Here is a 72,089-nt window from a genome sequence, read left to right on the forward strand (position 1 = left end):
ACCCTCGATATGTGGTAGTGGATACGCATCTTTGATCGTCCGGGAATTGACTTTACGTGCGTCGAGGCAAAGGCGATTTTTCTGCCCTTTTTTCACCAGAGTTACCGGTGAACTCCAGCTACTATTGCTCTCTTCGATCACGCCTAGACCTAACATGCGATCTTGTTCGGCATACACCAGCTTCTGTTTAGCTGGGGATATCGGGTAATGTCGCTGCTTGATTGGTAGGTCCTCGTTGGTCACTTCAATTATATGTTGCTCTAAGTTCGTCTTTCCTAATCCTTTTTCTAGACAAGAGGGATATGTGTCTATTACTTGCTGCAGCTTAGAATGTTGTTCAGGAGTAAGCTGATGTGGGGTATAGGCGGTCTCGGGCTTGAGCGTATTGTTCATGTCTAGGTCTCCGGTCATAAGGTCGAAATCCGGTGTTGTTTCAACGGCGGCAACCTCGCCGAAATTAATTCCAAAATAATATCGTTGTGTCAGACCTGGCACTATCAAAAACTCTAGGTCCTTGGTTTCTCCTTCCCATCCCACAGGTAACGTTATGGCTCCGGTTACTTGGGTCTCACCACCGCTGGCTGTGCGTACACATTTCTCACTTAGCTTCCTTATCGGCCTCGTCTGGTTTTTCAAGAAAGCGTGCGCTCCTCTGCATTACAATTTGCACTGGCGCCTGTGACCATTAATGCGAGTATCTCTTCTCCATCGACCTTCGTTTTGACAAAGGAGAGGTTGTTATTTTGCACGCTCACCACCGGGTCCATCACCTTTATCTTGAGCCGGCGATAGTCTGCTCGAGCATCATATAGTTTTAGTATTTTCCGTGTTGTTCGTGTCTCGCTATCTACATCTTCTGAGTAAGTGAAGATACGTTCGCGGGCAAGTTCGAACTCCCTTTCTCGTTGTTCTAGGCTCTAGTGGGGGGAGATTTGTTTGGGCTTCCGTGTTTTTACCGGAAAGGGTTGGTCCTGGTCCGCCCGGCTATCCGGGTCTTGCCTGACGGACTCCGCGCAAATGCCGCTGGGTTAGCATCTGCATCCGTCCCGACTTTCTCGCAGAACCTGCAAGTGGCATGGTGGAATTTAATCGGGCAGGATTCTTCCTTCGAGGGATGCTTCCTGTAGAAATCTGCTCCTTTTTCACACTTATAACACACTTATAACGTGTAATGGGCCTCGGCATCCTTGTCCATCCTCATAACGCCCTCGTGTGTCTTTCCGCTGCCGGTTAAATTCTTCCACCGTGACCGCGTCCGGCAAGTCCTCCAGTGTCTGGAATTCCTCTATTTCGTTGACCGCCGCTCGGCTGCGCATGTTTCTTCCTGTGTTTTTCAACCAGCGATCAACTCGGAGACCCTTTCCTTAGAGCTCCGCTAATGAGGTTATTGGGGATGTTAACAGCAATCCTCCCGTCTGGGAGTTCATATTGTACTTCAAGAGCTCAACGAATTCATCTTCAGCGATTTTGTGCTTGAGCTTGAAATGCAAGTTATGCATGTCCGAGACATAATCGCTAAAGGTTTCGTGTGGCCCTTGCTTGCGTTCCATTAATTCCTTGACTTTTATAACGTCACTTCCGGTAGTGGAAAATGCCCGTCTAATTTCCTGGGTCAATGAGTAGTAGTCAAAATCGTAATCTTCTGCCTTGTCCTCCATTAACTGCCAATACCGTTTCGTGGCTGCACCTGCCAACATAAGGTGAAATTCACGGAAGACTTGTTGGCGGCTGAGGTCATACAATTCTTGTAATCGGTCCACGCGGAACAGGAAACTTTCAACTGTCATGCCGCGTCCGCTTCCATAGAACTTTATGTTCCATCTGTCTAATCTGACATCTTTTGATCTCGGTCCCTGAAACGATGAGTTCCGATCGATCTCTGGATGCAGTTGGTGACTCGACTCCCTCTCGTTTGTTCTGGATTGCCTGTGTGACGGAATATCAACCCGCCTGGGTGTTCTTTGTCGGTGCATCTGGCTATTGAGCATGTCCTGCGTTACGGGTTCCAGAGGTGGAGTCTCTTGATATCTCAAGAACCTGTCTGTTGGATTCGGAACGGTTCGGGGCGGCGAAGGCAGTCCCTTCTGTTCGGGTCTCCTGGATGTCGGAGACCGCAATTCTGCTATTTGTGTCTTCAGAGCTTCTATTTGGGCGCTCATACCACGCTGCATTTCGTTGCTCTGACTCAAGAGCTCCATCAATCTTTGTTCCCGCCGCTCGGCAGCCTCTAAGTTGTCCTCCTCATGTCTCTGAAATTGGGATAGCATACTTGATCTGCCTTTCGGCGGTCCTAGGGGTAGACTCTCCCCACCAGCGTCTCCTTCCATTTCAGTATATTGGTCCAGATTGTTTTCCTCGGACAGGGTATTTACCTGTCCTGGCTGATCCTGTGTGAGCTTCCACGGCTCTCTTTCAGATGAATCTCCTAGCCTTGGCGCGCTTGCACTGCGGGGTTGGTGATTTTCACCGCGCGTTGTTGCACGGGTCACTCTTCAGGTGCTGGGTTGGAATAGGACCTTCTTCTTGGCCCCCTTCATTTATATGATTGGGCCTTCTTTAAAGGCCTCCGCTTTCTTTTATAAATTGTCTCTTTGTGCTGATTAATACACGCACTAAAATTTGTCTTCACCTTTTACTTTTTTGCGTTTGGTATAACAGGATCACGTGATTCCTTTCAAACACCCGGTCAGTGACGTAAGCGCTGAATAAGTCGACAATAAAATATTTATATACTGGGGGCAGCTTCTCTCTGCTTCTCAAGTTTCTCTTCGGTCAAGACCCGCCCGATATTTAAGCCCCAAACATAAAATAAAATAAATATCCCTAACTAGGGGTGTTAACCGCTTCACAACGGGGTTCCGCTAAGCTAACATGCCCTTACTTTCTCTTTTTCTAGTCAGCTCAAATGTTCCAAACGGAAACTGGCTGTGTTTTAGATAAGGAATTTGTCCAAAAACCCCCTCCCGCCAGTCGTCGGAAAACAGGTTGTTTGACCGATCATTCTCGGGCTCCACAACCGTTTCCTATTTCTCTGGACTCGAACCAAGCAAACGACCTGACTAACTAGCCTAATACGTTGGGGCGTCGGCCAGAGAAACTAAAAATCGCCCACCGCCCAAATATGTCAAGGGAAACAGCAAACGACCAGACAAATGCCCAATACGTCGTGGGGCGTCGGCTTTGCGTTTCCTGTCAGTTCCGCCACCTCCCATTCTGTCCTGGATCGACAAAAGAACAGTAGACCCGCACCGCAATTGCTAAATACGTTAACGCTTGCGCTCCTGCTCCTTAAAAAATTAAAGCAGTCAAATTACTTATGGCAAATAACGATGAAAGTTATGCCATCCCTAGGTATATCCAATCCGATACCGCAGGTACCGATATTGTGGACCCTGGTAAAATTCCTTAAGGAATATGAAAAATCCTAGCGTTGGGCGCCAATTCTGTTACGTGGGCATATTAGTGCCCGAGTCCTGACAGGTACTTGGGCCGAGGGGGAGGCGTCCGATGTTCAGGAACCATTTGCGTGGGATCTTGGTAAGCCTCTCTCCTCTCCAACAAAACGAGAATAAATATTTAAAGTGCCTGGAAAATAATATTAGTCATAAAGTTCGTCAGTCGTTAGTCCACACTGCCCCACAAGCTTAGCTGTCGCTTGATCGCAATACGATCGGGCTGTGTTTTGCCCATATCACCAGTTTACAAAAAAAAATTGATGAAATACGCCTTTCAGGAAACCTTTGTTTTCCGGTAAGATACATCTCCCTGATTAAGAAAAGGGCACTTAAAATTTTTTCTATGGTACCAATTTTTTTTAAAGTGTAAAAAACGTTTTTCGCACTTTTTTATTTTCTAACTCGAGTTACGATAAACCGAATTCGGTCATTAGGGACTCATTTTACAGGTAATAGAACGCCCTTTAACTTTCTTATACACATCATTAAGTTCCATTCATTAGTTCAAAAGCTACACTTCGTCAAAGTTGAAAAATTTGGAAAAAAATCAAAAACGCTGGCATAAATGGCTTCTTTAAAAATACACGCGTAAAACCCGAAATTAGTTTTATATTGTTTTCTTGATGGCTGAACCATAACGGAGAATATGCGCCATAGCTCACGACAATCCGTTGGTAAATCGATTTTTAACAGATTTCTAAACGTATATACCCAAGTTCATTATTCGGGAGCAGCGGCCGTTAAACGTTATTTTAAATTTTCAGTGTTGGGGAACGTAAGAATTTGGTGCAAGTTGTTATGCATAACGTCAGTTTCCTTGCTAAAACTATATGAAAATGATTTCCTCGTAACTGCAATCGCATACTTTTTAGCTTGCCCAGCGCTAATAGCAAAGAAACTGACGTTATGCATAACAACTTGCACCAAATTCTTACGTTCCCCAACACTGAAAATTTAAAATAACGTTTAACGGCCGCTGCTCCCGAATAATGAACTTGGGTATATACGTTTAGAAATATGTTAAAAATCGATTTACCAACGGATTGTCGTGATCTATGGCGCATATTCTCTGTTATGGTTCAGCCATCAAGAAAACAACATAAAACTAATTTCGGTTTTTACGCGTGTATTTTTAAAGAAGCCATTTATGCCAGCGTTTTTGATTTTTTTCCAAATTTTTCAACTTTGACGAAGTGTAGCTTTTGAACTAATGAATGGAACTTAAAGATGTGTATAAGAAAGTTAAAGGGCATTCTATTACCTGTAAAATGAGTCCCTAATGACCGAATTCGGTTTATCGCAACTCGAGTTAGAAAATAAAAAAGTGCGAAAAACGTTTTTTACACTTTAAAAGAAATTGGTACCATAGAAAAAATTTTAAGTGCCCTTTTCTTAATCAGGGAGATGTATCTTACCGGAAAACAAAGGTTTCCTGAAAGGCGTATTTCATCAATTTTCTTTTGTAAACTGGTGTATTCGATCCCCTTCACACATTCGTGTGCCAATGGATCGTCCCGGGCCGCGCAATACGATCCCCTATTGTCAAGGTTGTCCGTCGTCAGCATACCCTCCTTAATAAAGCTCTAGCACTTCATGATTTGGATATTCTTTCACATTATAAGTTTATTAGGTAATATTTATATCGGCGTGCGCCGTGGATGAGTAACATAATGTTGGCTAATTCATATGGAAATTAAATTAATTGACAATTACTCTTGTAAGCGGAGAGTATCGAATTTACCACCTGTGAAGGTGCACACATCAGCAAAATGCTGACTATTCACGACTACAAACATCGCTCAGAGGGCTCTTGCAATTGTCATACAATTACAAGGCTGATACTCGCCGCTGAAAAATTAACATTTAATTATTATATATTAGAATGTAAAATGTATAAAAAGAGGAATGTATATCTAAATGATTATGTATGATTAAATATTATATATGAATATTACTATACGAATTCATAAAAGATTAATTATTGGTCTTACTGGGAAGGTATTAACACTGCCCAAAAATAAATTCTTATCTAAAGGAAAGAGGACAATGACCGTTGGAACGGTAGAGATAATGATTGCCTTTTCGGTCTTGTTACAGTGGACAAGTGGTGAAAAATCTAGACGGAAGGTCTAATTCATACACAGTTATTGGTAGGGTTGCTTTTGATAACACGTATAGAATTTTTACGGAATATTGTCTCTTGTGGAACATTGTATATAGTCTTTGCTAAAGCGTCTGAAGTGATCATGGTGCACGGATATATATATATATATATATTTATAAGAAAGGAACCGTGTTCCGACAAACTTACCCTCCATTTAATCCTGGGCGATGAGATCTCGACGCTCCGGATCCTGGGCTTTGGGAGATGTTATAATTGGTTTATATATATATATACGTGCAAGATTTGATGGCGGTTCACAAAAACATAACAGAAAAATTACGTTACACAAAATAAAATAACACTATCGCTGTATAGATATATGTATGCATCGTATGAGAGTTCCACTGCGGCACACGTCAGTTCCAATGCTCGGGCTGGGGCTGGTCGGTGCAGCTCCAATTTCTTGAACAGCGTATGTATTTGGGGGTTCTGTTTACCCTTGCATTCAGAAATGGATGTACTCGCAGGTTGTTTGAAACGGTTTTTGGCGATTCACTTTTTGTTTATAATTTTGAATGCGAATTATTCGCCTTTTATTGTTTTTATTGTCTTTTGGCTGTTTCACTTCACTGCAACTGCTCTGCTTACGCTCCGATGTGGGTCACCACTTTCTCCAGGGCATGATGTTGGTCGCGGCATCTCTGAACAGAGCGCTTGTAGATCTTAACCACCTTAAGTATCACCAGAACCAGGAGTTGTCCAACGATGAGCTTCATGATCTTGTTGACATCTTGAATATCTTCCTTGTGGTCAACGATCTATACGGTGTTAATCACATTGGTGGTGCTGCCGGCCACTTTGGACGTTTTGCTCCCCATCTTCGGGTCCTTAGGCCATGCACTTGGTTCACTAGTTCTTTTCGTCCTTCGGAATTTTGCAGGTTGACTTCCTACAGAGTGTGGTCGATCGCAGGTCCCGTAATCAGGTCGTTCTCCTGGGTGAAGTTGATCACAACATTCTTCTGGACACCAGCCTTCTTCTTGTACTTCTAGACCACTGTCAGGGAGATCAGAACTTTTTCTGTCTGTTTTTTCTATTTGGCTGGGGTCTTTTATACCGGACTAGAGCTTTCGCTTGCCCCCCATATTGGATGAATTAACTAGGTGTTCTCTCCTAGGGGTACTGTTTCTCCATTTCCCCTATCTTAGGAGTCAACGGCCGGCTGGTGCACTTTGCCACCTTACTGGAGTACGGTTACGAGCAGGTCGATCGTGGTCGTTTTTCTGGCCACGCGACACCTGTGAGTTGTCGAATTGTATTACTGTTTTGCCCTTATCAATCTAAGTGTGGTTAGTCATTAGCGGCCCCTGCCCTCAACTTAAGACAGTTGTTTTGCTGGGATTAAGCTTTGTATGGGGAGGGCGTACGTAACAGTGCATACATTTTGTATAAAGCCTATATGTACCATAATAAGTGTTTATTAAAAAGGGCACAAACAGAAGCCAGGCCAACGATCTGGATAGGATTTAAATTAACAAAGCACAAACAATTATTATAAAAATATGTTTCAAAATAAAAACAAGGAAGAACGCTATAGTCGAGTACCTCGACTATCAGATACCCGTTACTCAAAGGGAAATGGAGATATGCAAGCAGCAAAGCGAGATTAAAATGCGCCACCTACCGGCGGTAGACAGATTTAAGCGTTATGGGCGTTAGAGTGGGCGTGGCGAATTTATTTTTGGATCAATGGATAGGTATTGACGACACCAATACATTTCAGTTAAAATTTTTTATCTAGCATGCAAATTGTGGGCGTCGCAGGTTTTCGCGGTTTGTGGGCGTTTAAGTGGGCGTGGCAAAATTTTTTTTTAATCAATCGATAGGTATTGATGAGAACAATACATTTCAGTTAAAATTTTCTATCTAGCATCAAAACTGTAGGAGTTACAGTTTTGGGCGGTTTGTGGGCGTTAGAGTGGGCGTGGCAGTCTATTGAAACAAACTTGCGCTGCGTAAGAAGCTCAGGAATCTGTACGCCAAATCTCAATAGCCTAGCTCTCATAGTTTCCGAGATCTCAGCGTTCATCCGGACAGACAGACGGACAGACGGACATGGCTAGATCGACTCGGCTAGCGATCCTGATCAAGAATATATATACTTTATGGGGTCGGAAACGCTTCCTTCTGCCTGTTACATACTTTCCGACGAATCTAGTATACCCTTTTACTCTACGAGTAGCGGGTATAATAAAATACAAAATTTGTATATGTATGCAGTGACGGTTTAAAAAAAAGAGAATTAATATTTTGAAAAGAAATAAAAATTATTAACAACTTAAAATGAATACCACAGATTGCATTAGAATAACTATAGCCAATCAACCAGATTTTGTGAATAGGGTATTAGCCATACTTAGAAACAGAGCAGAGCCTCTATCAATTTCAGATGTTGAAGACGAGTATATGAATAGGTACGATCTAGCTTTTTCCCCGGTTTCATTGCAGCGGCACGCAAAAGCAATAGTACTATCTACCGTAAGAAACTGTAAAGTATTCTCGGAAATAGTGATCCTGATGAAGAATAAATATATTTTATGGGGTCGGAAACGCTTCCTTCTGCCTGTTACATACTTTCTGTCGAATCTAGTATACCCTTTTACTCTACGAGTAACGGGTATAATAATAAATAAAATCTAAGTATGGGATGGGAGCAATTAACTCTCCACACACGAGAATTAAAGGACACATTTGACAAGTCTTACAAATGTATAAGCCAAAATAGGCCAATACATAAAGACACAATAAATAAACATGCATAGATTCTATTCTGGATTAATAAACATGTAGATTCTTTTAATACGGCAAGAACTTCAGTACATGAAAATAGGGCAGCAATAAATGAAACGAATTGGTCAAAATTATCTAAATTATTGGTCAAGTTAAGTACAAATCTAATAACTGTCAAAGATAGGTATTATTTAAATACATCGATACCGACAATTTTAAATACCCCTTTGACAATAGATCAAGACATAGACCTAACGGAAAATGGAGATTCCGATTCGAGCGAAGGAATTGAAGTAAAAGAAACAGACCTACATGATCTAACAATTCTTGCAGTTATATCAGTAAAAGAAGCAGAAGAATAAAAAGATATAGAATAAGATGTAAGCGTTCCAGACATAAAAGGAAGCATAATGGCAGATCCAGCAGTCCAAAGGGCATATATAAAAGATATCTCGAATGCCATCCCGGAATTTAACGGGCAAAAGATACATCTTCAAAGATTCATAACAGCCTTGAAGTTGGTTAACTTGACTAAAGGCACATTCGAAGATTTGGCTGTAGAAGTCACTAAATCCAAAATTATAGGATCTACACTATACAAAGTACAGAATGAAACAACAATAAATTCAATCATAAAGAAATTGCAGGACACTTTAGTCGGCGAAACATCCGACGTAGTCAAAGCCAAAATGGCGAAATCAAGTCAGAAAGGCAAAACAGCCGAGAAATGTACATCAGAAATAGACAGCTTACGAAGCTCCTTGAAGCTTCGTACATTGACGAAAATCTACCAGCCTAACACGCTGACAAATTCAGCACAAAAGAAGCCATTACCACAATGGTTAAAAATTGTGAGCATGGCCGCCCAAAAACAATTTTAGAGGCAGGCAACTTCACAACTATGAATGAAGCCGTCACTAAGTACATACAATGCAGTACTGAAATGACGGGCAATGCAAACTCAGTCAACAATTTCAGAAATATTTACCGCGGTAGAGGCAATAACAGAGGTAATTATCAGTATAACGGATATTACCAAAGTAATATAATAACAATAATACAAATGGAAATACAAACAGACAAAACAATAATAATGTCCGACAGGTACAAACCACGTCGGAAAACCAATAAAGACCCTTAAGATAAAAAAAAACAGTAGAGAATACGGTTCATACTATCAATCTTAACTTTAGTCTTTTCGTTTCACTTAAAAAAACACAAATAAATTATATACATTGTTAGTTGATACAGGTGCAGACATCTCTTTAATAAAAGAAACTTCGGACTCATTTAACAATGTTGATTATAAAAATATTACCCAAATATCAGGTGTTGGTGAAGGAACAACCAACCCAAAAGGATTAGTATCAATAGAACTTCTTTCAAGCAACTATGCTATACCGCATAATTTTCATATACTATAGTAACATCAAATTTTCCTATTCCATGTGATGGAATTAATGGCATAGATTTTATGAAAAAATACAATTGTCAAATAGATTTAAAACGCGAAAATGATTGGATTATACTGAGACCAGATAACCTCTATAGTCCGATTCATATTCCAACAAGCCATACACTCGAAAATATCTTGACTATTCTACCAGCTGATGAAAGCCGCTACCAAAAAAAATGAAATAACTTTTTTTCTATTTAATGAATCTCGTTAATTTTTTTTTATTTTGCAGATTGACTTTTAAATTTAATAAAAATTGATAACTGGGACAATGAAAAAAGAATTTGAATTGTCCGCCGCTATCACGCACTGGAGTCCGTAGTTTCGGTTCAAAGAGAGTATAGTCGCACGTTTGGCGGCCATCCTCCGAGCAGATGGACCATAATGAGACTTGTGAACAATTTTGCCGAGCATGGGACAGTCAAAAGAAGACCTTACCATCGAAACCCTTCAGTTCGAACGGAGGAAACAATCGCTGCTGTAGCTGCTGCCATACAAAACAATCCACGTGTTTCGACAAGAAGCTTATCTGCTCAAATGGGTGTAAGCAGACAGTCATCACAGTCAATTATGCACAAAGATTTTGACTTATTCCCATATAAAATTCAAATGGACAACAAACTGAACGCTGCAAACTTGCCGATTCGCTTGGAATTTTGCCAGAAGATGCTTCAAATGGTGAAAGAGGATGGAAACATGTTGAACTGTCTTTTCATGTCTGACGAGGCCCATTGCGATTTAAGCGGCAACATAAACAATCAAAATTGTCGAATATGGAGTGCTTCCAACCCACAGATACTCCATGAGACGGATTGATTTACTTCGTGTCACAGTGTGGTGTGCAGTTTCATCACGCTGCATTGTCGGGCCCTACTTTTTAGAAGAAAACGGTCACACCGTTACGGTTACTGGAGACCGTTACTTGAGCATGTTGAGAGAGTTTTTCTATCCAGAATTACGCCGAATGAGAATTTCTTTCAACTCTGTGTGGTTTCAGCAAGATGGTGCATCTCCTCACATAGCCCAACCTGTTATGACAGAATTGCGACGAAAATTTCCCAATAAGCTGATATCCAGAAACTCCACATTCCGTTGGCCACCCAGGTCGCCTGACCTTACTGCACCTGACTTTTTATTGTGGGGTTATTGCAAACAGGAAGTCTACAAAGCAAAACCAACAAATTTGAATGAGCTAAGGCAATCCATTCGAGAAACAATTGCAGCTACTTCCACAAGCTTCCGTTCGAAGCCCAAACTTTTCCGTTCAAAGCCCACAGTATTGCGTTCTAAGTTCAGAACATATTGCGTTCCGATTTTCAATCAAATTGCATCGGTCAGCATAACTTCATTTCACAACGAGATGCGACAGTTTCAGCATAAGCTTTTATTTTAAACAAAAATCTGGAAGCTTAAGAAAAAGAAAGCTTCTGGCCGAGGTTCATTGGATAATTTTTTAGAATTAAGACTCAGTCCTATTTTATCCGAGACCGCGATCGGTTAATAATTTTTAAAAAAGTGTCTTGTATTAATTCAGTTTAAGAATAAAGGTTTATCACACAAGTTTTAAAAATTAAAAATAAATTTTTTTAATTCATCTATTAACGACAAATTTAATTGGCGCCCAACGTGGGGCCGCGTTAAATAAAAATTTCCAAAAATTATTTAGTGAAAAATAAGTTAAATATAAACGGAGCTCGCGTGGAGAAATTAAAAAATCCACCAAACATCACAACAAAGTGACAGTGGTCGTTAACAATAATTAAATGGAAATTAATAAGTGAAATAATCCATTTCAAGGTGAACTTTAAAAAAAAGGGTGTAAATAAAAAAAATACAAGAACACAAAATAAAGCAAAACCAGAAACGCACTAAACAAAAACAGTTAAACAACCCAGCTCTTACAACAACAACAACAAAATCACAACTCGCTGAAACAGGAAAAATTAAAGAAGGAAGGAAAGGCATTTTATTGCCAATAATTTCTACTGAGTCCAGGAAGGAAGATCATCCCACAACCTCGCAGAAGGAAGACCCCATCGGGACAGTCTCGTGAAAAATTAATTTTCAATAAAAAAAATTTTAAAAATTATAATCTAAGATCAGGGAATTTAAAAAAAAAAATAATAATATAAGATTTAAACATTGATAGAAAGTAAGATAGATTCACGATTTAATAAAAAATATTAAACAATCTGGAAGATTTAATAAATAGCTTTGGTGAAATAAATCTAACCATGGCAACCGGAGTATCAGCACCAAATTTTTCTGCAGGTAGTATAGCCACAGCAGGCGGCTTAACAGTGGAATTAATAATTAGATTGATAAATGTTCAATTAAATGAAGTGAGCAGGAAAATAGAAGGTTTAAAAGGAAAGTTAGCATCAGATGCAAACACTGTGGAGGATTATAAAATACAAATAATCGACCCAACTATAAAATGCGATACAACACTTGAAGTGGTAAAATCTTTACCAAAATTCACGGGGGAACCAACACAATATGTAGGTTGGAGGGAAGCCGCAGAAACTTTAATGAGTCTATAAAATTCAAAGTGAACAATATTTTATCGCCTTAACAATTTTACGAAATAAAATTTTGGGAGCTGCCCATGATGCTCTTACCAATCATGGCACCGTTTTAAACTTTCGAGCAATCTTATCTAGATTGGACCTTATATATAGCGATAAACGACCAATACATATTCTCGAGTCAGAACTAAGTATCCTCAGGCAGGGACGAATGACAGTTACAGAATACTATAATGAAGTCAATAAAAAAATGACACTACTAATAAACAAAACCATAATGACATACGGAAAGGACAGCGTAATTGGCAAAGAAACAAACAAAACAATAAGGAGCAATGCTTTACGAATTTTTATGTCTGGGCTAAATGGATCTATCTCAGAAACTCTTTTCTCATTAAATCCACCAGACTTACCCAATGCTTTTGCAAAGGTCCAAGAACTAGAATCAAACAATTTCCGTGCTCAATTTGCAAACAGGTTTAATGGATTTAAAAATGAAAATAAATATCAGGGAAACAACTTACGATTTGATCAAAAAAGAACAATAATACTAATAAAACGGGAAATTATTGGAGTAATAACCAGAATTATAATTGGCCACAAAAGGGAAATTTTTGGCAAAACGATAATCATAATAATAATCAAAAGCAACAAGCCGTCGAGCCAATGGATGTTGATCCATCGATTCAACTCCAGAATAAACCTAGTTACAATCGACAGCCGAATAATAATTGGCAGGCAAATAATAATCGAGGTAGATACAAAAATAATTATTATCAAAACAATAATCCTTCAAATTACTATCGCACTAATCAAAATAAAGAGCAAACTTAAGCTCAGAAAAGGGAACCAGATGGAACAGAAAATCAGCCAGCTAATAAAGTAACCAGATTAAACAATATCAACGAAGATCATTTTTTAGACCAGACCCCTACAAAGGAATGCCTTATTTAAATAGGACAGACCGAAAAACCAAGAAGCAGTTAAAGATTTTAATAGATACAGGAGCCACTGCTTGTTATATAAAAAAGGGAATTTTCGAAAATAAAAATGAGTTATCAATATACAAAAAGGTAACTACAGTTCATGGGTATTCAATTATTAGGTATTACCATATTATAAATATATTTGAAATAAGACAATTATTTTATGAAATCGAAGGATTAGAATCTGATCTGCTAATTGGATTTAATTTATTAAGAAAAATTGGAGCTATAATAAATATAGAAAAGGGAGTCTTGGAATATAAAGGGAAAACAGAAAAGTTAAAACATTATGATAATGAGGAAAACAATGAAGTAAGTTTAATTGAAGAAAATAATATTCTTCCGTTAAAAGAATTTATTATAAAAAAATATTTTGATGAAAAAAATAGCGAAAACACAGATTCATTATTTGTGGAAAATAGTGAAAAAAGCTTGGGAATTCAAAATCCTGAGAGTGCCGACGAAGTAAATACCGTCAATAAAAATACAAATATCTTCGGAATTCAAAATCCTGAGAGTGCCGACGAAGTAAATACCGCCAATAAAAATACAAATATCTTGGGAATTCAAAATCCTGAGAGTGCCGACGAAGTAAATACCGTCAATATAAATACAAATATCTTGGGAATTCAAAATCCTGAGAGTGCCGACGAAGTAATTACCGTCAAAAATCAAATAAATAAAAATCGTTTGAAATATAAAAATTTCAAGCACGCCGTCGTTGAGTTATCCGACAAACAACAGATAAACAATATAGGTACTGATCAATTAGACGGACTAAAGGAAAAAATAGTTCTCTATATTGAAAAAGAGCATTCAAAGATAAATATGCAAATTCCTTTTAGAACAGACATAAAGGGGGAAATAAATCTTATTCACGACAGGCCAATATACGGGAAACAATGTCCGTACGCTTTTTCTGTCACCGACTTCGTGAACAGCGAAATCAGTAGAATGTTAGCAGAGGAAATTATAAGGCCTAGTCGAAGCCCTTATAATTCACCAGTTCTGGTAGTACCAAAGAAAGGAGAAAATCATGACGGAAGCCGTAAATTAAGACTCGTCATTGACTATAAAAAATTAAATGAAAATACCATACCTGACAGGTACCCAATGCAAGACCCATCAGTAATTCTATCTAATTTGGGAAAAGCAAGATATTTTTCAACAATAGATTTAGAATCAAGTTTTCATCAGATATTAATAAAAGAATCTGATGTAGAAAAAACATCCTTTTCAATAAATAATGGAAAATCTCTTTAGAAAAATCAAAGTTTTTTAAACGCGATACCAGTTTTCTAGAATACATCGTATCTTATAACGTCATCAAGACAGACCCAGAAAAAATTGACACCATAATTAAATATCCGCTTCCAAAAAATATTCGGGAACTAAGAAGTTTTTTAGGCCTTACGGGCTATTATAGAAAATTTGTTTTAAATTACGCCTCTATAGCCAAACCTCTAACAAAATATCTTGGAGGTCATAATGGCAAAATTTCAAAAATAATGTCAACAAAAATGTTAATTCAGCTGGATGACCCAGCTATTAAAGCTTTTAAGGAGCTGAAAGAAAATCTCATTGCTCAAGTAAAATTAGTTCAACCGGACTATAATAAAAAATTTACCCTGACCACCGACGCTTCGGACGTCGCAATTGGTGCAGTATTATCTCAAGAAGGTAAACCAGTTACTTTTATTTCAAAAACCTTGACTAAAACGGAACAAGTTTATGCAACTAATAAGAAGGAACTTTTAGCCATAGTATGGGCTCTTAAAAATCTAAGAAATTACTTATACGGAGTGATTGGAATCGAAATCCAAACCGATCATCAACCATTATCTTTCGCAATCTCTGATAAAAATCCTAATATTGAAATGATACGCTGGTACTCCTTCATAGAAAGTTTCACTCCTAAAGTCATTTATAAGCCAGGTACAACTAATGTAGTTGCAGACGCCTTATCAAGAATTCAGATCAACAACTTAACTAACAGTAACGAATCGGTCTCAGATCAAAACACTCAGCATTCAGCAGAGAGTAGTTTTGAGAATGTTATACAAGAAACCCGTAAACCCTTAAACCAGTTTAAGCAACAATTGCTATTAGCAACGGGGAAGTATACAATACATGAGTCGATTAATATATTCGAAAATACCAGACATATAATAGAATTTGACACTCCCGAAAATTTGATATCAATCTTAAGAGAATATATTCCTCCTAATTTAACGGTAGGTATTCTTTGTACTTTAGAGGACTTTTATAGAATTCAAAAACCACTTAAAGATAATTTTGTGAATAAATTTTTGTATACAAAAATATTTGTCCAAGATGTAGAAACTCCTGAGGACAGAGCACTTATAATCGAAGAAACACATTGCAGAGCACACAGGGGACTTGACGAAAATTATAAACAAATCAGTAGATTGTATTATTGGCCAAACTTACTTACAGAATTAAAAGAATATATATAAAATTGTAAAATTTGCAATGAAAACAAATATAATAGACACCCAACTAAAATTCCAATTGGAAAAGCCCCAATCCCGAGTAAAGAAGGCGAAAATTTACACATCGACATATATTACGCGCAAAGTCTTACTTTACTTGTATTGACGCTTACTCAAAATTTTTAGTAGTAAAAGAAATCCAAAATAAATTAAATATCGAAAACAAAGTAATGGAACTTCTTCAACAATTTCCACAAGCCAAAGTGATAATGACCGATAATGAACCAAGCTTTACCTCGGCCCAATTTAAATCTTTTGCACAAAGGTGCGGCTTAACTTTACATTACGCAGACCCGAGGCACAGTACCTCAAACGGACAAGTTGAAAGGGCACATTCTACACTAACAGAATTAGCTCGATGCATTAAAGAACAATTTAATCTAACCGACTATTCCGAAATAGTAATAAGAGCCGCTCAAGAATATAATCAGAGCATTCACTCTACAACGAACCAAAAACCTTTTGACGTACTATAAGTTAACACACAGAATGCTAAATGCTCAAGTAAGAGTATCGCCACACGCGCAAAATCCCAAACAAAAACAAATTGGTTATAAGCGCGAGAAAAGCATAGACACCAATTTCCCAACAGTAACCCTATACTGGCCAGAACGTTGCCCAATAGGCCCCCAATTGAGTTCAGCAGCCACGTGCGCTGAGCTTGCACTTCCCACCTTACGATCGTGGGAAAGCTTCAACGCTGGGTGATTGAACCCAACGCCGAGTGCATTTGGCAACAACAATTATTGCCAAATGAAGTTGACCAATCAGAATAAGAAATGGTCAACTGCGCCGCGGCAGCAGCAATATCAGCGACAGCAACCAATTAGGACCGACCACATCAACAACAGCAGCGATGTTCAAAGACGATAGCAGAGAACGTCAGCAGAGGCAGCAGCAGCAGCACCTAGGTTACATTATTAATTATTAACATAAGAAAAGTTAGTTGTAAATCTGAACTCAAATAATAAAGTTTGTATTTTTTTAAAATAAAATACTATCTAAACTTTTAACTTATATAATAAAATAGAGCACGATAACATTCCTCAAATTTTAAAAAATACACAAGAGAAAATGTTAGAAACACATAATGAAAACAGAAAAGAAAAAGTATATCATGTAGGACAGGTAATTTATGAAAAGAAACACGGGGAAAGAAATAAACTTAAAACTAGATATAAAAAACAAGTAGTTAAAGAAAATTTACCTAACAAAATAATAATCAACAATAGAAATAGAATTATTCACAAAGATAATATAAAATTCTAAAAATTTATATGTTACTTTTTTTTCCTTTTCCAGAAAATGTTTTATCAGGTGCTCATACTACACCTTATTTTATTAACAAAATCAGAAATAATAGACTATACAAGTCACGAGTATCTTTTATTCAAGGACAATAAAGACGTATTGACGTACGATTCATACGCAGAATTATTCCACGTAACTAACTTAAGTTTTTATAAAGAAATAATAAAATTGGAATCAGATAATATAAAAAGGGATACTAATAAAAGGTCACAATTGGAAATTAAATATGACACAGAAGTAATCGAATTAATTTTATCCCAATTAATATCAACTAGGTCAAAAAGGGGGATAAATGAGATAGGCACTGTGTGGAAATGGTTAGCTGGAACTCCGGATCATGATGATTTTATTAAAATACAGAATAAAATCGATGAATTAATTGAAAATAATAATAAGCAATTTATTATCAATTCCAAACTGTTTAAAGAAATAGAATCTCTTTCTGATGATTTTAAAAATGTTTTTATTGATCAAGATTTACCACTGCGAAAACATCGCTTACGATTATTAACATTTGATCTGCAAAATTTAATTGACACAATCACACTAGCAAAAATTGACGTTTTTAATACCAAAATATTAAACAATGATGACATCATGGAAATATTAGAACATGAACAAAAACCAGTAATTATCGCTGACCTAATGGACATCTCTGTTTTTAAAATCGCACTGCATAAAGAACTTGTAATAATTTATATAAAATACCCAATAATAAAAATCAGATGCGAAATATATTACGCTAGAGCGATTTCCCAAATCGATGGGAAACTAGTATTAAGCAATCAAGTCGCAAAATGCGCAAATATGTTTTATGAAATGTCTAACTTTAAGAACGAACTTTTTAATAATTATTGCACTTTAAATAATGAAAAAACTTGTTTTACCCGCTTATTAAATGGCGAGAAATCCACTTGTAAAAAAATAAGAGAGAAAAATAAAAAAATAGACATCATACAAGAGGGTGCCATTCTTATAAATGGTAACAATATTGTGAACAACTCTCATTTAAACGGTTCATTTTTGATAACATTTAATGGTACAAACGAAATTAATAATATTTCTTATACCAATTTGGAAAACAAAATTCTTTACTACTTAACTACGAACCACTTCAAAAATTATGAAATATCCGATTACATATTATCAAATAACTCAGAACTTTCTTTAGATAATATAAACATTTTAAATCCTTTCATTAAAATTAATAATACCAAAATATCACTTACCTTTATATTATTAATTTAAATCATTATATATTTGATTTTTTACTTATTATAAAATACAAAAATGTCATATTATTTGTAACCAAAAAACAACGGCCAGAACCAGAAAAATCTATTAACCAAGAAAATTTTTTAACAGAATTAAGAGATCAATTAAATGAATTTCATATTGAATCGGGACGATCCATTTTAGAAGGGGGAGAGTTATCCAACCCGTGAAACGGTTCCACTTATGGAATTTATAAACAAATTTTTGAATTCAATCTCAGCTATGTTACCCTTGCCTTCAGCGACATTGCCTTTGCCTTTGTTTAAGATTCTGCCTTTGCCTTTGCCATTCACTTCGAGGGCCGCGCTTGACCGTCCTGCTAAGATAAATAAACCAATCGTAAAGTAAACACAAGCTTCCGTTCGAAGCCCAAACTTTTCCGTTCAAAGCCCACAGTATTGCGTTCTAAGTTCAGAACATATTGCGTTCCGATTTTCAATCAAATTGCATCGGTCAGCATAATTTCATTTCACAACGAGATGCGACAGTTTCAGCATAAGCTTTTATTTTAAACAAAAATCTGGAAGCTTAAAAAAAGGAAAGCTTCTTGCCGAGGTTCATTGGATAATTTTTTAGAATTAAGACTCAGTCCTATTTTATCCGAGACCGCGATCGGTTAATAATTTTTAAAAAAGTTTCTTGTATTAATTCAGTTTAAGAATATAGGTTTATCACCCAAGTTTTAAAAATTAAAAATAAATTTTTTTAATTCATCTAATAACGACAAATTTAATTAGCATCAACGAGCAGGGGGGCATTTAAATTCCATTATCTTTAAAACTAATTAAGCTATATTTTATAAAATTGAATGAGCTTTAACATGAATAAAAGAAAAATGAATTCCAAACACTGAAAAAAAAATTATTTGAGTTTCTTAATGTAGCAAAATTTATCAGCCACCGTGTAGTCCGAAAAATTGCTAAAAATTCCGCAACCAGGTATATATTAATACCAAACCAAGAAATCCAAAATGGAGTATTCATTGCAAATTCCATTGCAGATTCTAAAAACACTTTTGTCCGAATTTTGAATACAACAAATAAAACTGCAATCATTCAATTAACTACACTGAAAGTTGAACCATTGGATGATTACTACATAATTAAATATAATAAAAATCTAAACAAAGAAGAAATTTTAGACAAACTGAACAAGTTACATTTCAGTTAAAATTTTTATACTAGCATCAAAACTGTAGAAGCCACAGTATTGGGCGGTTTGTGGGCGTTAGAGTGGGCGTGGCGCGCTGCTGAAACAAATTTGATCTGCGTAAGAAGCTCAGAAATCTGCACGCAAAATCTCAATAGCGTAGCTCTTATAATTTCAGTGAGACCTCAGCGTTCATCCGGACGGACAAACAGACGGACAAACGGACATGGCTAGATCGACTCGGCTAGTGATTGTGATCAAGAATATATATACTTTATGGGGTCCAAAACGCTTCCTTCTGCCAGTTACATACTTTCCGACGAATCTAGTATACCCTTTTATTCTATGAATAACGGGTATAATAAGAATGAAAAATGATGAACCAGTATACATAAAGAATTCCCCACAGTCAAAAATACGAAGTAGAAACACAAGTAGACAAACTAATTAAAGACAAAATAGTATAACCTTCAGTTCCTGAATACAACAGTACAATATTAATCGTCCCGAAAAAATCATTACCAGATTGCGATACTAAAAGATGGCGTTTGGTAATTGGTTAGCGCCAAATTAACAACAAATTTTTATCAGATTAATTTGCACTACCAGGACCAATTAGGTAGAGCTAAATACTTTTCATGTTTAGATCTGATGTCATGATTTCATCAAATAGAACTCGAAGAAACATCTAGAGGTATAATATCCTTTTTCCTATCGCTTCGCGCGATTACCTTATGGTTTAAAAATAGCGCCAAATTCTTTCCAAAGAATGATGACAATTGCATTTTCAGGTATCGAACCTTCACAGGCGTTCTTGTATATGGATGACCTAATTGTCATCGGTTGGTTAGAAAAGCACTTGATTAAAAATCTAGCAAACGTTTTTGATTTATGTAGGAAACACAACCTTAAATTGCACCCAGAAAAGTGCAGATTTTTCAGACACGAAGTGACCTTCATTGGACACAAGTGTACTGACAAAGGTATTTTCCAGACAGTAAGAAATACGACGTAATAGAAAAATACCCAGTCCCAACGGACGCAGACAGCACTAGAGAATTCGTTGCATTTTGCAATTACTACAGACGTTTTATTAAAAATCAAGCAAACAAGCGTGTGTATCTGTTCTTTTTCAAGATTACAATAACACACAGCTACCAGTAGCCTATGCATCAAGATCATTTAAAATAGAAGAAAACAGAACTGAACTAGAGTTAGAAATTATCCACTGGGGCAAAAATTATTTTCGACCATATATTTATCGAAGACATTTCACAGTCAAGACAGACCATAGTCCATTAACTTACTTATTACTAACGTGAATGCGATTAGACTGAGAAGAATAGGATTTAACTGTGGAATATCTTAAGAGAAAAGACAATCATTTAGCTGACGAGCTTTCATGCAAACATGAATGTATGTGTGCACAATTATCCATGTGACTTTTGTATATTTGAACATGCAAACTCCAACACGCCGCCTCAAAAGTTACATTAATTATCACTTCAATTCTTGACATGAGTTTGTGCATTAGTTTTAATTTGTTTCTTCATTTCATTTCTTTTCTTTTTCAATTCTGGGGATACATTATTTCCAGCATTTGCTGCAAGAGTTGGGGAAACCCAGTAAAAGCTTTGACAAATGAAATTAAACAGGAATAAATAGTAAATATGAAAATTGAAACTAATTACATGTACTTTATGAGATCCATTTGAAAAAATAAACAAGAATATGAATTCAAATCAACTACTTCAGACTTAGTAAATATGGAAATTTAAATTAATCACAAAAGACTTCATGAGATGCATTTCATGTTTGGCTTCTAAAAGCGATGGATTTTCAGCAACAGTCCACAAGGTTCGTAGTTGGTTTATACAGAAAGTCCCAGCTGGCTTTTCAGGGAAATAAGCCGTGCAGATGGCAATGGCTTCGTCAATATGTCGGCTTGTTGCAGATCTGTGGGAATATATTTTACACAAATTAGTTTCTTTTCAATTTGCTTTCTTGTAAAGTGATATTTAATATCCATGTGCTTTGTTCTTTTATGCCAAGTAGGATTATTTGCAATACTAATACAACCTTGGTTGTCTTCAAAAATATCTATAAGACCACTTCATTCTAGATTAATCTCATTTATTAGTGATTTTAGCCAAAGAGCTTTATCTTACACGTTCAAACAAGGATATGTATTCTGCTTCAGTAGATGAAGCAGCAACCGACTTTTGCTTCATGGTACTCCATGAAACCAAACAATTTTCAAACATTTTAATAAGATAGCCAGTGGTACTTCTTCTGTCAGTTTCATTTCCAGCTCAATCGAAATCTACGTGTCCTGTAAAAATATTATTAAAATTAGCTAATAGTTCCCTTCAGATATCTAAGAACTCTTTTAAGGCATTGCCATAGTTCTTTATTGTTGTTGTTTGTATATCTGCTTAGTATACTTATTGAAGTACTTAAGTCGGGCCATGTAATTTCTACACGGTGCATCACATAATTCTTCTGATTGCAGAGCTGTATAGTTCAACTTACTTGGGAGGGGAGAACTAACTGAATTACAATCTTCCATAATAAATTTTCTCAATACATTTTTAATATATGCTGACTGATTAAGACAAACCTCTCCATTAGTTATATCAATTTGTATTCCAATAAAGTGTATAATTTCACGTAAATCGGTCATTTTAAACTGGTCATGAAGGTAAGATTTAAAATTGGACATTGTATCAGATTTCTTTGTAGCAATTACTACATCATCCACATATAACAAGTGTTCAGTCCCACGGTACTTGGTTCGTATGCACAGCTGATCGCCCTGCCAACTGAAGACGAAGGTCAGGAGATCTGGCAACACGACGAAGGAGGGAGAAGGGCAGTGAGAACTACAAGCTTCAGCGACCGGAACAACATTGGCTTCTTTTATTTGCTGTCCATTGCGACCCATTATTTTGTTAAAGTTAATTAATGAAGAAGAGTGAAGTGTACACATTATAAGCTAATGAATTAAAGGCTAAACTGTTATATTTGAACTTCAGTCGTTTAATCACTCCCAAGAGCCCCTCTTACAATGACAGCCGTACAGAGCTTTTGGTTTGCACGGCGTCACAACTGAACATGGTGGCCCATGAGGGGAATCTTGCTTGAAGTTTAAAAATCTCAGTTTGATCTTTCAATTGTGGGTTATAATGCAGAACACCCAGCACTCCATCTAATACAAATTGCGATCGTCTCCGTTTGTGCCCCCAACAAGTGCTCTCACACCGATAGAGCACAGTCACCAATACCAACAAACCCGGTCGCCTGACAGCCCTTCTACACACACACACACGGGTGCTGCAAGAAGGCCCGTTATAATTTTGCAACCAAGGAAAATCTTCTACTCAAAGCGGAATCGAAAAACAGTACAGCCTGCGCTCACGCTATATTCAACGTTACATAACATCAGGCATAAGTAAAAAAGGGAAAGATCACGTGAGTACGGGTGCTTTTTTGTTTATCAAGCAGAGCTAGCTAGGTTCAAAATAAATTGGTAAAAATTCTCATAATATGTCTGACCACGAAGCTGATGATCCGGCCTTAGCAGGTTTTATTACACTTCAAAAGGAGCGTCTCCAAAGTCTAACACGTCTGCAGCAGAACTATAAGAAGGATGCCGCATCTCGAAAATCCGAAAGTTATTATATGAAGCGCCTGCAGCAGATCGAGAGTTTAAACGCGGCTTTTGAGACCACCCATCAAGTAATCATCTGCACCGAGGGATATGTCAAAACGGACTATCACGCCAAGAAGATCGCCGTCAGTTTCGAGGATCTGTACATGGAAACCTATTGCCTTGTAGCTGAAGGCCAACGAATAAAGTTCCCAGTGACGCCGTCCTCAGCCTCGGCACCCACCGCCGTGTCGACGGTTGCCGACGCACGTGTCCACATGCCACAACTGCCAGTGCCCAAGTTTAGCGGAAACTGTGTGGACTGGCCTGGATATTATGACGCCTTCACTCGATTAATTCATCAAAATGAGCGGCTGGACAATATTCAACGGTTTCATTTCCTCAAGGAATCTCTGCCAGCTGGTCGAGATTGCGATATTCGTCAAATTCCTTTGACGGCCGCTAACTATACGGTAGCATGGGACACACTAATTCAGCGCTATAACAATCCACGCGTGGTCTTCTCCAATCACATGAACATGTTGTACCAGTTGCCAAGCCTAAGCAAGGAGAAGCCCGATGATATACGATCTATGATCAGTGCAGTCAACGTCTGCGCAGCCGCCTGTAACACCATCAACGCGTCGTTGCAGAACGGGGATCACTGGCTCGCCCATTATTTGACTGCAAAATTACCGAAAGAGACGCACTCCGCCTGGGAACATCATCTCGGCAGTCAAACCCACATTCCCTCGTACAAGGATCTCGAACAGTTTCTCAACAACCGGTTAATCACCCTGGACGCCATTGAAAATAGAAACTGTTCGGGCACCAACAAATCTGGATCACCACTGGATCATCACCCCACAAAACGTATCTCGGTTCATAACACCCACGCGCAACCAAGCCCCCCTGTGCTTCGTTGCCCACACTGCAATGGTAATCATATCCTTCGTCGATGTCAGCAATTCCTTAGCTTGGATTGCTACCAACGTAAGGAGGTCGTGAGTAAGTCAAATCTATGCCTCAACTGCCTGAGCAAATCGCACATGCTGGCCCGCTGTTCAAGTGTAAAGAATTGCTACCACTGTGGACAACGCCACCATTCTTTACTTCATCCGGCCGCGGCGCCAAGCATCACTCAAGCACCCCAACCTTACTCGCCGACCGTATCATCCAGTCAACCACATATCGCTTCGATTATGAACAACGACACCTCACCAGTTAGCCCCCTTGCTAATCCAAACCTCCAATGTTATTCTTCCACAGCCTCCCATGCAACGCGACAGAATATCTTGCTAGCTACCGCACGGATTATTGTCTGCCACCCCCAGAGCGGCGCTCAAGCAACAATAACTGCCCTCATCGATCAGGGGTCGGAAGCTACAATAATCTCAGAGCATACCGTCCAAGCTCTCCAGCTTCCACGATGCAGAATCCGCGCTTCGATCGCCGGCGTCGGCCAAACTACTGGTCAACGGTGCAACTTTACGGCAAGCTGCTGCATCCGAACGTCGCTAAACCCAACGTTCAATCTAGATGTCGACTCTGCGTACGTTATGAACTCGCTGACCTCACATCTACCAAACCAATCGTTTTCGCCTCAAAACTGGAAACACATCAACGGACTCCAGCTCTCGGATCCTTTATACTATCGCTCGAAACGCATAGATCTCATCATCGGAGCCGACCTCATGGCGGGTCTTATCCTTCCGGGAACCCGAATCGGAAATCCATACGAACCTATTGCACAAAATTCTCACTTAGGTTGGATGATACTCGGCAAGTTCCAGGAATCAATCCACACACTTAATATTCGCTGTCATCAAACCACGCTAGACACGGAATCGCTTTTGAAGAATTTTTGCGAAATAGAATCTGTCCCAAGCCGATCACTTCAATCTGACGAAGAGCGGTGGTGTGAGTCCTTCTTTAAGGAAACGCACACACGTCAACCAAACGGTAGTTTTATGGTAAGACTACCGTTCAAATGGCATTTCGATTCCACAATGGCCCTAGGAAAATCGCATCAAGTCGCTTTAAACAGGTTTCTTCAATTAGAGCGGCGTTATGAACGGGATCCAGAAAAATGGATTCGCTACAAGGAGGGAATCGAAGAATATTTTGAATTGGGACAAATCACACCAGCAGTCACTAGTGAGAGATCAACCGTCAGTACCTCCAAAAAATTCTGTCGGGTTGAATCCTGCGTTCTTCCTCATCACGCTGTCTATAAAGAAGACAGTCTCACCACCAAACAGCGCATTGTATTCGACGCATCGGCAAAGACCTAAAACGGTCGATCTCTAAACGATGTATTGTCCGTAGGACCCACTCTCCAAAATGGCCTCCCTGCAGTGTTACTGAATTGGAGACAGTACCGACATGTTTTCACCGCCGACATCCAGCGCATGTACCGCTGCATCGACGTACATCCGGACGACACGCAATACCAGCGGATTTTATGGCGGGCGGCGGATGGAAACATCAAGGAATATTGCCTGTCAACTGTAACTTTCGGTACCGCTTCTGCACCATTCACCGCCATTAGAGTCGTTCGTCAACTTGCAGAGGATGAACGCGAAAATTATCCACTGGCGGAAGAGGTCTTAAAGCACGAAATCTACGTCGACGATATTCTTTCTGGGGAAGTATACAATACATGAGTCGATTAATATATTCGAAAATACCAGACATATAATAGAATTTGACACTCCCGAAAATTTGATATCAATCTTAAGAGAATATATTCCTCCTAATTTAACGGTAGGTATTCTTTGTACTTTAGAGGACTTTTATAGAATTCAAAAACCACTTAAAGATAATTTTGTGAATAAATTTTTGTATACAAAAATATTTGTCCAAGATGTAGAAACTCCTGAGGACAGAGCACTTATAATCGAAGAAACACATTGCAGAGCACACAGGGGACTTGACGAAAATTATAAACAAATCAGTAGATTGTATTATTGGCCAAACTTACTTACAGAATTAAAAGAATATATATAAAATTGTAAAATTTGCAATGAAAACAAATATAATAGACACCCAACTAAAATTCCAATTGGAGAAGCCCCAATCCCGAGTAAAGAAGGCGAAAATTTACACATCGACATATATTACGCGCAAAGTCTTACTTTACTTGTATTGACGCTTACTCAAAATTTTTAGTAGTAAAAGAAATCCAAAATAAATTAAATATCGAAAACAAAGTAATGGAACTTCTTCAACAATTTCCACAAGCCAAAGTGATAATGACCGATAATGAACCAAGCTTTACCTCGGCCCAATTTAAATCTTTTGCACAAAGGTGCGGCTTAACTTTACATTACGCAGACCCGAGGCACAGTACCTCAAACGGACAAGTTGAAAGGGCACATTCTACACTAACAGAATTAGCTCGATGCATTAAAGAACAATTTAATCTAACCGACTATTCCGAAATAGTAATAAGAGCCGCTCAAGAATATAATCAGAGCATTCACTCTACAACGAACCAAAAACCTTTTGACGTACTATAAGTTAACACACAGAATGCTAAATGCTCAAGTAAGAGTATCGCCACACGCGCAAAATCCCAAACAAAAACAAATTGGTTATAAGCGCGAGAAAAGCATAGACACCAATTTCCCAACAGTAACCCTATACTGGCCAGAACGTTGCCCAATAGGCCCCCAATTGAGTTCAGCAGCCACGTGCGCTGAGCTTGCACTTCCCATCTTACGATCGTGGGAAAGCTTCAACGCTGGGTGATTGAACCCAACGCCGAGTGCATTTGGCAACAACAATTATTGCCAAATGAAGTTGACCAATCAGAATAAGAAATGGTCAACTGCGCCGCGGCAGCAGCAATATCAGCGACAGCAACCAATTAGGACCGACCACATCAACAACAGCAGCGATGTTCAAAGACGATAGCAGAGAACGTCAGCAGCAGCAGCACCTAGGTTACATTATTAATTATTAACATAAGAAAAGTTAGTTGTAAATCTGAACTCAAATAATAAAGTTTGTATTTTTTTAAAATAAAATACTATCTAAACTTTTAACTGGCGCCCGAACAGGGACCTGGTATAAAAGTTCGCGAAAGATACAAGTTCCGCGCTTCGCGACGAGCAGTAAAAAAATCCTTCCGGTTCGGTAAAATTATCCTGCCTAATCCGTACGAAAAAACCCGACCACCGAAGCCCGGAAGTGCCACAATTAAAGTGCCGTTCCAGAAAACGCTACAAAGTGACACTCCTGCAAAAAGGACTTGTACCTGGTGGACATATCAGGCCAAACTTTATCGCTGTGATTCCCTTTAGTATCCGTTCGGAGGGAACGTGCAAACAAAGGTGTAAAGGAGGTGCCCTAGTAGGCCCGCATTCTGGAGAAATCGCTGCAACGTGGGACAAAAAGGAAAAACACCAAGATTACCGGCACGAGAGCACACCGAGATATGATTATTCTGTAAGCATAAAATTAAGCAAATATTCCAAACAAAAAAAAGGAAACAATAAATGTCAAGGGACAAACAAATTCCGTGAAAAGGAAAAGTATAATAACTAACGAATAATTAAATTGATAAACAAAGAATCAAAGAATTTTAAAATTAAATTAAATCGATCGCAAAAATTTTTACAAATAATCGTTACCTATCAAATTTAAAGAAAAATATTTAAGGATTAAAAATCTATATTAAGAATTAAGAAAACACAGAGCACTTAAATTCTAAGCTCTAAATCAAACCTTATAGTTTTTACAGCACGAAATAATTAACTATTTCCATTCCGAATTCTGAGTAACTATCAGAAAATTTTTTTAAATATAAATTCATCAAAAAAATAACTAAAATGCCCGACCAAGATTTAGCAGACAGACTAGGAAACCTTACAGGCCCTTCCGCATCTACCCATGCGCGACTTATGACCGAGAGGGATATCGAAGAAATAATAAAAGGCGTCTTAGAAACCAAATTAAGTGGCTTGGTGAAAGAAATAATTAAACCCAATAATGATTTTTCGCAATATACAGACCAAACAATTAAACGAGAACTAGCACACAACCTTAGTGAATTAGACAAAATACCGGACATTGTACGATCGCTTAGGGAATTTTCAGGAAACAAAAGTTAATATTCCTCATGGAAAAAGAGTGTAGCACGAGTTTTAAAAATCTATGAAGGGAGAATTGGTTCACCAAAATATTACGGAATTATTTTAGCAATCCGCAATAAAATTACTGGACAGGCAGACGCAGTGCTAGAATCATACAACACCCCACTCGACTGGACAGCTATTTCGAAATGACTAACATCGCATTTTGCCGAAAAACGAGACCTTAAAACTTTAGAATACCAGCTCTATGCCCTCGCTCAAGGAAACAATACTATAGTCGAGTTCTACCAAACAGTCTACCAACAGCTATCCCTCATCCTGAACCAAGTTAGTAACATGGACGTTTCACAAGAAACCATACAATCTTTAACAACTATGTACAGGGAAAAAGCTCTAGACACTTTTGTTAGAGGCCTAAACGGAAATCTAGCCCAACTGTTAGCAATCAAAGAACCGCACGACTTAGGGCACGCACTACACCTATGCAGTTTGCTTGAGAACCAGACCACTAGAAACAATCAAACACCTAAAAACATTTACTCCGGAAAACCGCCTACACTACCACCAAGAACTCACCAACCGTTCCGAATGGTAGGAGCGAAACAAAATTTTCATCCCCATTTATACCACAACCCTAAACAGATGCAAGTAGTAGCCGCAACCGGGAAATTCCCCTTCACACAAACCACCCAACCTAATTATTACAATCAAGCTAATTCAGGCCAAGCAAGACAATTAACACCCTATATTTCCCCGACACCGCCCCCCCGACCCCAACCAAAAGCAATACCTATGGAAGTTGATCAATCAATTCGATCGCGTCATATTAACTATATGAATAAGCCGACGAACAACGATTATTCTGGGAAACGACCTCTCAGCACTTCTAATGTTCAGAACACTAGCAAGATGCCAAGACAATTTCATATTCAAACCGAGTCCGAAACTACTACACAACAGGAAACGCAAAAAGATACAACTAGTGCAGAGCAGGAATATTACGAAATGGCAGAACATAATAACATAGGCGAACTTCAAGAAGAAGTTACTTGGCAAACTGATACAGAACAACAAGAATACATTGACAGTCCGAGCTCTATTTTTTAGAATAAATCGTTCCTCACTACCTTATTTTAAAGTAACGACGGGGAACGGAAAAATCTTAAAATTTTTAATAGACACAGGCTCAAACCAGAATTACATCCAACCACAACTGGTACCAAACCCAAAACCATACGAGAAAAACTTTTCAGTTAGCTCTGTGGGAGGCAACAATAATATTACACAACACACGATTCTTAAACTCCCCAATATCTCAGATAAACCAATGAAATTTTTTCTACTAGATACACTAAAAACATTCCATGGCATATTAGGCAACGATACAATGAAAATATTAGGCGCAATTATAGATGTCAAAAACGATACACTCATTCTTGGAAACAAAAGGAAAATTAAAATTCACCAATTAGCCGCACAAGCCGTTAACACAATAGGACCACAAGTCAGTCATATGACCGAGTCACAAAAAATAATTATAAAAAACCTTGTACAAAGCCACAAAAACTTATTCGCCGACCCAAACACAAAATTAGCATACACAACTAAAGTAGTAGGAGAAATAAGAACTTCATCAGACTCCCCAGTCTATGGAAAACACTACCCATACCCAGCTTCACTAAGACAGGAAGTAGAAAAACAAATAAACGAAATGCTCGAAGATGGCATTATTAGACCTTCACGTTCTCCGTATAATGCACCCGTTTGGGTAGTTCCAAAAAAGTCAGGTCAGTCCGAAGAAAAAAAGTATAGATTAGTAATAGATTACAGGAAACTCAACGACGTCACTATCTCTGATCGGTACCCTATCCCACAGATTGGCGAAATTATCGCACAGCTAGGGGATAATAAATACTTTTCAGTGTTAGACCTTAAAAGTGGATTTCATCAAATCCCATTAAAGGACACGGATATCGAAAAAACAGCCTTTGCAGTAAACGGTGGAAAATATGAATTCACCAGGCTCCCATTTGGTCTAAAAAACTCGCCATCTATTTTCCAAAGAGCCTTGGACGACATCCTGAGGGAATACATAGGGAAAATTTGCTATGTGTACGTGGACGACATAATCGTTTTTAGCAAAAACGAAGTAGAACACGGTCAGAACCTCGAAAAAGTATTTTCAACCCTACAAAATGCCAACATGAGGGTACAAATAGAGAAATGTCATTTTTTCAAAAACGAAGTAGATTTTTTAGGGTATACCATCTCACAAGACGGAGTTAATACAAATAGTGACAAAATAAAAGCAATTGCAAAATTTCCGATTCCGAAAACGTTAAAAGATCTACGATCTTTCTTAGGCATGACAGGGTATTATAGAAGATTTATTAGAGATTATGCAAAAATTGCAAAGCCACTAACCATTCTCCTCAGAGGAGAAGAAGGTCGCATATCAAAAAATAAGTCAAGCAGGACAGCTATTAACTTAGACAAGGAAGCAATAAATGCTTTCGAAAAATTAAAAAATACACTTATCTCCCGAGACGTCACCCTAGCATACCCAGATATTGGAAAAGAATTTCAGCTTACAACCGACGCGTCAAGTTATGCGATAGGCGCAGTCTTAGAACAAAACCATAGACCAATAACATTTATCTCACGTACACTCACAAAAACCAAACGAAAGGGAAATGTTAGCCATCGTGTGGGCACTTCAAAGCCTAAGACATTATCTTTACGGATATTCGAAAGTGGTAATATACACAGACCACCAGCCCCTAAGTTTTTCAAATAGTGTCAATAACCATAACGCGAAACTAAAACGATGGAGAGACCTTATTGGCGAATATAATCACGAAATTAAATACAAGCTAGGAGTAGCTAATGTAGTAGCTGACGCACTTTCTAGGGCCCCGGCCGAAATAAATTCACTCAGCTCCACAGCAACCATTCATAGCGACGAAAGCTCATCTCACAATCTTAAATTTTCTGTAGAAGCTCCCATTAATGTTTTCAAAAATCAATTATTCCTACTCATTGACGTAACGGACTCAGATACTTTTGAAATTCCATTCCCGACCTACCATAGACACATAGTAAAAAGAAGAGAGTACACGGAAGAACAAATAATAGCAATCCTAGCATGCAGACTAGATCCCAGATTAATAAACGGAATTTTTACTTCCGAAGAAGTAATAAGAAAAATACAAAATATTTATCCCACATATTTCAGTTCATATAAAGTAAGGTTCACGCGAAAACAAGTAGACGACGTCACGTCCGAATTACAACAAAATGAATTAATAACTCTAGAACACAAGAGAGCGCATAGAGATGCGAAAGAAAACAAAATACAAATACTTAAGAATTATTTTTTCCCGCAAGCTCAAAAGAAAATTCAAGCAATAGTTCAGTCCTGCCAGACCTGTAAAGAATCTAAATACGATAGGCATCCGCCAAAGGGCGAAATTCAACCAACACCTATCCCCAAATATCCAGGAGAAATAGTCCATGTGGATATTTATATCACAGAAAAAAACAGCTTATTAACAGGTATTGACAAATTTTCCAAATACGCTCAAGTAAAAATTTTACAGTCAAGAGCAGCTGAGGATATTAAAAACCCCTTAAGAGAAATGCTTATAGCTTTCGGTATGCCGAAATGGATAATAATGGATAACGAACGTTCTTTAAGTTCTGCAGCTATAAAATTCATGCTTGAAGACCAACTTAAAATCTTAGTGCACACCACTGCCCCATACGCATCAACAAGTAATGGACAAGTAGAAAGGCTCCATTCGACACTATCCGAAATTTTAAGGTGCTTAAAAAAAGACAACGGGAGCATGGTATTTGAAGATTTACTTTTTCAGGCGGTCAAGGAATACAATAAATCAATACATTCAGTAACAAAAGAAAAGCCCATAGACATTTTTTTTAGAAACACAATCCCTAATACACCAGAAGATATAAGAAATCAACGAGAGGAAATAATACAAAAAATTCAAAAGAAACAACTTTATGACTTAGAATACCACAACAAAAACAAGAACCTACCAAAACATTTCAGGCCAGGCGAAATAGTACACGTTAAAATCGGCAAAAGATTAGGGTCAAAACTAACACCTAGGTATAAAAAAGAAAAAGTAGCAGAAAATAAAAACACCACCATTAAAACTCAATGCGGAAAAATAATTCATAAAAATAATATTAAAACGTAATTTTTCAGACTATTTTTACCAACCTGCCTGGGTATTACCACGGTCCTCGACTATTCAAACTCCCAACTCATTTCACTTGAAACCGGACTAGCAGCCAAACAAGACGGAACGTTTAAAATCATCCACATTTTCAACTTGACCAGCTACGAAGAGACATTTACAACTTTAGAGGAATCATTTAAACCACTTACTTCATCTCACCCGCTTCAGCCATATCTGTCGTACGAACTAAAACAAATCAAATCCGACTTACGCAGATTGGAAAAGACCAAAAAGAGCAATAGAAGCAATAGGGACAGCATGGAAGTGGCTGGCAGGATCACCAGACCACCATGATTATGAGGTCGTAGAAAATAAGATAAATGAACAGCTAGAAAATAATAACAGACAAGTAGTAATAAACCGGCTAATTAACGAAAAAATAAATCAACTCAGTAATGCCACAAATGCAATTATAAAATTTACTCAAAGCTCGGAAGGAATAATAGACCAAAAAGCCAATATTTTAAAATACAAAATACAACTAATTAAAGAAGAAATTACAAACATTCTGTACGCAATAACTTGGGCAAAATCTAACACAGTGAATTCATTCATTTTCTCAGCAAAAGAAACCAACATTGTAGAAAACATTTTTAAAGAAGAAAACAGTTTATTTTTCGACATAGAAGAACTTTTAGAATTTGCTAAAGACCATATAATTAACGATCTAAAATATGAAAATCTACTAGAATGTAAAAAACAGCTATTCGCAATAACAGAACCTTGCGAGGCACATAACGATAAAACTATTTGTAATTCCGAAAAATTGCCAGACTTAAGTAACGATACTTGCGTAAATGCTCTGCTCAACCTTAAGGAACCAGTATGCAAAAGGGTCAACAATCAACACATTCCCGATGTCGAGGAAATATTGCCAGGAACTCTACTGCTGAACGACATTAGCGGATTGGTCTCGTTGGACGAAAAACTCTTAAAACTACAGGGCTCATTTATAATCCAATACAGGAACTCTACAGTAACAATTGGAGAAAACATCTACAAGTCAAAAGAAACCAGCACGGTCGAACCGGAACCCCCACTTTTTCAATTAACAGCGGAAAAGTCAAAAATAGATGAAGTACTGTCACTACAAATGGTCAAGGAACTTAACATAAACAACACAAGAGTACTAGAGAAACTCAGAAGCGAAGGAATTATAGATTCTTCCCTGAATTATGGATCCGCCATCATCCTATTTGTAGTTACCCTAGGACTGATCATACGATTCATGCGAAGGCGCAAACCAACAGAAGGCTGGCCAGCTCCAGCGAAAACAACTGAAGAGCCATCCCCCTTCGGATCTGTACTCTTTTACGTTGCGACCGAGGACAGTCGCGTTTAAGGGGGGAGGAGTTAACACACAGAATGCTAAATGCTCAAGTAAGAGTATCGCCACACGCGCAAAATCCCAAACAAAAACAAATTGGTTATAAGCGCGAGAAAAGCATAGACACCAATTTCCCAACAGTAACCCTATACTGGCCAGAACGTTGCCCAATAGGCCCCCAATTGAGTTCAGCAGCCACGTGCGCTGAGCTTGCACTTCCCACCTTACGATCGTGGGAAAGCTTCAACGCTGGGTGATTGAAGCCAACGCCGAGTGCATTTGGCAACAACAATTATTGCCAAATGAAGTTGACCAATCAGAATAAGAAATGGTCAACTGCGCCGCGGCAGCAGCAATATCAGCGACAGCAACCAATTAGGACCGACCACATCAACAACAGCAGCGATGTTCAAAGACGATAGCAGAGAACGTCAGCAGAGGCAGCAGCAGCAGCACCTAGGTTACATTATTAATTATTAACATAAGAAAAGTTAGTTGTAAATCTGAACTCAAATAATAAAGTTTGTATTTTTTTAAAATAAAATACTATCTAAACTTTTAACTTATATAATAAAATAGAGCACGATAACATTCCTCAAATTTTAAAAAATACACAAGAGAAAATGTTAGAAACACATAATGAAAACAGAAAAGAAAAAGTATATCATGTAGGACAGGTAATTTATGAAAAGAAACACGGGGAAAGAAATAAACTTAAAACTAGATATAAAAAACAAGTAGTTAAAGAAAATTTACCTAACAAAATAATAATCAACAATAGAAATAGAATTATTCACAAAGATAATATAAAATTCTAAAAATTTATATGTTACTTTTTTTTCCTTTTCCAGAAAATGTTTTATCAGGTGCTCATACTACACCTTATTTTATTAACAAAATCAGAAATAATAGACTATACAAGTCACGAGTATCTTTTATTCAAGGACAATAAAGACGTATTGACGTACGATTCATACGCAGAATTATTCCACGTAACTAACTTAAGTTTTTATAAAGAAATAATAAAATTGGAATCAGATAATATAAAAAGGGATACTAATAAAAGGTCACAATTGGAAATTAAATATGACACAGAAGTAATCGAATTAATTTTATCCCAATTAATATCAACTAGGTCAAAAAGGGGGATAAATGAGATAGGCAGCTGGAACTCCGGATCATGATGATTTTATTAAAATACAGAATAAAATCGATGAATTAATTGAAAATAATAATAAGCAATTTATTATCAATTCCAAACTGTTTAAAGAAATAGAATCTCTTTCTGATGATTTTAAAAATGTTTTTATTGATCAAGATTTACCACTGCGAAAACATCGCTTACGATTATTAACATTTGATCTGCAAAATTTAATTGACACAATCACACTAGCAAAAATTGACGTTTTTAATACCAAAATATTAAACAATGATGACATCATGGAAATATTAGAACATGAACAAAAACCAGTAATTATCGCTGACCTAATGGACATCTCTGTTTTTAAAATCGCACTGCATAAAGAACTTGTAATAATTTATATAAAATACCCAATAATAAAAAACAGATGCGAAATATATTACGCTAGAGCGATTTCCCAAATCGATGGGAAACTAGTATTAAGCAATCAAGTCGCAAAATGCGCAAATATGTTTTATGAAATGTCTAACTTTAAGAACGAACTTTTTAATAATTATTGCACTTTAAATAATGAAAAAACTTGTTTTACCCGCTTATTAAATGGCGAGAAATCCACTTGTAAAAAAATAAGAGAGAAAAATAAAAAAATAGACATCATACAAGAGGGTGCCATTCTTATAAATGGTAACAATATTGTGAACAACTCTCATTTAAACGGTTCATTTTTGATAACATTTAATGGTACAAACGAAATTAATAATATTTCTTATACCAATTTGGAAAACAAAATTCTTTACTACTTAACTACGAACCACTTCAAAAATTATGAAATATCCGATTACATATTATCAAATAACTCAGAACTTTCTTTAGATAATATAAACATTTTAAATCCTTTCATTAAAATTTATAATACCAAAATATCACTTACCTTTATATTATTAATTTAAATCATTATATATTTGATTTTTTACTTATTATAAAATACAAAAATGTCATATTATTTGTAACCAAAAAACAACGGCCAGAACCAGAAAAATCTATTAACCAAGAAAATTTTTTAACAGAATTAAGAGATCAATTAAATGAATTTCATATTGAATCGGGACGATCCATTTTAGAAGGGGGAGAGTTATCCAACCCGTGAAACGGTTCCACTTATGGAATTTATAAACAAATTTTTGAATTCAATCTCAGCTATGTTACCCTTGCCTTCAGCGACATTGCCTTTGCCTTTGTTTAAGATTCTGCCTTTGCCTTTGCCATTCACTTCGAGGGCCGCGCTTGACCGTCCTGCTAAGATAAATAAACCAATCGTAAAGTAAACACAAGCTTCCGTTCGAAGCCCAAACTTTTCCGTTCAAAGCCCACAGTATTGCGTTCTAAGTTCAGAACATATTGCGTTCCGATTTTCAATCAAATTGCATCGGTCAGCATAATTTCATTTCACAACGAGATGCGACAGTTTCAGCATAAGCTTTTATTTTAAACAAAAATCTGGAAGCTTAAAAAAAGGAAAGCTTCTTGCCGAGGTTCATTGGATAATTTTTTAGAATTAAGACTCAGTCCTATTTTATCCGAGACCGCGATCGGTTAATAATTTTTAAAAAAGTTTCTTGTATTAATTCAGTTTAAGAATATAGGTTTATCACCCAAGTTTTAAAAATTAAAAATAAATTTTTTTAATTCATCTAATAACGACAAATTTAATTAGCATCAACGAGCAGGGGGCATTTAAATTCCATTATCTTTAAAACTAATTAAGCTATATTTTATAAAATTGAATGAGCTTTAACATGAATAAAAGAAAAATGAATTCCAAACACTGAAAAAAAAATTATTTGAGTTTCTTAATGTAGCAAAATTTATCAGCCACCGTGTAGTCCGAAAAATTGCTAAAAATTCCGCAACCAGGTATATATTAATACCAAACCAAGAAATCCAAAATGGAGTATTCATTGCAAATTCCATTGCAGATTCTAAAAACACTTTTGTCCGAATTTTGAATACAACAAATAAAACTGCAATCATTCAATTAACTACACTGAAAGTTGAACCATTGGATGATTACTACATAATTAAATATAATAAAAATCTAAACAAAGAAGAAATTTTAGACAAACTGAACAAGTTACATTTCAGTTAAAATTTTTATACTAGCATCAAAACTGTAGAAGCCACAGTATTGGGCGGTTTGTGGGCGTTAGAGTGGGCGTGGCGCGCTGCTGAAACAAATTTGATCTGCGTAAGAAGCTCAGAAATCTGCACGCAAAATCTCAATAGCGTAGCTCTTATAATTTCAGTGAGACCTCAGCGTTCATCCGGACGGACAAACAGACGGACAAACGGACATGGCTAGATCGACTCGGCTAGTGATTGTGATCAAGAATATATATACTTTATGGGGTCCAAAACGCTTCCTTCTGCCAGTTACATACTTTCCGACGAATCTAGTATACCCTTTTATTCTATGAATAACGGGTATAATAAGAATGAAAAATGATGAACCAGTATACATAAAGAATTCCCCACAGTCAAAAATACGAAGTAGAAACACAAGTAGACAAACTAATTAAAGACAAAATAGTATAACCTTCAGTTCCTGAATACAACAGTACAATATTAATCGTCCCGAAAAAATCATTACCAGATTGCGATACTAAAAGATGGCGTTTGGTAATTGGTTAGCGCCAAATTAACAACAAATTTTTATCAGATTAATTTGCACTACCAGGACCAATTAGGTAGAGCTAAATACTTTTCATGTTTAGATCTGATGTCATGATTTCATCAAATAGAACTCGAAGAAACATCTAGAGGTATAATATCCTTTTTCCTATCGCTTCACGCGATTACCTTATGGTTTAAAAATAGCGCCAAATTCTTTCCAAAGAATGATGACAATTGCATTTTCAGGTATCGAACCTTCACAGGCGTTCTTGTATATGGATGACCTAATTGTCATCGGTTGGTTAGAAAAGCACTTGATTAAAAATCTAGCAAACGTTTTTGATTTATGTAGGAAACACAACCTTAAATTGCACCCAGAAAAGTGCAGATTTTTCAGACACGAAGTGACCTTCATTGGACACAAGTGTACTGACAAAGGTATTTTCCAGACAGTAAGAAATACGACGTAATAGAAAAATACCCAGTCCCAACGGACGCAGACAGCACTAGAGAATTCGTTGCATTTTGCAATTACTACAGACGTTTTATTAAAAATCAAGCAAACAAGCGTGTGTATCTGTTCTTTTTCAAGATTACAATAACACACAGCTACCAGTAGCCTATGCATCAAGATCATTTAAAATAGAAGAAAACAGAACTGAACTAGAGTTAGAAATTATCCACTGGGGCAAAAATTATTTTCGACCATATATTTATCGAAGACATTTCACAGTCAAGACAGACCATAGTCCATTAACTTACTTATTACTAACGTGAATGCGATTAGACTGAGAAGAATAGGATTTAACTGTGGAATATCTTAAGAGAAAAGACAATCATTTAGCTGACGAGCTTTCATGCAAACATGAATGTATGTGTGCACAATTATCCATGTGACTTTTGTATATTTGAACATGCAAACTCCAACACGCCGCCTCAAAAGTTACATTAATTATCACTTCAATTCTTGACATGAGTTTGTGCATTAGTTTTAATTTGTTTCTTCATTTCATTTCTTTTCTTTTTCAATTCTGGGGATACATTATTTCCAGCATTTGCTGCAAGAGTTGGGGAAACCCAGTAAAAGCTTTGACAAATGAAATTAAACAGGAATAAATAGTAAATATGAAAATTGAAACTAATTACATGTACTTTATGAGATCCATTTGAAAAAATAAACAAGAATATGAATTCAAATCAACTACTTCAGACTTAGTAAATATGGAAATTTAAATTAATCACAAAAGACTTCATGAGATGCATTTCATGTTTGGCTTCTAAAAGCGATGGATTTTCAGCAACAGTCCACAAGGTTCGTAGTTGGTTTATACAGAAAGTCCCAGCTGGCTTTTCAGGGAAATAAGCCGTGCAGATGGCAATGGCTTCGTCAATATGTCGGCTTGTTGCAGATCTGTGGGAATATATTTTACACAAATTAGTTTCTTTTCAATTTGCTTTCTTGTAAAGTGATATTTAATATCCATGTGCTTTGTTCTTTTATGCCAAGTAGGATTATTTGCAATACTAATACAACCTTGGTTGTCTTCAAAAATATCTATAAGACCACTTCATTCTAGATTAATCTCATTTATTAGTGATTTTAGCCAAAGAGCTTTATCTTACACGTTCAAACAAGGATATGTATTCTGCTTCAGTAGATGAAGCAGCAACCGACTTTTGCTTCATGGTACTCCATGAAACCAAACAATTTTCAAACATTTTAATAAGATAGCCAGTGGTACTTCTTCTGTCAGTTTCATTTCCAGCTCAATCGAAATCTACGTGTCCTGTAAAAATATTATTAAAATTAGCTAATAGTTCCCTTCAGATATCTAAGAACTCTTTTAAGGCATTGCCATAGTTCTTTATTGTTGTTGTTTGTATATCTGCTTAGTATACTTATTGAAGTACTTAAGTCGGGCCATGTAATTTCTACACGGTGCATCACATAATTCTTCTGATTGCAGAGCTGTATAGTTCAACTTACTTGGGAGGGGAGAACTAACTGAATTACAATCTTCCATAATAAATTTTCTCAATACATTTTTAATATATGCTGACTGATTAAGACAAACCTCTCCATTAGTTATATCAATTTGTATTCCAATAAAGTGTATAATTTCACGTAAATCGGTCATTTTAAACTGGTCATGAAGGTAAGATTTAAAATTGGACATTGTATCAGATTTCTTTGTAGCAATTACTACATCATCCACATATAACAAGTGTTCAGTCCCACGGTACTTGGTTCGTATGCACAGCTGATCGCCCTGCCAACTGAAGACGAAGGTCAGGAGATCTGGCAACACGACGAAGGAGGGAGAAGGGCAGTGAGAACTACAAGCTTCAGCGACCGGAACAACATAGGCTTCTTTTATTTGCTGTCCATTGCGACCCATTATTTTGTTAAAGTTAATTAATGAAGAAGAGTGAAGTGTACACATTATAAGCTAATGAATTAAAGGCTAAACTGTTATATTTGAACTTCAGTCGTTTAATCACTCCCAAGAGCCCCTCTTACAATGACAGCCGTACAGAGCTTTTGGTTTGCACGGCGTCACAACTGAACATGGTGGCCCATGAGGGGAATCTTGCTTGAAGTTTAAAAATCTCAGTTTGATCTTTCAATTGTGGGTTATAATGCAGAACACCCAGCACTCCATCTAACACAAATTGCGATCGTCTCCGTTTGTGCCCCCAACAAGTGCTCTCACACCGATAGAGCACAGTCACCAATACCAACAAACCCGGTCGCCTGACAGCCCTTCTACACACACACACACGGGTGCTGCAAGAAGGCCCGTTATAATTTTGCAACCAAGGAAAATCTTCTACTCAAAGCGGAATCGAAAAACAGTACAGCCTGCGCTCACGCTATATTCAACGTTACATAACATCAGGCATAAGTAAAAAAGGGAAAGATCACGTGAGTACGGGTGCTATTTTGTTTATCAAGCAGAGCTAGCTAGGTTCAAAATAAATTGGTAAAAATTCTCATAATATGTCTGACCACGAAGCTGATGATCCGGCCTTAGCAGGTTTTATTACACTTCAAAAGGAGCGTCTCCAAAGTCTAACACGTCTGCAGCAGAACTATAAGAAGGATGCCGCATCTCGAAAAACCGAAAGTTATTATATGAAGCGCCTGCAGCAGATCGAGAGTTTAAACGCGGCTTTTGAGACCACCCATCAAGTAATCATCTGCACCGAGGGATATGTCAAAACGGACTATCACGCCAAGAAGATCGCCGTCAGTTTCGAGGATCTGTACATGGAAACCTATTGCCTTGTAGCTGAAGGCCAACGAATAAAGTTCCCAGTGACGCCGTCCTCAGCCTCGGCACCCACCGCCGTGTCGACGGTTGCCGACGCACGTGTCCACATGCCACAACTGCCAGTGCCCAAGTTTAGCGGAAACTGTGTGGACTGGCCTGGATATTATGACGCCTTCACTCGATTAATTCATCAAAATGAGCGGCTGGACAATATTCAACGGTTTCATTTCCTCAAGGAATCTCTGCCAGCTGGTCGAGATTGCGATATTCGTCAAATTCCTTTGACGGCCGCTAACTATACGGTAGCATGGGACACACTAATTCAGCGCTATAACAATCCACGCGTGGTCTTCTCCAATCTTATGAACATGTTGTACCAGTTGCCAAGCCTAAGCAAGGAGAAGCCCGATGATATACGATCTATGATCAGTGCAGTCAACGTCTGCGCAGCCGCCTGTAACACCATCAACGCGTCGTTGCAGAACGGGGATCACTGGCTCGCCCATTATTTGACTGCAAAATTACCGAAAGAGACGCACTCCGCCTGGGAACATCATCTCGGCAGTCAAACCCACATTCCCTCGTACAAGGATCTCGAACAGTTTCTCAACAACCGGTTAATCACCCTGGACGCCATTGAAAATAGAAACTGTTCGGGCACCAACAAATCTGGATCACCACTGGATCATCACCCCACAAAACGTATCTCGGTTCATAACACCCACGCGCAACCAAGCCCCCCTGTGCTTCGTTGCCCACACTGCAATGGTAATCATATCCTTCGTCGATGTCAGCAATTCCTTAGCTTGGATTGCTACCAACGTAAGGAGGTCGTGAGTAAGTCAAATCTATGCCTCAACTGCCTGAGCAAATCGCACATGCTGGCCCGCTGTTCAAGTGTAAAGAATTGCTACCACTGTGGACAACGCCACCATTCTTTACTTCATCCGGCCGCGGCGCCAAGCATCACTCAAGCACCCCAACCTTACTCGCCGACCGTATCATCCAGTCAACCACATATCGCTTCGATTATGAACAACGACACCTCACCAGTTAGCCCCCTTGCTAATCCAAACCTCCAATGTTATTCTTCCACAGCCTCCCATGCAACGCGACAGAATATCTTGCTAGCTACCGCACGGATTATTGTCTGCCACCCCCAGAGCGGCGCTCAAGCAACAATAACTGCCCTCATCGATCAGGGGTCGGAAGCTACAATAATCTCAGAGCATACCGTCCAAGCTCTCCAGCTTCCACGATGCAGAATCCGCGCTTCGATCGCCGGCGTCGGCCAAACTACTGGTCAACGGTGCAACTTTACGGCAAGCTGCTGCATCCGAACGTCGCTAAACCCAACGTTCAATCTAGATGTCGACTCTGCGTACGTTATGAACTCGCTGACCTCACATCTACCAAACCAATCGTTTTCGCCTCAAAACTGGAAACACATCAACGGACTCCAGCTCTCGGATCCTTTATACTATCGCTCGAAACGCATAGATCTCATCATCGGAGCCGACCTCATGGCGGGTCTTATCCTTCCGGGAACCCGAATCGGAAATCCATACGAACCTATTGCACAAAATTCTCACTTAGGTTGGATGATACTCGGCAAGTTCCAGGAATCAATCCACACACTTAATATTCGCTGTCATCAAACCACGCTAGACACGGAATCGCTTTTGAAGAATTTTTGCGAAATAGAATCTGTCCCAAGCCGATCACTTCAATCTGACGAAGAGCGGTGGTGTGAGTCCTTCTTTAAGGAAACGCACACACGTCAACCAAACGGTAGTTTTATGGTAAGACTACCGTTCAAATGGCATTTCGATTCCACAATGGCCCTAGGAAAATCGCATCAAGTCGCTTTAAACAGGTTTCTTCAATTAGAGCGGCGTTATGAACGGGATCCAGAAAAATGGATTCGCTACAAGGAGGGAATCGAAGAATATTTTGAATTGGGACAAATCACACCAGCAGTCACTAGTGAGAGATCAACCGTCAGTACCTCCAAAAAATTCTGTCGGGTTGAATCCTGCGTTCTTCCTCATCACGCTGTCTATAAAGAAGACAGTCTCACCACCAAACAGCGCATTGTATTCGACGCATCGGCAAAGACCTCAAACGGTCGATCTCTAAACGATGTATTGTCCGTAGGACCCACTCTCCAAAATGGCCTCCCTGCAGTGTTACTGAATTGGAGACAGTACCGACATGTTTTCACCGCCGACATCCAGCGCATGTACCGCTGCATCGACGTACATCCGGACGACACGCAATACCAGCGGATTTTATGGCGGGCGGCGGATGGAAACATCAAGGAATATTGCCTGTCAACTGTAACTTTCGGTACCGCTTCTGCACCATTCACCGCCATTAGAGTCGTTCGTCAACTTGCAGAGGATGAACGCGAAAATTATCCACTGGCGGAAGAGGTCTTAAAGCACGAAATCTACGTCGACGATATTCTTTCTGGTGATCACACTATCTCAGCAGCACAAAACAAGAGTTTACAAATCCAGAACGCTCTAAAATCCGCAAATATGGAATTGAGAAAATGGTCTAGTAACGACATAGCGCTTCTAGACAGCATTTCTTTATCAAACCGATGCAATCAAACGTCACGAAGCTGGGACAACTCTGATACAGTCAAAACCTTAGGAATGCATTGGTTACCTAACCAAGACTGTTTCACCTACAAATTGCAAGCGAGCATTCCCACGGGTTCAACCAAAAGAGAAATTCTTTCGAGCATTGCCAGACTTTTCGATCCCTTAGGACTAATAGCCCCTATTCTCATTTCAGCAAAATTAATTCTAAAGGAAGTCACAATGGCACACCTCCATTCCGAGAACGATCACAAGCACTTAGGGTGGGACGACCCAGTACCCAGTTCCATCGCTAACAAATGGAAAAAGTTCCGTGTCAATCTGGAGGACATCAGCAAAATCCGAATACCTCGCAGCGTACGGTATATGCCAGACTTTAGCCAGGATATCCAGTTGCACGCTTTCTGCGACGGGTCCACTCACGCCTACGCAGCGGCGGTTTACATGCGTATACCCCAACCGGATTCATCGTTTTATACCACTCTCATCACTGCAAAATCCAAAATCTCTCCAACGAAACCCCTCACGATCCCGAGGACCGAGTTATGCGGCGCTGTGCTGGCAACCAAACTAACTAAATGGGTAGTAGCAAACAATCGTTGGAAAAACGCTAAAATCTCCGTTACATACTGGACGGACGCCACTATCGTTCTCCACTGGATCAAAGGAGATGTTACTAGATGGAAAACGTTCGTTGCCAATCGCGTTGCCTACATTCTGGACCACAGCGATTCAAACCAATGGAGACATGTTCCCACGGCAGATAATCCAGCAGACAGCGCCACGAGAGGACTATCCCCATCAGAAATCTCCATCTTTGATCTCTGGTGGCACGGACCATCATGGTTGAGGCAACACTCCAGTGAGTGGCCGGACACAGAGGTACCGAACATAAAGTTTGATGAGCAGTCCCTAGAAGCAATATCTTTGCAAATTCGTTTGCACACCACCCAAGTAGACATTAGTCTCATTGAGCGGTTTTCAACTTACACCAAACTCGTTCGAGTCATAGCATACATACTGCGCTTTTGTCACAACGCTCAATCGAAGAAAACCAGATCTTACAGTCAGCTGTCGCCAGAGGAACTGGACAATGCACTTCGCTGCGTCGTGAAAATAGTACAAGCAGAAACCTTTCAGTCCGACATGCACGCGATCCTCGCAGAAAATCCTCTGCCTCCGAAGAGCACCCTCAGAAATCTCACTCCCTTTCTTGACGACGGCATCTTACGCGTTCGCGGTCGTCTCAAACATTCCAACCTTTCTTTCGATCGCAAACATCCAATCATCTTACCGCAGCGTCATTTCTTTACAGAGCTGGTAATCCAGAACTCCCATCAAGCTACCCTGCACGGCGGCGCCCATCTTACTTTAGCCCACACGAGGTACAAGTTCTGGATTCCAAATGGAAGACAAGCCGTCCGAACAATCATTCGAAAATGCATCACGTGCTTCCGCGCGTCACCTAGCATCGGAAGTCAATTGATGGGCGACCTGCCGGTGCACAGAGTCAACCCACCAAACCGCCCATTCGTTGCGACCGGCGTCGATTATACCGGGGCAATCGAAATCCAGGCAGCACGGCTTCGTGGGACAAGTACTTACAAAGGATACATTGCTATTTTCGTCTGCTTGGCTACGAAGGCAGTTCACCTAGAAGCGGTTACCGGACTCTCGTCGGAACACTTCCTACTAGCATTTTCTCGTTTTACTGGTCGCCGAGGACCAGTTCAACATATGTATAGCGACAACGGAACAAATTTCGTTGGCGCCAATAAGTTATTAGCAAGCGCACAACAGGCGGATCGCGACCACGCTACGTGCCCTACATGGCATTTCACTCCGCCATACTCTCCCAATTTCGGAGGCCTTTGGGAGGCTGGGGTCAAGTCCGTCAAGCATCACCTGAAGAGGACTGTCGGAAGTCACAAGCAGACTTATGAGGAACTCGCAACGGTGCTCATCCGGATTGAAGCTTGCCTAAACTCTCGGCCACTTTGTCCGCTAACAGCTGATCCAGACGACTTAGAAGCTCTCACGCCGGCACATTTTCTCATTGGTGACACCCTGCTCGCACCTGCCCATTGTCGCCCTCAAAACTCGTCGTTCCGTGAGCAATTTCTGTCTCATCAAAATTTGATCCGTCAGTTTTGGACGCAATGGAGCCGAGATTGGCTGTCCCATCTTCAAACTCGCCCAAAATGGTGTCAGGAAAAGGAGAATTTTAAAATCAACGAATTAGTACTCATGAAGGACGATCAACTGCCTCCATCGCAATGGTCGCTCGGTAGAATTACCAGTCTCCATCCTGGAGAGGATTCACTCGTTCGAGTTGTAACACTGAAAACAAAATCAGGCAGTCAAAAACGCTCCATCTCCAAGCTTTGTCGCCTGCCGATCTCATGCTAATATGAACCAGCTATTGCTCCCTTGATAATCAATTGCATCCGTATGTCATTTCTCTTTCTCTTTGTCTTAGCCGCTACGAGTACAAGGGAAGTTAGATCCAGAATCCTGAACAACACATGTATCACGCGGATTTCGCATTGGCGGGCGGCATGTTCAGTCCCACGGTACTTGGTTCGTATGCACAGCTGATCGCCCTGCCAACTGAAGACGAAGGTCAGGAGATCTGGCAACACGACGAAGGAGGGAGAAGGGCAGTGAGAACTACAAGCTTCAGCGACCGGAACAACATTGGCTTCTTTTATTTGCTGTCCATTGCGACCCATTATTTTGTTAAAGTTAATTAATGAAGAAGAGTGAAGTGTACACATTATAAGCTAATGAATTAAAGGCTAAACTGTTATATTTGAACTTCAGTCGTTTAATCACTCCCAAGAGCCCCTCTTACAATGACAGCCGTACAGAGCTTTTGGTTTGCACGGCGTCACAACTGAACAACAAGATATATATGTTTCTCGAAATATCTCCCTTATCCAAAATATAAATACACCGATCAACTCCTAAGTTTTTAAATCCAACATCCTTCAGCACACTTTCAAAAACTTCGAAGCAACATCTAGCAGCTTGCTTAAGACCATATATTTATTTATTTTTTATTGAGTTTACATACTTTATTTTCATAAGAGTGACTCATCAATTAGAGTTCCGTTTAAAAATTCAGTTTTTACGTCCATATGATGAACCATTAAATCGAATTGATTTGAAAGTGCCAACAAAAATCTAAAACTGGAAATTCATGCAACTGGTGCAAATGTCTCATCGTAATCAGTGAGTGAAGCCTTGCACTACAATTCTTGCTTTGTACTCTAAGTACACTAAGGACCATGTATTATTTTGAAAATGAGAATTAAGTTCATCTTGTATAGTTTTTCCCAGAAATATCTGCCCTCACGAAACTTAATTTCATCAAAGGTATTAGGAATATCATTTAAACACATTTGAGTATTCATGAGACATCTTTCCAAAAATTGATATGATAATTTGGGTTTACTTTTAATTCTTTCACTGCGTCTGATTTCTTCTTCACATTTATTTTCTTTTAATTTATCACCAGCCTCAACGACTTGATCGGCATTCTCTAGACATGTGGAATTTTCATTCATGTTTCATTCACATGTTTATTTCATCCACCACAACATCTCTTGCTGTCATAAATTTCCTCGATTCCTCAGACCACAACTTATATTTTATTCAAAGCATATACCGTCGAACGAAATATTTTTGTTATGCCACATCTCAAATGGTGTTTTATTTATCTTTTGCAATGATGTACTTGGGGATCTATTAATTAAATAGGTTGCGGTTAAAACAGCCTCACCCCAAAAATGCTTATTGAGCTTAGCACAACTGATCATAGATCGATCCTTTTCGGAAATTGTTCGAATCATCCGTTCTGATACACTATTCAATTGAGGAGTATGAGAAACCGTTAAACGATAGCTGATGCCTTTTCGACCCAAAAATCACGCATTTCGTTAGAAAGATATTCCCTTCCATTATCGATATATAAATTCACAATTTTTAAATTGAAGTGAGCCTCGCTCTTCGCTACAAAGTCTTTGAAAACGAAAATCACATCCGACTTATATTGTAAGTTATAAAATAGGTCACACAGTAATGTGTATAATGATCAATAAAAACTACATAGTAGTTCTTATTATCAATGGTAGAGGGTGTTATTTATATTTATTTATATTATTTTATATTATATACACAGACATCGGAATGGACAACAAACTATGGTCGTGTAATATTTTCTTTATTTTGAAATTTTTTAAACTTTAATCTTGCTTGCTTGCCATTTATACAAGCCTCGCATAATTCATGGTTTAAATCAATATTGTTTAATATATAAGTATCTTCAAAAAGACTATTTCGTTTTATTTCTAAAAATTTTCTTACACTTATGTGGCCTAATCTTTCATGCCATAATCGATACTCAGCACTATTAGACATTTTAGACCTCAATATTTTACTGTTCAATTGAAATTTTATAATAGGTACATTGTACTCACATATTCCATTAAAGGCCATTTTACAATTTTTAGATACTTTTACACTTTCAGGGTTAAATTCGATGGTCATGCCTGCACCCTGAATCTTCTTTACCGATAGTAGGCTGTGCGGAATATCCTTACAATACAAAACGTTTTGCAAGGTGATTTGGTTTCCGCGGCTGTAAGGATTGATCATTCCTTTGGCTGTAGCGTAGATAAACTCTCCGCGTTTGGCAATCTCGATGGCCACATTTGATTGGAAACGCTCATATTCGGAGAACAATGCTGTGTCGTTTATAAGGTGTTCCGATGCTCCTGAGTCTAAGATAAACTCTGCCTCGCTTGACTTTGAATTGGAAGTTGCATTTCTCAACATGAAGGCAAAACTACGCTATGCTTGGGCTGTTGCCATCTGAGCCTGCCCATCTTTTATTTTATTTTCACTAAAGTTCTGATTCGGCTGCCCTTTAAAAAGGAAATAATCTTTCTTTAAATGACCTGGCTTACCGCAATGAAAACATTTTGGTTTCGGTTTGAAACTTGGCTTAAACTGATTCTTCTTGAACTTCTGCATTGGATTATTATACCTGTTACTCGTAGAGTTAAAGGGTATACTAGATTCGTCGGAAAGTATGTAACAGGCAGAAGGAAGCGTTTCCGACCCCATAAAATATATATATTCTTGATCAGGATCACTAGCCGAGTCGATCTGGCCATGTCCGTCTGTCCGTCTGTCTGTCCGTCCGGATGAACGCTGAGATCTCGGAAACTATAAGAGCTAGGCTATTGAGATTTGGCGTGCAGATTCATGAGCTTCTTACGCTGCGCAAGTTTGTTTGTTTCAGCGAAGTGCCACGCCCACTCTAACGTCCACAAACCGCCCAAAACTGTGGCTCCTACAGTTTTGATGCTAGCTGAAATGTATTGGTCTCGTCAATACCTATCGATTGTTCCAAAAAAAAATTGGCCACGCCCACTCTAACGCCCATAACGCTTATACCTGTCTACCGCCTGTAGGTGGTGCATTTTAATCTCGCTTTGCTGCTTGCATATCTCCATTTCCCTTTGGTCCCTTAAGCTGAGTAACGAGTCTCTATTGCGGTTATAACTCCATCATAGCTGGGTGGAAGAGTTTGCAGTAAATGGGAAATTTTATCCATATCATCTAACTTTGCTCCTGACGCAATAAGTTCAGTAATGAGATCATCGAAGAAATTAAAATGATTGAAGAGTTAAGTGTCACCTTTTAATTTCATGGCTAAAAGTTTCTTTCGCAGAGATAGTTGCGATGCCAAGCTTCTTCTCGTAAATCTTGTAAATCTTTTTGCATTATGTTCTGCCTTTTTTATCTCATCGGTCACTTCTGCAGGAGTTTCATCAGTGACCCTTAAAAGATCGTGCTCTTCTAACAGCGCTCTCACTCTAAACTTCCATATTGAATATTTTTCAACGTCAAACGGCTTCATATTTCTTTTCCCTTTATACATTTTATGGTCCTTTATCAAAACAGCACCGCAACAACTACCTGGCAACTCTCCTCAGCAACACCAAACAGCAACCCTTCACCGCAATAATTTCCACAACAACAACTTTTCACAGGAATATTTAGCAACAGCGGCCAGCAACTTTCAACAGCATTAACGTCGCTGTCCAGCATCAAAGTCTTCCAGCAGCAGCACTGTCTGGCAACACTGTCCCGTCGAAGCGTTTGTATGTGTGTGTTCAGGAAAGATTTTTTGGCGAATTCGTAAAAGTGTGTTCTAGAAAGATCACGACGCTTCTTCCTGGAAATGGAAAAATGTTTTGCAGCGAATTTGTCGCAGCCTTATACATAAAACCAATTTAATCCTCTTGATTGTTCAGGAATTGCTCCTTGTTTTTCATGGACCACTCCGCACGTAAGTACATATTTATATGCGCATATTCGTATGCAAATTAATTATTTCACTTGCTAATAATTAAAAAAAATTTATTTTTATTTTTTATTCACTAATTTACAACTTTTCCTTAATACCGACTTTTATTCTACTGTTCACAATATTTTCTATTGAACCGATCTTCTCGGATACAAAAACGGACCGCCTGGCCGATTATTTGATAAACAAACCTCGGTTTAAAGAATTGGGGAACTCATTAAGAGTTGGACAAGGGTTGGACTCAAGAGAGTCGGGAAATCGGATGATCAAATACTCTGCTCGATTGCTAAACGGATTACGCTGCAGTTTTGGGGCTCGCCGGGTGTTGACCGGATGGTTGTGTTTACATTAGCTGGACCCAGCTTAGTTTATGTTAGGAGGACCGCGGCGCAATTGAATCTTAATAATGAACTTCGATTGAAGTGGGGGAGCTAATTGGGATTATGTGGGAACGCTGAGTAAGGGGATCCCAGCTAAGAATTGTTTATAAGAAATTGTTTACGACTTGGGTAAGGCGGCTGGGCGCTCGAGCTGGAAAGCGTTCTCAGCTGAGAATTGTATATGAAGAGTTTGTTTATAAATTGGGTATGGAGGCAAGGATCATGAGCTGGATAACTCTCCCCCTTCTAAATTGAATCGTCCCGATTCATTGGAAGTGTTGGATAAAATGAATTTACATGATTTGTGAATTCGACTATATTTCATCCTCAGTGGTATTTTCATTTTCGGACATATTATTTTCGGGGGTTATTTCAATTTGAATTTGACGTGGTTTGAATATGAGATATTTTTTGAATTAAAAAACAAGCGTAATAGGTACATATATTAAAGTTAATATGATCAGTGTTAGCGTTATAGGAATTTGTGTTTGTTTAATTTGAATAAATGGGTTTAATATGTTAATGTTATCGAATGAAAGTTCCGAATCATTTGACATAAGATATTCGGATATTAAAAAATCTTTATACTGTTTAGCAGTGATAAATTCTATTATCTTATGGTCAAGATTAGAGTAGGGTATATTATTTGTTGTAGTAGTATTATTAAAAGTAATTAAAAATGACCCATTTAAATGAGTATCATTAACAGTATTATAACCATTTATAAAAATGGGTCCTTCTTGGATTACATCAATTTTTTTATTATATTCCCTGATTTTATTACAAAGGGATTGTTCTCCATTTAGTAGCCTAGTAAAACAAGTACTTTCTGGGCTTAATTATAATTATTAAATATTTCTGTCTTAAAATTAGAAATTACATAATATCTATTGTTACATTTAGCGACATGATTATCCATTAACAGTTTTCCATCATTGTGTGAGATGGATCTTGCGTGATACACTTCGCAACGGTTTGTTATGATGGGGTATTTTGTATATATTATAATTATTCTCAGATAGAGTTTTTAATTCTTTAAATAATTTTGAATTGATTGTTATTATTTTGGATTAAATCATCATTTTTATTTTGGACCGTTATCAAATCATTGTGATCGGGAGTCCCTGCTATCCATTTCCAAAGGGTGCCAATTTCATTGATTCCTCTTTTTGCCCTACTTGTTTTAATAATATCTAAATCATAGGAAATTTCCCACTGTAAATTATTGCTTTTGTTTATGTGTGCTGACTCGAGTTTGATTATGTCTTTATATAAACATAAATTAGTTATATGAAATAGGTCAGCGTATAAATCATAAAAAAAATTGTCTTTTCTATCCTTGTAGAGGAAAAAATCATGGTTCGTGTAATCCATTATTTCGGAATTGGTGGCTGCTACTATCAATAACACAAATATTATTGAATTCATTTTCTGTAATTTAAGACAAACTGTGTTTAAGATTTGATGTTATCTTTATAAATCGTACGATTTCTATTGTTTATGATATCCCTATTATGTAAATTCTCCTTAACTACTACTTTTCATATCTAGAGTTAAACTTATTTCTTTCCCCGTGTATTTTTTCATAAATGACTTCCCCTACGAAAAAGTCCTTTTTCTTTCTGCCTTTATTGTGAGAATTTAACATTTTCTCTTGTGCCTGTTTTAATAACTGTGGAATAGTATCATGTTCGATTTTATTGTATAATATATCCTATGGTTGGTTGGTAATGAAATGTATAGTCATGTTGTATTTCTGAGCTGCTTTAATTATAATTTCAGAATAATCAACTAAGTTAAGTTCATCTTTGATGCAACGAGCAATTTCTGTAAGGGTAGAATGAGCCCTTTCTATTTGTCCATTGGACGTACTATGTCGAGGATCCGCGAAATATAAATTAAAACCGCATCTTTGTGCGAAGGATTTAAAATGTGTTGAAGAAAAACTAGGCTCGTTATTAATCTTTAAAGTTTTGGCAAGTGGAAATTGTTGCAATATTTCTGCAATTTTGGTTTCTATGTTGAGTTTTTTTTTGGATCTCCTTTACAACTAAGTATTTTGAATATGAATCAATACAAGTAATGAACATTAAATTCTGAGCGTAAAAAATGTCAATATGCAGATTTTCTCCTTCTTTGTTTGGGATGGGTCCCTGACCAATAGGAATTAGTACAGGGTGTCTTTTATATTTGTTACTATTACAAATTGTACAGTTTTTATGTACTCCTGTAGTTTTTTGTTCAAATTTGGCCAGTAGTATAGTCTGTTAATTTGTTTGTAATTTTCGTCCAGTCCCCTGTGTGCTCTACAATGAGTTTCTTCGATTATTAATGCTCTGTCTTCAGGGTTTTCTACATCTTGGACAAATATTTTTGTATATAGGAATTTATTTGTGAAATTTTCTTTTTTTTTTACTCTACGAGTAACGGGTATAATGACCCATTTAAGTGAGTATCATTTACAGTATTATAACCATTTATAAATATGGCTCCTTCTTGGATTACATCAATTTTTTTATTATATTCCCTGATTACATTACAAAGGGATTTTTCTTCATTTAGTAGCCTAGTGAAACAAGAATTTTCTGGGCTTAAAGTGCCATATTTATAAAATATTTCTGTCTTAAAATTAGAAATGACATAATATCTATTGTTACATTTAGCGACATGATTATCAGTTAACAGTTTTCCATCATTGTGTGAGATGGATCTTGCGTAATACACTTCGCAACGGTTTGTTATGATGGGGTATTTTATATATATTACAATTAATTCTTGGTGTATGGCGATTTTAAATATTGATATATCTAATATGTCAGAAATAACAACAGGTTTCTGTTCGTGTTTATATATTTCTTGGATTTCTTCAGCGTTTAGAATTTTAGTGTTGAAAACATCTATTTTTGCTAATGTAATTGTATCCATTAAGTTCATCAGATCGTAAGTGAGTAAGAGAAGACGGTGTTTTCTGAATGGAAATTCTTGGTTTGAAAGAACTGTTTGAAGATTCTCAGATGGGGTTTTTATTTCTTTAAATAATTTTGAACAAATTTGGCCAGTAGTATAGTCTATTAATTTGTTTGTAATTTTCGTCCAGTCCCCTGTGTGCTCTACAAGGAGTTTCTTCGATTATTAATGCTCTGTCTTCAGGGTTTTCTACATCTTGGACAAATATTTTTGTATATAGGAATTTATTTGTGAAATTTTCTTTAAGTGGATTTTGGATTTTGTATAAGTCTTCTAAAGTACAGTGAACATTTATAGTTATATTAGGAGGAATATATTCCCTTAAGATTGATACCAAATTTTCTGGGGTATCAAATTCTATTATATGTCTGGTATTTCCGAATATATTGACCATCTCATGTATTGTATACCTCCCCGTTGCTATTAGCAATTGTTGCTTAAACTGGTTTAAGGGTTTTCGGGTTTCTTGTATAACATTCTCAAAACTACTCTCTGCTGAATGCTGAGTGTTTTGATCTGAGACCGTCTCTTTACTGTCCGTTAGGTTGTTAATTTGAATTATCTGATGAATATCATCTTTTCATTTCGATGTTTGGATTTTTTTGAGAGATCGAGAAAGACAGTGGTTGATGATCTGTATAGATTTCTTTGTTGCTCACGCCGTATAAATAGTTTCGCAAATTTTTAAATGCCCAAACTATTGCTAAAAGTTCTTTCTTATTGGTTGCAAATATTTGTTCGGCTTTAGTTAGAGTTTTTGAACTAAAGGTTATTGGTTTTCCTTCCTGAGAAATAACAGCACCAATTGCTAGATCGGACGCATCGGTCGTTAAAGTGAATTTTTTATTATAATCAGGTTGTACCAATTCGATTTGTGCAATTAAATTATCTTTGAGCTCGTTAAAAGCTCGTACAGCTGAATCATCCAACTGTATTGAAGTTTTACGGGACATTTTTTGGATACTTTACCATTTTGACCTTCCAAATACTTGGTCAGAGGTTTTGCAATTTTTGCGTAGTTTTGCACAAATTTTCTGTAATAGCCGGTAAGGCCTAGGAAGCTTCTAAGCTCTCGAATGTTTTTTGGAATTTGATATTTTAAAATTGTAGATATTTTTTCGGGGTCTGCTTTGATAACATTGTGAGAAACAACGTAACCAAGAAACGTGGTTTCTAATTTGAAGAACTTTGATTTTTCGATTGAAATTTTCATATTTGCGTTCCGCAATATATTAATTATGACGATTAAGTCCATGTAGTGTTGTTCTATTGTTTTAGAAAATATAATAATGTCATCCATATAAATATGACATGTTTTTCCTACTTGTTCTCTCAAACTGTCATCCATTGCACGTTGGAATATTCTGGGAGCGTTCGTTCGCCCAAATGGCATTCTCAAGAATTCATATTTTCCGTTATTTATAGAAAATGAAGTTCTTTCAATGTCTGTTTCTTTCATGAGAATCTGGTGAAACCCAGACTCCAAGTCGATCGTGAAAAAGTATTTTGCTTTTCCAAGTTTTGACAAAATCACCGAAGGATCTTGCATTGAATATCTGTCCGCAATGGTGTTTTCATTTAGTTTTATATAGTCTATAACTAATCTGAGCCTTGCCATACCATCTTCATTAATACCCTTTTTTGGTACTACAAAAACTGGAGAATTATAAGGGCTTTTGCCTGGTCTTATAATTCCTTCTTTTAACATGCGATTAACTTCAGAGTTTACGAAATCTGAAGCCGATAGAGCATACGGATACTGTTTGCTATAAATAGCTCTGTCGTTTTCGGTGTTTATTTCACCGCGAATATCAGTCCTGAAAGGGACTTGCATGCTTATCTTCGAGTGCTCTTTATTGATAATATTTATTATCTAATTTTCCAAATTCAATCTTTGGAGTTAATTCACTCATATTGTTTATTTCATTGTTGTCGGATAAATCAACGACGGCTTGTTCAGGACTTTTTAATCCCAAACTAGAATTTTTGACGGATACTTTAACGACGGCGCGCTCAGGATTTTTGAATCCCAAACTACAATATTTGTCGGATACTTCAACGTCGGCGTGTTCAGGATATTTTAATCCCAATCTTGTTTTGCTTTGATTTGCCTCTTCAGACTCAGTTCTGATTTTGGCCTTTTCATCAAAGTATTTTCGTATAATAAATTCCTTTAATGGAAGAATTGTTTTTTCTTCAGATAAGGAAAGTTGGTTAAAAGAGCTGTCGCTATCATAAATCAATTTTTCTTCTTTGCCCCCATATCTTATTATTCTGTGTGTATTACAGCTCCTGTTTTTTTCAATAGATTATAGCCCATTAGAAATTCTGATTTTAACCCATCTATTTCATAAAATGTGTAACGCGTATCAAAGATCGTACCATGTGATAATATTTAATTATAGAATATCCATTGACCGTAGATACTCTTTTATATATAGGAAGCTCGTTTTTGTTTTTATATATCCCTGTTCTGATATAGCAAGAGGTTGCTTCTGTGTCAATTAAAATGTTAAGTTTTTTATTTATCTTGCTATCGTATCGTATTAAGTAAGGTAATCCTACTCCGGATTCTGGCCTATAAAATGGTCCTCTTCGATATTATTTAATCGCATAGTTTTGTTTGCCGCTTGAATAACCGTGCCTGTTGGTTATCTTTTGTTCTGCGGATTATTTTGCGCAGTTGTTTGTGTCTCCTGCTTTTTATTTTGATTCCATTTATTCTGGTTATAGTTGCTGTTGCTATAACTGTTATAACCCTGATTGTACTTTGGCCTATTCTGAATCTGTAAAGATTCACCTACTTCCATCGATGTTGAGCTTTATTGGAATTCTATTGATTATGGGAATTATATTGAGGATTATACTGTCTGCCCTGTTTCCAATTATGATTTTTATTCGGAATATAATTTTTTCTATTTTGGCTATCGGGTTCGTTAAACCTCAAGTTGATACTATTCCCCAGATTTCTATTATAGTTATTATGGTTACCTTGCCTGGGATTTTTATTTGAGTTTTGGTACCCGAATAAATTTGACTCATAATTTTTGCGCTGTGATGATGTAAAATTGTTTGCGAATTGGGCCCTCAAATTATTGCTTTCTAGTTCTTGTACTATTACCATAGCGTTCGGTAAGTCTGGTGGATTCATAGAAAATTTAACGTCTGAGATATGGCCGTTGAGGCCTGTTATGAATACTCTTAGAGCTGTCTTTTTGTGTTTTTCATTAATTTCAGCAGTTAATGGTTTATATCTGCCGTAAGTCTTAATAGTTTTTTTTAATAGAAGAGTCAGTTTTTTATTTACTAACTTATAATATTCTATTATGGACAGTTTCCCTTGACTAAGCACTCCTAAGTCTTGTTCAATTATATGGTCAATTATATGTCACTAAAAACAAAGTCCAACCTTGCCATTATGGCGTCAAAATTTAATACTGTCCCATTGTGTGTTAGGGCATCGTTTGCTGTACCAGTTATTTTGTTTCTCAAGATTGACAATGCAGAAAAGAATCTTTCGCTACCTCTAGCATATTGCCCCATGGCGATTTTTGCTGATTCCCTCCAACTCACATATTTGTCTTCTTCTCCTTTAAATTCCATGACTGATTTGATAATTTCGAATGAAGTTTCACATTTAATATTTGGGTCAATGACTTCTACATGAAAATCTTCAACCTTTTTTATATTTTGATTTAGTTGTGCTTTTAAACTCACGATCTCATTCCTTAAAGGATTCAACTCATTATTTACAATATGTGCAATTAAATCGCTCACTTGGTTATTAGCTTGGCTGCTAGAAGCCATTGCAGGTTAGGGTAGAGGCATGGTGACAGTTCTTTCAAAATCGTTAATTAGGTCTTCCACCTTGTTTGATTTTATTTAAAAATTTTTCTTATAGTACTTAAATAAAATATAAAAAAATTAACAGTATACGCTCACTAATTGTCTTCTTTTCTTCCTGGGTTTAACATGAGGTCTTCTGTTTTCCATTGATGATCCTGCTGGGGTCGTCCTTCTTGGTTGTTTTAGCGAGGGATGGCCCTCAGCTCTTCCTTCAATTTATTATTGGTGGTTGTTAATTTTTAGCGCGGGATTGCCCTCAGCTCTTCCTTCGGTTTGTTTTCTGATCGTCTTAATTTGGCGAGGGATTGCCCTCAGTTCTTCCTTCTTTCACTTTCACAGTTTTACAATTTTTGATTAATTTTGTTAATTATTTTTTTTGAGACCGTTTAGTTTTTTTTGTTGAACAGCAGGGTTATTATGTCGGTTATTAATTAGCGGATTGTTGTAAGCAAAGGGGATTATTTCATTTATTAATTTCCTCCTTTGTTTTTAACACGAAGTTTTCGTCAGTTTGTTAGGTTTTTATTCGACCACGCAAGTTCCTTTTGATTTTAAAACCGTTTGTTATTTATTTTAAAGCTTTTAATTAGAACAATTGAAGCGTGGCCCCACGTTGGGCGCCAATTAACTATTTCACTTGCGAATAATTTAAAAAAATTTATTTTTATTTTTTATTCACTAATTTACAACTTTACAACTTTTCCTTAATACTGACTTTTATTCTACTGTTCACAATATTTCTTCTATTGAACCGATCTACTCGGATGCAGGAGAGAGTCGGGAAATCAGATGACCAAATTCTCTGCTCGATTTCTAAATGGACTACGCTGAAATTTTGGGGCTCGCCGGGTGTTGACCGGATGCTTGTGTTTACATTAGCTGGACCCAGCTTAGTTTATGTTAGGAGGACTGCGGCGCAATTGAATCTTAATAATGAAGTTCGATTGAAGTGGGGGAGCTAATTGGGATTCTGTAGGAACGCTGAGTCAGGGGATCCCAGCTAAGACTTGTTTAGAAGAAATTGTTTATGACTTGGGAAAGGCGACTGGGCGGTCGAGCTGGAAAGCGTTCTCAGCTAAGAATTATATATGAAGAGTTTCTTTATAAATTGGGTAAGGAGGCTGGGATCATGAGTTGGATAACTTGCACACAAACACATTATATTATTAGTTCAATTTTATGCACTTTCAAATTGTAACGACCAAGGCAATATTATTTATTCACTGCAATTGTGTCTGCGCCCATAACCTATGGTTTTGTTAATGAATAGATATAATACAATTAAGTATTAAACAGACAAGCTCCCAATGAACAAATAATAATGCAAACTCAGATTGTGTGAACCACACGCTCTCAACTCCAAAATAGAAGTGAACGAGAATATCGAGAGAGAAAAAGAACGACGAGAAGATGAGAAAAAGAAGCAAATTAAATTCGTCGTTAGTAGATGATTTAAAAAAGTTTATTTTTTTATTTTTAAGACTCGGGTGATAAACCTTTATTCTTTAAAACTTAATTAATACAAGACACTTTTTATAAACTGTGAACCGATCGCGGTCTCGGATAAAATAGGACTGGCTCTTAATTCTAAAAAATTATCCAATGATCCTCGGCCAGAAGCTTTCCTTTTCTTAAGCTTCCAGAACTTTAATTTTTGTTTAAAATAAAAGCTTATGCTGAAACTGTCGCATCTCTTTGTGAAATGAAATTATGCTGACCGATGCAATTTGATTGAAAATCGGAACGCAATATGTTCTGAACTTAGAACGCAATACTGTGGGCTTTGAACGGAAAAGTTTGGGCTTCGAACGGAAGCTTGTGTTTACTTTACGATTGGTTTATTTATCTTAGCAGGACGGTCAAGCGCGGCCCTCGAAGTGAATGGCAAAGGCAAAGGCAGAATGGCAATGTCGCTGAAGGCAAGGGTAACATAGCTGAGATTGAATTCAAAAATTTGTTTATAAATTCCATAAGTGGAACCGTTTCACGGGTTGGATAACTAGCACGATGGTCCCGTTTCTTAAGCGGTTTCCTATTCCCGCCCGAGGAGCGGAGACAGCAGGTGACTGAGAGAGAGGCGGAGGAGCCACTCTTCCCGGGAGAAGGAACATTTCCCCGATTTTCATTCTAAGGAAATTTAAGTAATTAGCAAAACAAAGAAATAAATAAATAAAATAATTATAAAAATAAAAAATAATAAATAACAGGAATATATAATAAGTACAAAAAACAGATATTACCAGGCCCCAACGCGCCTGTGTCGAGGTATTTTAGCAATCCTTTGTAACATAATTATTTGTGTTGTTGGTAACAGTTATAAATGGTTCGCAAATCAAAAATACTTTCCTAATTATATTTTGTATGACCTTTTTTATGAAGGGAAAATATTCCATGAATTTTTTCCATTACCTTGACTTTTGCGCTTGCGTCGAGGCATTTTAGGAATCCTTTACACCACCACCTGTGTTTATTGTAGGTAACCAACTTGACTCTGGGGTTGTGGCACGGTTAGCAATGGGTGGTTTGCTTAATGGGATTTAAATTATCAAAGACATTTTGGAGAAAGGATACAATTGGTCATATAAAAGTGGGTATACACATTTATTATGGTGATAGAAAATGGGATAATCACAGTGTTTTTGTTTTTACTGTATTACGGCGGAGCGATTTCAATTACTTTCCCAATTATAGTTAGTTTGAAATCGTTTTTTGACATTCATACATTTTGTTCTTTCTAGACATTTCATTGTAGCTCATAACTATAGTTATGGGGTGTAAGGCGAGCTATTGTAGTTAAGGATACACTTATTATACCTACATAACATGAAAAAAGGAAATGTTTTATTTTTACAGTATAATAGTTAAAGTGGATGATATTATTAAATTTTCATAATATCTGTCAACATGAATCGAAATTGTTTATCAAAACAGCTTCTTAACAGCTTTTAGACAGTTTGTGAACAACTAATTTTTTAATAAGTTTTACAACCACAGGATACATCTTTCCCCAACATAATCGGACATGTTCCCCTAAGATTTATATATCAACCTTTAGATATTTTGGTTGTGTTATATTTCTAACATACACAGCAAACACCTTGGAAATCAGAGGGTAAGTTCTAACTTCACATCGAAAGTCGTCTAGTGATCAAGAAAAGACTATAACAGCTCGTAGAAGTTAATAACAACTAGTAACCAGCAAACATATAGTAAACAACTTGTATATATTTAGTAAACATAGAAACCAGATACTAAGCAGCTAGTAACCAGCTAATAACATCTAGTAAACAACTTGTATACATCTACTAAACATATAGAAACCAGATACTAAACAGCTAGTAACCAGCTAATAACATCTAGTAAACAACTTGTATACATCTATTAAACATATAGAAACCAGATACTAAACCACTTGTATACATCTACTAAATATATAGTAACCAGGTACTAAACAACTTGTATACATCTACTAAATATATATATAACCAGATACTAAACAACTTGTATACATCTACTAAATATATATTAACCAGATACTAAACAGCTAGTAAACAACTTGTATACATCTAGTAAACAACTTGTATACATCTATTAAACATATAGAAACCAGATACTAAACCACTTGTATACATCTACTAAATATATAGTAACCAGGTACTAAACAACTTGTATACATCTACTAAATATATAGTAACCAGATACTAAACAGCTAGTAAACAACTTGTATACATCTAGTAAACAACTTGTATACATCTATTAAACATATAGAAACCAGATACTAAACAACTTGTATACATCTACTAAATATATAGTAACCAGCTAATGAGTATTGTAATTAAAGAGTTTATTAAACTTATTCAGAATCTTAGACAGTGATGCCTTACTCATACAAATAGTATACAAATATAATAGAATTAGATAACTAGAACTAGAAAAATAGTTGACAACAAAAACCGATATTACCAGGTCCCAACACCTCTATCATAAACTTGAATCAGAAATTAAATTGAAAGACGCTCCTATGCTAACTAGTGATGCTTTCGAAATATATAACAATATTATTATGGGATGGAACAAATGAATGCTTTAAAAATAATTCAACATCTGAGAAAGATTACATTGTGAGAACTATTTTACATCTATCAATGGGAACCAAGCGAAAACATGCATTTGGACCAAAGGTTAATTTTTTACAGAGGGAGGAGTCAGAAAATTATATATTCAAAAATATATATAATATATATTTATTTATGAATTAAATGAAATATGTTTACAATAATAAAATAAATAAAATAATATATAATGATCCTACAAAATTTGTCTGAACAAATGAGTGCTTTAAAAATAATCCAACATCTCAGAAACATTAAATTGTGAGAATTATTTTACATCTATCTATGGGAACCAAGCGAAAATATGCGTTCGGAACGAAAGTTAACAACCCATTTATTTCTTATTTCCATAAAAGAATATATTTAACTTTGAATTAAATGAAATATGTATACAATAATAAAATAAATAAAATAATATTAAATGATTCTGCAAAATTTCTTTCTGACTGTACTTAAAACTACAAGTAGGAATGAAGGGAAAGAATTTTGTTCAATGAGGTACGTCGGCTACTTGCGAGTAGTTGCACGGTCGAAACTTCATCCCTTATCAATGGTCTTGAGATGTATGATCTTATCAGACGTCCTGCTCCTTAGGTCTTGGGCATGTGACTTTAATGACGGTCAGGTAATTATGGTTCCCGGTAAGTTGGTTTGTATGCTTTGATAATTCTTAACCAGAAACTATAACAACTCATAACATTTCCTAACAGTTAGTTACCATCTAAAACCAAGTACTTTACAGATACTATTCAAAAAGTAATCATCCAAAAGCAAGTACTTTACAGGTACCATACACAAAGTAACCATCCCAAAAACAAGACTAAAGAGAAAGTAAGCATCAAAATACTGCTAGGTAACAACTGAATACAATGTGTCCAATGTGTCAAGTCCATGTCCATCCATATGAGTACTACCCTAAAATATTTAATATCTCTGGATACTCTTCAAAGTCAAAATCTATTAAATTCTACTTCAACATTTCTGTACCATTAAAATTTTGTTGAGATTTGCTAAGGATTATAAAAAAGTTTAGTTAAAATGTAAACAAGAACTAGTGTTGATGCTAACTAAGAATCTTGGCGATGTGTTTGAAAAAAGCAGAAATGAACAAACTTTTAAACTGGAATTGAGGAATATAGCCTGGGAAATTTTTCATGTAACTCCGACCGATTTTGCAAATATTACGATGTATGATAATATTAAAAGTGGTGTAAGCCTACCAATCGCATTCCGGAGTTGGTATTCATATGCTAACCCAAAATAGGGGTATAGGAGTCAACACAGCTGAAATGAGAAATTTTCGGCTAACCGCGAAAAAAACAAGATTTGTAATAATTGGATTTACACTAAATGGAGAAGTTATCACAAATAATTTATCAAACTTGAAAGTTCATTTGAATTCTGAATCATATCATATGATAAACTGAATGTTGATTAAAGTAAGAATCAGTATGCTCACCTATATGAAATGTATACAAGATCTCAATCTAGTTACTATAATTGTCAATCACAACCATTTTTGCCCCAAATAAATTTAAATTAAAGGCCCCTATTATTGTGGTTCACCTTTCATTTCAAAACGAATCAGTGAATACTCCTATTGATTAGAGAATTTCAATAGATTTGAAGACACCAAGTCATGAAAATACCCACGCTTACTGTCTCCTCATACATGACCGTTTAGTTGAATATAATTCATTAAACGGACTAGTATAACGAGTTATTTAACATTAGAAAAATTTTGAACGACACTGTTTCGATTGATGTTCAAGGTTTCCTTGATAATAATTATAATTTTATTCTAAAGGAAATTGGAATTGTATTCGAAAAAGATCCAAGCTTGAATAATAGTTTTTTAATAGAACCACCATATGATTTTACTTTGCTAAATACAAAATCTCGGAGGGCTGCAATTTGGTTAACCAATAGACATCACAAAATTTTTTTGGGCGATGGAGAAAACAGCTTTTTACAAACTCGAAAGTATCTAAGGACAATTACAAGCGGAAAACAAATTATTTGTAAAGGTGTGGAAAAAAAACGATTTCTACAGACGTTTTTTGGGAGTCGTCAGCTCATTAATATCGAGGAAATGGGCTGTCCGTCATTAAACAGGCTTAAGGGAAACCGGTTTCCCTATTGTGAAACACACCTTACAGGCGGGGCTTGTGCTCTTAACAATGCATACATTATTTTGACATTTTTTAAAAGTAGCTCCAAAACAATAAAATAATTGATATACATCATTTTAAAGTTGAGACTAGATGTGTAAAGACCTACAAGAAAATAGAATTAACAAAATGAAATTTCATGAGGAAATGAACCAATTTATTGAACAATTTAAAGGACAGATAATCGGTCAGCATTTTCAACACCTTCTAAACACAAAAACTATGTTCATGAATCGAGGTGGACATGATCTCAAAACTACGAGTTATGGTGAACTCTTTACAGTTTGTAATCCTGAATTGACGTCGGAAACGTGCTCCTGCCTCTTCTATGCAAATCGCCGGAATCAAAGCAGAAAATAAATTTTAATATATAATTAAACATGTTCGCAATACCAAAATAAATGAATAACTGTATTATTATGCTACAAAATAAACTTCCAACCTTTTTAGGTTAGGTTAGGTTAGGTTAGAGCGGCTGCCAAATCATTGACACACTTAGTCCTTAAAGGTCCATTGTGGTACCGCGTGGATCTGTATCCCCTTTCTTAATAATCTGCGGCCATTATGGCAGCTGGCTTAGCATAATTCCCATCCGGTTGCTTTAATGAATTTTATTATTCGTTTTAGGCTTATGTTCGCCAGTTCAGATAGACTGCTCATGAAGAGATTCCCTAAGTGGTACAGTCTAAATCTGCTCAGGGCCGGGCAGGAACAGAACAGGTGTTCCACCGTTTCCTCTTCCTCCTCGTCCCTGCAGCTTCTGCAGAAATCGTTTCGGGGCGCGCCCAATCTGCTTGCGTGTGTGCCAACCAACCAGTGGCCTGTTAACACTCGTATTACCATTCCGCACTTGGTACGGTTTAGTCGTAATAGTTCCGAAGTTCTCTTCGCGTCGATGATTGGCCATGTCTGGCGAGAGATGCGACAGTGTCCATGTGTCCATGCTAGGCTCGCAAGTTTCTTATATTGATTTCTAATGTTAAGCTTGCAGATGGCCATCGGCATACCAATGTTCTCCTTGTCCAGAAGGAGAGGAACGGTAGTGCCATACCTGGCCAGCTCATCTGCAATACAATTGCCTGTAATGTTCCGGTGACCCGAGACCCATATCAGGTAAATTTTAAACTGCAGAGCCATCTCGTGCAGAGATTTGCGGCAGTTTGATATGGTGTGGGAGTTTGTATTGGTCGAGATAATCGACCTGATAGCCGCCTGACTATCACTATAGATGTTAATCAGTTTATTCTGACAGTTTGCATCGTTCAGAAGCATCAAAGCTTCAATTATGGCAAATACTTCCGCCTGGAAGACGCTACAGTGATCCGGAAGTCTGAAAAATTTCCTGATATTAAGTTGTTCGGAGTATATACCTCCTCCGACTTGATTATTTAATTTTGAGCCGTCACTGTAGAAATTGACTGCCTCTGTAGGGCCCGGCTGGCCTTGTTCCCAGTCTTCTCTGGTTGGGAGCAACGCTTCAAAGGGGGTGCGGATGTATTAAATAGGTTTACATAGATCTGTACTGGGTGGGATCATTGTGTCTTGCTGGAGTATCCTGGCATGACCGTATACTGTCATGGCATGACCGTATATACCACTGCCCTAAGTCCCTCATCCGAACCGCAGCTATCTTAGCTCGTTCCATGCCGGCTAAGTGCATAAGGATGCCATTCGTTGTACCTTGTTTAGGTTTGTAGTGGTTGTCTGCTTCATTAGCGCGGGTCACCATATTGACACTCCGTAGAGCAGAATAGGCTTAACTATCGCTGTGTGTATCCAGTTGACGATTTTTGGGGACATGCCCCATTTCGTTCCGATGGCCTTTTTGCAGGAGTAGAGGGCAATTGTTGCCTTCCTCGTTCTCTCTTGGCTGTTTAGTCTCCATGTCAGACGCTTATTTAATACTAACCCCAAATACCTGGCGTTGTCACTGAAGGAGAGAGAGCAGTTATTTAATATTGGTGGGTTTAGTTGAGGAATCTTGTATCTGTTTGTAAACAGCACCAGTTCCGTTTTCGAGGGGTTTACCCCTAGACCTCTTTCTGTTTTCCAGTCAGAGAGTATTTTAAGTTTGGCGTGAGAAAATAATGGCTACATCGTCCGCATATGCCACAACCTTGCATCCACCCACTTCCATGTAGCACAACAGCTTATTCACTGCGATGTTCCATAGCAGGGGGGAGAGTACACCACCCTGAGGGGTTCCCCTGTTCACGAACCTTGTTTGTGTTGAGATTCCTAGCGTGGAGGTTACCATTCTGCTCATCAGCAATTTATGGATTAACTCCACGATTTGCATCTCAACACCCAGGTCGATGAGGGATTCGGTTATGGCTGTAGGGAGAACATTGTTGAAAGCGCCCTCTATGTCCAGGAATGCAGCAAGTGCGTATTCCTTGTGATTGAGTGACTTTTCGATTTGGCTGACTACCGCGTGTAGAGCTGATTCGGTGGACTTGCCTTTTGAATATGCATGTTGCGCTGCTGATAACTGTTTCGAGTCCATGACCGACCTGATGTGCAGTCCAATCAGTCGCTCAAAGCTCTTAAGGAGAAAGGATGTCAGACTTATGGGCCTAAAATCTTTCGTCATCGTGTGCGAGGCTTTGCCCGCTTTGGGTATAAAGACTACCTTTGTTTCCCTCCATGTTGATGGCAACGTTCCTATCCTAAGAATGGTACGGAAAATTGTATTTAGCCAGTTGATCGCAAGTTGCGTGTTGGATGTGCGCAGGTGAGAGATGATCGGGTCCTGGTGATTTGAAGGGTTTGAAGCTGTTTATGGCCCAACTTATGTTGCGTTCGGAAAGAAGCGTTTCCAAGTCAATGCTTAGACCTGCATGATTTTCTGGGAGACGTTCTACCGGGAGACTACCCGGAAAGTGGGTGTCTAGTAGTAGGCTTGGGAACTCCTCACTAGAGTCTGTCCACGAGCCATCTGGTTTTTGAAGGTAACCCAAGGAGGGGGTTGTTTTGGAGAGGATCTTCCTAAGCCGAGCTGCATCGGCTGTTTCCTCTATGTTTGAGCAGAAGGTCTGCCAAGCTGATCTTTTTTCTTTCCTTATGGCCTTCTTGTAGGAGGCTAGTTCTAACTTGTACTATTGCCATTTTAGATCCTCATTTCCTGCTTTTGCCCTATTAAAAAGGGTTCTGCAACATTTGCGTTTAGGGTGGGTTGCTTCGAAAGCCGAGTTGCAGGCATTCGTGAACATCCCTACTATGTTATTAAGACTGAGTATATCACTGTTGTCATTTGGGGGTTCTATTGGAAGAATGTTTAGTAGGGCTTCCCTGTAAGCGCGCCAGTTGGTACGTCTAAGGTTGACGAATTCAGCTGGAGTAGGAGGGTCTAGTTATAAAGTGGTTTCTATAACTCTATGGTCAGAGAAAGAGTGTTCGTTTGAGACTTCCCAATTTCTGACTGCTTCTAGCAGATTACCTGACACCATGGTAAGGTCAATGACTGTTTGGCTATTTTTTGTGATAAAGGTGGGGGTATTACCCCTGGTGCATAGAAACAGATTTGAGCCAAGGATGAAGTTAAAAAGAGACTCACCCCTGTTGTTGCTTGTTGGGCTTCCCCACTGAGTGTGGTGAGCGTTTGCGTCGCAGCCGATTACCAGTCCTATTTTGAGCGCCTCGCTATCTTTGACCAGTGTCCGGACAAGCTCGTCTGGGGGGTCTTCCTTCTCGAAGGCCATGTAAGCTGAAGCCACCCTGATTGTAGCCGCTGGAAGTTCCAGACTTGCTACGGTGTTGTCTCCGTTGCTGTAATTAGGAATCAGAAATATGCTAAGGTGCCTTTTGGCTAAAATGCAGGTTCGAATTTTACCTTCTTTTGGATCAAGCAGCAGCTTGAAATCTTTGGTACCCAGTCCAGCAACCTTGCCTCCTACCACCCAAGGCTCCTGTATGAGTACTAGGTCTGCCCCGCCGTCAGCCAGGCGGAGCAGGAGGGCAGCCGACGCTAGTCTTAGTGACATCTGCCGAGTTCCCCTCCACTACTGTGACGTCCGCTTCCTCGCTGCCGCTGAGGTCGCCGTCGTCTTCGTCCGCCGGGTTCATCGCCTGCATCCCTCTGCTTAGCGACCTCCGGTGCTTTGATGGACGACGGCAGCCATATCCTCGCTCGAGGTCTGCTGGGGACGTCGCACCAATGCAACGATTTTCGCCCCAGGATACACCTCTCCGAACTTCTCCGTCGCCTTCTTGTAGAGGTCAGCTGATTTCTGAATGTCGCAAGACACCACCTTGACGCTGCCCTGGAACCAGCCTGCGTCCTTGCAACATGGCGTCGGTTGGGGGAAGTCCCGGAGCAAGGCCATGCAGATGACCGCTAGCGGGTTTCTTAGGAGTGCCCGGCTCCACTGCGTTTTTATTTTTATTCTTATTGGCATTCATAATTGATTCCCACGAGTTGCGGAGAAAGGGGAGGTCCACCCGGGCAGAGATCCGCGATGCCCGGGTAAGGCGATAAATAGAGCAGGGGGCCGCCATCTCCCTGAGCCCACCGTTAGAGACTGAGCTAGTTTTTAACCCGGGCCCTCAGCCAGGCTGACTCTCGGCACGGTCCGATTTACACCTTAGTCCGGCCCGAGGTGAGATGTTGTGTGGGATAGGAAGGAGGTAGGTTGTGCGTTTGGGGAAAAAGGGTTGTGTAGAGCAACTATTTAAATGCGGCTGAACAATTCGCATCGACGGTACTGCCACTAAACAACGACAGATACCCGCTGGCTGTCTGGGGCTGTTTATTACAGAGGTTTTGGTCTGGCGGAATCCGTTTGACCTAGCCTACTGCTATTCACAGCTGGCCTTATAGGCCGTTCGCTATCCGCAACCTGCGACCCGCTTGGTCGCCTCCAGCTAGGCGTCCTCGGAACCATCTCACAAGTTCCTTGGACCAAGTTCCAACCTTTTATTTCGAGTTAAAATTACAGATACGGAGAATGGAAAATATTTCCTTGACTAAGATATGTCAGCTACTTGCGAGTTGTTGCGCGGTCGTGATTTCAACCCCTATTATGGGAACGTATTAGAGCTAGCAGTCAGCCGTGAGGTCGTTTGCGTGAGGCCTATGATCTTGTCAATGAGCGTGCGTCTTCAGGCTTGTGTATGTGTCCCTTTTATTGCGGTCAGGTAATGGACAGGTGCGCATGTTCGGGTAGCTCTTGCTTGAATCCCTTTTATGACGATAACGATTATGATGTTTTTGACCCATTTGTGGAAAGGACAGAATCTTAGACAATTTACCAGTTAAACGTTCTCGGGCGGAAACAAAAATGTGTGTTTGAAAATACTCCACATCTGAGAATCATTAACTTGTGAGATTTATTTTATTGGGGTTCTTTTGATTTCATGAATATGATCGGACATGTCCTTTTAAGGCAATCATCTTTTAATACTTTGGGTGTGCGACCTTTCTCACGTGCACAGCAACACCTGTAATAATGACGCCAAAGGGGTACGTGATCACACCTCTCCCCAACATGATCGAATATGTTCCTCTAAGATAACAACCTTTGGAAACTATGGTTGTGCGAACTTTCTCACGTGCACCTTTTTCACCTGACTATTAGTTGCACATAATGAGGGGAAGGATACATGATCAATATTGTCACATGGGGATGTGGGGGCAATTAATTTTACTCTTTATAGGCATGATCGTGACATTTTTATGACTTCAAAGCCCATTAAAATCAGTCAATTTTTTGGATTATGCTAATTGTCCCAGAACCCGCATACGTTAATAAGGGGGGGAGGGAGGGCGCTGACCATTAATATGCTAATTGTCCCGGAATCCGCGTTTTCATACTACTCAAGACATCGGAATGTGCGTCTAACTCTCGTGCACATACATTCACGCAAATATGAATGTATGCGTGCACAATTATCCATGTGACTTTTATATATTTGAACATGCAAACTCCAACAACGGACTTAAAAAATATTTAAACGAATAGTAAATTTCTGACAGTCACTACCAGAAACCAAAGTAAACAGAAAAATTCCTGCGCAGGAGCAGAAAAAGAAAAAATAGATTTTCGTGGGCAAACTCTAAATAAAGCTTCTCAGCCCAACGTATGCGAGTCATTGTAAATGACGAGGTACGAAAAGTAGTGACCTTGCGAATATCAGATTCACTATGTTTACTAAAGCATGGAAAAAAAGTTGTAGCAAGAATTGATGTTAGCGATATGTACAACAATAGTATTCTCGACTTTGGTCAGTTCTTTCAAAAGCTTGAAAAATAAGCCGGTATACTAAGTATTAGCCAACTCAAAGTGGCACCGAGCGAAAACATCTTTGACACAATCTCAATAGAATCTTTTAAAATATTGGGCAATAAAAATGTACAATCCTTAAGAGTAGCACTACTCAAGCCGGTGACCCTATTATTAAATAATGATAAAGAGAAAGAAGCATAACTGTTTACATTCCATGACGATCCAATACAAGGAGGTCATACAGGCATAGCTAGAACATTAGCAAAGATAAAAAGGCGTTATTATTGGAAGAATATGTCTCGAGATATAACAAATTATATAAGAAAATTCCCAAAATGCCAAAAATCCAAAAAAACTAAACATACAAAGACACCACTGACTATTACTGAAACGCCACAAATGGCTTTTGACAGGGTAATTGTGGATACGATCGGTCCACTACCTAAATCCGAGCAAGAAAATTAATATGCAGTAACCCTAATCTGCGATTTAACTAAATACCTTGTGGCAATACGAATTCAAAACAAAAGTGCAAAAACAGTAGCGAAAGCTACGAAATACTCGTATTACGGTGCTTGTATTATTTTAACATTAATTACCCGATCGTTCCTATGGCAGCAATATGATGAATTCGTCCGATTTTTTTTAAATTTTTTTCGAAATTCTGAAGTATGAAAAAAATGATAATTCCTAGAGTAAACAAGGAAGAACGCTATCGCCGCTTATGGGACCAAAGGGATATGGATATATGCAAGCAGCAAAGCGAGATTGAAATGCGCCACCTACCCATGATCTCAATATGTGGTTATGTGGGCGGTAGACAGATTTAAGCGTTATACGCGTTAAACTTTTTTTTTATGAATTGATAGGTATTGACGAGACCAATAATTTTTAGTTAAAATTTTGTATCTAGCATGAAAGTTGTGGTCGCCACAGGTTTGATCGGCTTGTGGGCGTTAGAGTGGGCGTGGCAAACTTTTTTTTTGATCAATCGATAGGTATTGACGAGACCAATACATTTATTCAGTTTATCTAGCATGAAAATTGTGGGCGCCACAGGTTTGGTCGGTTTGTGGGCGTTAAAGTGGGCGCGGCAAACGTTTTTTTTGGGTCAATCGATAGGAATTGATGAGAACAATACATTTCAGTTAAAATTTTTATTCTAGCATCAAAACTGTAGGACCCACAGTTTTGGGCGGTTTGTTAGCGGTAGAGTGGGCGTGGCACATTTCTGAAACTAACTTGCGCTGGGCAGGAATCTCAGAAATCTGCATGCCTAGTCCCAGTATTGAGCTCTTATAGTTTCCGAGATCTCAGATAGATCGACTCGGCTAGTAATCCTGATCAAGAATATATTACTTTACGGGTTCGGAAACGCTTCCTTCTGCCTGTTACATACTTTTCGACGAATCTAGTATACCCGTTTACTCTACCAGTAACGGGTATAAAAACAATGCGTCAAAAAACCCCAAAGCAACAATTTTTGTACATTTAAAAAAAAATTGTGTTGATTTTTATAGGATATAGTTTTCCGATCCGGCTTGTCCCGACTTGTATACTACCTGCAATTAAAATAACACTTTTGGGAAGGTTTCATCCCGATAGCTTTAAAACTGAGAGACTAGGTTGAGGAAATAAATTATAAAATTAAAGAAATGGCATTAATTAATGACGAAAGTGTCCTAACAATGAGAAAATTACAACTAAAATAAAAAGAAAGTTAGCTTTGGCAAGCCGAAATTTATATACCATTGAAGTTAAGAGAAACAGTCAATTTTAATCACACCACTTTTAGTTTGTAAGGATTGTTGCTAGCTTTAGTGATATTAAAAAAAATCACGTACTTATTTCCCACACCGCGACAAGGTCACAATCCACCAGGGGGAATTTCTATCAATTACTGAAGTATTGCGCATGGCGATTATACAATTTAATAAAACTACGTAGATCTACAAACAATCCAACTACTATACATTTAAATAATAAGCTACAAACTATTTCCTTTGAGAATATCATAAATATATGTAGCGTCGTGTTGAAGCGTTATGTTTAATTAAACAATTTTTTTTAACAGTATTAATTTATTACAATATTATGTACAATACTTATAATCTATACTTTAAAATTGCAAACAGGTTATACGTAATGAATTTGTTCACCAAAATATCATATATCATATCATATCATCATTATATATCTGCAAGTACTAAAATCTCCTAATATTAGCACTTTAGTATTATCCATTCTGCGCACTTTATTCCAAAGCCATCCTCAATTTCATTTCGAAATCGTGCAATCAAAATTCCGGGACTCCTATAAACAACTATAGTTGACATGTCATGGTATTTAAACGCAATCGCTTGAAACGTTGTCCTTGGGTTTGTGGACTTATTTTTATCATACGGAAA

General features: G+C 37.9%; 2 protein-coding genes across 2 annotated transcripts; both read left to right on the plus strand.

Moving 5' to 3' along the window:
• The first annotated feature begins 23,113 nt into the window (after positions 1-23,113).
• On the plus strand, positions 23,114-33,922 carry LOC139354391 (uncharacterized). Its single transcript, XM_070998619.1, has 3 exons — positions 23,114-24,983; positions 25,545-25,867; positions 33,398-33,922. The coding sequence occupies exons 1-3, from the start codon at positions 23,114-23,116 to the stop codon at positions 33,920-33,922; spliced, it is 2,718 nt and encodes a 905-aa protein (XP_070854720.1).
• Positions 33,923-40,719: 6,797 nt separating this feature from the next.
• On the plus strand, positions 40,720-46,011 carry LOC139354392 (uncharacterized). Its single transcript, XM_070998620.1, has one exon. It carries the CDS (start codon positions 40,720-40,722, stop codon positions 46,009-46,011), a length of 5,292 nt encoding a protein of 1,763 aa, XP_070854721.1.
• The last annotated feature ends 26,078 nt before the right edge of the window (positions 46,012-72,089 follow it).

This window comes from Drosophila suzukii, assembly GCF_043229965.1.
Source record: "Drosophila suzukii chromosome 2 unlocalized genomic scaffold, CBGP_Dsuzu_IsoJpt1.0 scf_2c, whole genome shotgun sequence".
NCBI lineage: Eukaryota > Metazoa > Arthropoda > Insecta > Diptera > Drosophilidae > Drosophila > Drosophila suzukii.

Coding starts and splice junctions, on each gene's coding strand:
- LOC139354391 (XM_070998619.1), top strand. CDS start 23,114: ATGTCTGACCACGAAGCTGATGATCCGGCCTTAGCAGGTTTTATTACA. Junction 24,984..25,544: donor TGCACAAAATTCTCACTTAG/GTTGGATGATAC, acceptor TATTGTCCGTAG/GACCCACTCTCCAAAATGGC. Junction 25,868..33,397: donor ACGATATTCTTTCTGGGGAA/GTATACAATACA, acceptor CTCAACCTTAAG/GAACCAGTATGCAAAAGGGT.
- LOC139354392 (XM_070998620.1), top strand. CDS start 40,720: ATGTCTGACCACGAAGCTGATGATCCGGCCTTAGCAGGTTTTATTACA.